Genomic DNA, 51,013 nt, shown 5'->3' on the forward strand with positions numbered 1-51,013 from the left:
ATAATGATCAAGCATCATACATTAGTTATCAACAATAAAAGTTTTATTATAATTTTTTTTTATGATCACAACTGCCATGACTGCCCTCACTTGCCAAATACAATGTCCCGCCATGCGTGGATCAAGTGGGCCTGAAATGCCCCCCCCCCTCCTCCCCTCAAAAGAGGGGGGGATAGAAAAGAGAAAAGGGAATGGGAAGGGGGCTGAGGGAGAAGAAAAAAGGAGAGCGGAAAGGATAAGAGGTAGAAAAGAGAGAAAATGGTGAAGGGTTGAGAATGAAAAGGAGGAAATAGAAAACGAGAAGGGAACGGGGGAGGGGAGAGAAAAGGAAGGGGAGGAAGAGAGAAAATGAGAAGGGGCATATAGATGGGAGAGAGTGTGAAGGGGACAAAGAGAAAGAATGGGAAGGGAAGAGGGGAGAGAAAAGGAGAGAGAGAAGGAAACTGGGAGAGACTAAAGAAAAGGGAGAGTGAACAAAATAGAGGAGAGAGGGAAGGGGAAGGGAAGAGAAAGAGGAAATATATAAACTAAGAGATACAGGAAGAACAGAATAAAAGATAGAGAAAATTAGAAAAAGGATAATTGGATTAAGGAAATTGATTGGGGAAACATGCAGGATATAGAGACGATCATAATGATAACATGGAAAAGAGAAATGAATAACAGTAAATTTAACAAAAGCCCTTGCCGTCTCGTAAAAAATAAAAAAAAATGAAAAGGGAAATATATGGGAAGATGTAGTTGGATCTTGGAAGCTTAAGTAGCCTCGTACCTTTGATGGCGACACAAAGGATTATGAGGGACAAATTAACAACAAGAAAGGAGGAAGAAGTTTTTAAAAAATACATAGAAGTGGAAATGGAAAGAAAAGTAACAAAAAATATCACACCTTTCAGGTTAATAAATCAAAATACTATTCTACTATATTCGGGCCTTGAACTGTAATCAACAAAAGTGATGGTAGTATTAGGCACACGACAAACTACTCCCATATCCATAGCCCTTGTTGTGATATTACAAACCACTTGAAAGTGGTATTTGGGGATATGCCATTCTGTGCGCTCGCTTCGCTTGCTATACTGCTACTGTCATTATTTCAGTTCAAGAAAGATTATGCATGTTTCAATCTATTATGTAAACCCTCACTTATAGTGTAGTTATGTAAATAATTATCCCTCTACGTATTTAGCCCAGTAAATCAAATGTGGGATTTCCGCCAGTTCCAGGCATATATATTCGTTATCCCCAAATGAAACTACATGTATAGGCCTATTTATTGCACACTGGTCCCCTTTCAGGCATATATTACTGGAAATAAGGACCAAGATATACTGATTACACTACAAAATTAATTACCATGTACTAGTATATCCTGTTATCCTAGGGGCTTTTGGGGTTGACTGCATGTCTGGGCCTTGTACAGAATAAACTTGATGGCATTGGCATGATTGGTTTCTTTTAAAAACCTTAGCTGAGTGCATACAAATTCCATCCAAAAAGGTTAAATCCATGTATCACTTCTGCCGAAAAAAATGGTTGTTGGACATCTGTTTCCTTTTTGGCTGCTATCTGGGCCCCCATACAGGGTAAATTTGCTGGAATTGACAATTATCCATGTATGTCTTCAGCCTAAAATACACTTTTTGGGGAGGGGCACTATGGGGCTACTGTCTGGGCCCCCGTACAGGATAAAGTTGCTGGCATGGATAGTTTTGTGAGGCTTAGAGTATGCAGATTCCATTTTAAAAAGAATTAGCCATGTAACTTGTGATTTGATTTATTGTTTTCTTCTGCATCCATAACATTTGTATAATACATTTTTCATAACATAATAAACATAATATGTTAGCATTTTTGGCATAAATTGTAAATAAAGATTACTAAAAAGATAATTCAGACAAAAATGATTAACTATATGATGTTCACAATTTGCAGGAGAAGGATTGTCATCATAAGCAGATTGCTTGAAAAAAAAGACAATCCCAAACTTATACTAATTGAATTAATACATTTATAACATTGATAAAGCAGAATGGGCATATTCTTTCAAATAGCTGAGGGTGATGGTGATATGATGATGATGATGAAGGCCATGGAGATGATGATGGTCAAGATGAAGATATTGGTAATGACTAAAACGAAGGAGGAATAAATTCACGATAAAAAGGATACGACACAGAAATTTTACTTCAAGTATTCTGATAATAACATAGATTTAACGTTTGCCTTAAATGAGTGAAGAGACGAACATTGTTTAACAGGCTCTGGTAGAGAGTTCCACAAATCTGGACCATGGTGTCTTATGGATCTCTGCGCAATAAGCAATTTGGGGTTAATTAAATGGAAATTTGAAGAGTTACGGGTAGGGTATGAATGAATAGATGTATTCAGAGTATAAAAATTGTGGAATGAAGGTGGGAGCATGTTATTTACGTACTTAAACATAAGTAGTAAGCTTTGAAGAGTATTTATGTCAAATACTGTTAGAGTCTTTAGTTTATGGAATGATGGATTTGTGTGTGATAAATATTGGGAATCAGTACAGATTCGAATTGCTTTTTTCTGTAATAAGTATATTGTATTAATTTTAGTTTTTGCACATGTTGCCCTAACTATGTTGCAATACGATATATAAGGCAATATTAATGAATTGTATAGTATGACAAGAGTTGTATGTGGAATTATATTCTTCATTTTGTAAAGTATACCAACGTTTCTAGAAATACTAGTAGTTATACAACGTACATGTTCATTCCAATTTAAATTTTCATCTATTGTGACACCTAAAAACTTTGTTTCTCTTTTCCTTTTGAGAGGAATATTGTCTATGTTTATATTATAAGGAAATTCGTTACCATGTAAGTGTGTATGCTTGAAATATATAAAGTTTGTTTTGTCTATATTGAGTGAAAGCTTATTACACTTAAACCACAAAGATAGTTTTGGTAACTCACGGTTAATTATATCTACTAAAGTTTCTAAGCTATTATGTGAACAAAAAATGTTGGTGTCATCTGCAAATAATACATATGATAATAAAGGTGTTACAGAAGTCAAATCATTAATATATATTAAAAAGAGCAGCTTTTCAGCTGAACAACCCTATTTTCGGGGGTTATATATATATAAAGTTTGTTTTGTCTATATTGAGTGAAAGCTTATTACACTTAAACCACAAAGATAGTTTTGGTAACTCACGGTTAATTATATCTACTAAAGTTTCTAAGCTATTATGTGAACAAAAAATGTTGGTGTCATCTGCAAATAATACATATGATAATAAAGGTGTTACAGAAGTCAAATCATTAATATATATTAAAAAAAGCACCTTTTCAGCTGAACAACCCTATTTTCGGGGGCCCTTCGGGCCTACTCTCTGGGCCCTGTAAAGGATGAAGTTGCTGGCATGAGTTTTTCTTTTCAAATCGCATCGTATACTGCTTCCATTTCAAAAGGAATTATACGTGTTGATTTTCAGCTGAATAAATTAGTTGTGGGACATATATGGGCACTTTGGGGCTACTGTCTGGGCCCCCGAACAGGATAAAGTTGCTGGCATGGGTATTTTTGAAAATCCCAATATATACTGCCTCCATTTCAAAAGGAATTATCCATATACATTTTTAGCTTTATAAATTAGTTGTGGGACATATACAGGATATATGGGCACTTTGGGGCTACTGTCTGGGCCCCCGTACAGGATATAGTTGCTGGCATGGGTATTTTGGGAAATCCCGATGTATACTCGGTCCATTGCAAAAATAATTAGCCATGTACCTTTTCAGCTGAATAAACCCATTTTCGGGGGGGGGCCTTTGGGCCTACTGTCTGGGCCCCCGTACAGGATAAAGTTGCTGGCATTGGTATTTTTTAAAATCTCAATGTATACTCGGTCCATTGCAAAAAGAATTAACCATGTACCTTTTCAGCTGAATAAGCCAATTTTTTGGGCCCCTATTTGGGGCCATCAGGGACTTCCGTACAGGATATGGCCCGGCAGCAACACTTTTCCTTAATCACTGCCTTCATGCCAGCATGATAAACACTCCCAGCCCCCGGACTATGACAACATTTTGCCCTCTGTTAAAGTCAATGGCAGAAATCAGACTAACCTTATAGTTTTCAGGTAAAAATTGTTATGCAACAGGCCCCTGGATCCGCTAGTGGGTTGGAGGGTGACAGCATTACTAAATGCTGGATTTGGCGCTTTAAATGGTTCGAGCCAACACTTGAAATGTTTGATTCAGTTTATACAAGGTTGGATATAACATTTGGAAAAGTTTGTCACTCCTACAACCTTTCAAATGTTGATTTAACAACTAATTTTTAGAGTGCCGGTACACGAATCTAATCAATCAAAATGTGCCTCGACAATATACCTACAACTGATATTGAAATCAGATTTATTTCATAATTTTTTTAATGATGAGTGCAATGGAGGAATCAGCCTATAGTGATATAATACATGTATGTATAGAAAAAAACTAACGAAACCGATGAGTTATAAGCAGCATCTATCTCTGTGTTATCCATTTTGTTTTTAGATTCTATTTTGGGTCGCGAATGTCGAAACTGTTGTTTCAATATGTCAAACCATGGGCGAAAATCCCGACTTGGGGGGTCCCTTAGATTTCGCGAAGTAGCCTATCATGGGTGAGCCCTCACCCCCCCCCCCCCCCCCGCACCACAACATCGCCAGGCATGGTCATGACGTTAGTAAAACGAATATCTATCACTGATATGACAGCATTGATCAGTCATTTATGTTAAACCCCATTGCTATTACAAATTACTTTATCCCTGGACCCGATTGCATGAATACTACTATTATGTTAACTTTGCCATCCATAGTAAGCACCGTGGCAACGATGATCTACAGCCAATCAGAATTAAGGATACCATGCAAGTTACCATTGGATGACAGGGTTACCATGATAGTAACTTTTATGCAACTGGCACCAGGTATTTCACCGTTAAATCATGCAAATATTGCGGATTGTATGTTATAATGTAATGTTGGTTCACATATTATGGCTGATTGGTAAAAAAAAAGAAAGAAAAACATATATACCTTGCTCAGTCGCTATACACGCTTATGGACATCCAATCGACCTTTCACTATGTATGTTTTATTGTCTAACGAGTAATATGTTCAAATTGCTAATTTCTACCATTTTAAAAATAACGATTTTTCATTATCCAAAGTATACGCATGCATCCGCAGGTCCGTAACATGGGCGTGTGACTGTGACATTAATGAAGTGTCACATTTCATATCATCTTGTAAATTAACGATACCAAGTTTCACTGGTCGAAATAACAATCTTTCTTAATCAGTTTCTTTGCTCCTTATACAATCATCAATGTTTTGCTATCATCTGACCAAGATAGGCATATTATACAATGTTATACCACTGAATGAATGCCCTTTTCTCTTCTACATTTTTTTATGAAACGTTTTAGCTTCCGCTCTTTGCGTAGAATGAGGAACTATTTCAAATTCCCAAAACCCATTTTGAGGCAATCATAAGTTGTTGGGCTTTTTTTTCAATCACACAAAGTCGATTTCTTCTTTTGGTTTGAATCTGATGAGACATTGAATATTCGCGCGGGAGGAGGCAAACTCCTACCTCCCTTTGTTGGCACACTTCACGTTCACTTACCGACCCCCCCCCCAAAAAAAAAAAAAATAATAATAATAATAATCCTAGCTACGCGGGCTTGGTCATGGCCACTGCTTGTCGATGTTAAGACTATGTACCCTGGTGGAAGAAAATATGAACTGCCTTGGTTCTACAATATTAAATATCATTAGGAAATGAGCTTAGTTCTAATGGTGGTTTCTCCAAGCCCTCCTGTTCAATCAAATCAAGATATTTTTTCAAAGATTCCTCCACGGGACTCCTATCTACCTGTGAAAATGGATCCAGTGTTTTATTCAACTTTGGTCTGTGAAATTGTCCCTCTGAATTTCTTACTGTACATGCAAGTCTTTGTTCATCAATCGTGACGTTAAGATAATTCAATATTCGTCGCAGTTCATCCTTAAGGTGTAGTTGGAGTTGTTCATAGTACACGATTAACATCGACTTGCAGGTGTGGCCCAAGTGGTTGCATTCTGAGATGTATTTCTCGTAGAGCTTAAACCATTTTGGGGCTTGATTCTTGACAAAATTACTCCATCCTGCAGAAAGAAGTGAATAATATTGATTAAATATCTTCAGACAGAGGATTGGCTAATAAAGATACACAAGAAAGGGTACATTGCCATTTCGTCTACTGACAACTCGTTCAATCACCAAATGATCTACTTTCATTTAGCCTATTGCCATTCCGTCCATCAACATTTCGTCTAACAACAATTTGGTCCATTAACCATTTGGTCCAATCATCACTTCGTCTAATCTATTTTCCATTTTATTTTCATTCATTTGGCACAATTTAACACTTAGTCCACTTGTATGGCTATTGTACCAACTGGTTATTAGACGGAATGGCATTAGACTAAGTGAAAGTAGACCACATGGTGAGTGGACGAACTAATGGTAAACCAAATGATAGAAGACGAGTTGGCGATTGGATGAATTGGCATTAATCGAATTGGAAATAACCCAAGAAAGTAATAGTTTTACCTTGACGTGTAATGAGAGCCTTCTCAATTTTACTATTAGCCATAAGTTTCAAATGCAGATGAAAAACATAATGTTGCTTTTATTATGATCGAAATATCCATGGTAAATAAATTACATGAAAATAAGTTAACTTTTTATGGGGCAAAATATGGCGGATTGGACAAAATTGTTATTTCTAATTAAAAAGTCGACAGCGAACAAAGATTTGTTTAAAAATGTGAAAAGTAAATCTGACGTGATATATTATTCAGAATCGATTTCTCTTTGGCAGATATCGTTATTGGCTATCGTTTCTCGATCTGCATGCATACGGTAACCATTTCCTTCAAAATTATATAGGACCTACCATTTTTAATAGGAAAATAAATCATAGGAAGTTAACACCATATAAACCTGACAGAATGCTTCGTTCAAGTAAAAAGTCATTAGTTCAGGTCCCAAATACTGTGACAAAGTCATATGGGGAAAGAACATTTTCACATGCAGCTGCTATTTTATGGAACAATCTGCCAGAATATCTTAGAAATATACAACCATACGAAAAGTTTAGAAATAGCTTGAAAACACATTTATTCACCATTTTGTAAACAATTAATGTAAGTACCCGGTGCTCTCCTCGTCATCTCCACTCCTTTTGTAAAAAGCGCTTAGAGACATGCAACTTTGCTTATGTATTTTGCGCCCGGCAGATATGGTTCCGAGTAAAGAACGATATCTGCCGTTTAGAACGATACCTGCTGGCGGAGTATCCACCGGTGGAACCAGATCTGCTGCTACACCAGCACAAAAAGATAAACCGAAGTAAAAAGATCCGTCCTCCCAAGTTCCTTAAAAATAGGTAGAAAACCAAAGAAACTATACATTTACCTTCTGTTTTGAACACGCCGTCCTTTGCAAATCCAGTCTTATTCGATTTCTGTCTGTTAAAATCGGCCACCATTGCTCGGTATGGATTACGTACAATCAAAATAGCACTATCCATTTTAGGATGAAAGTAATGTGACTTGATTGTCAAAGTTCTCCCAGAGAAGGTTGGAACCCTTTCACCTATAAAACCTGTCGTAAATAGCATTGGGGAAAATACAGAGTGCAATATGGTTCACATTAATTATTATAGTCTCAATGAACTGTGCTTATGCCTACACTAAAATTGATTTTGAGAAACAAGGTTGGCATTAAAATTCAATCCAATTTAATTATTTTGCCAATAAGGAAAATAATTTTCATTTTGAATAAGACGTTTTAAAAAATACATTACAGGATAAGTTGAAATGAAAACAATAGCATACTAAATTAATGAAGCATTGTAATATAAAACATATCAACAATAGGCCAAGAGAAAATTTCCTGATTAAATCAAATAATTCGCTGGATTTATAGCAATCAGAATACAACATCATCAGGAAATACTATCGAGGTTGGGCCTATGTCATTTAGGCAGAGCATTACTGCTCCGGTTTTTTATATCGATCTCTTCGTATCATGTTGACCTATGTTCATTGCACTATGCATTTTTAGTCTAGTTTATAAATACAAATTTAGAATAAATTTGTTTAACCACAAATATTATACACTGTTTTCTACTTTTAAAATTAATCCTACAGCAGAGTCTCGAGAACACCTGGGGTGGTATTCTGGAACACTGTCATAACTTTGGTCATAAATGTTGTCATTTCTCTCCGAGATGTGGCACTGCTAGGATTGTCACCAACGAACGTGGAGGGCATCAACTCGGCAGCTTCATAGTAGTGACGAAACCGGAAGTGTGCTCTGATTGGTTAGATATTTCATGGAGTCCCTGCGGGCGAAATTATTTTTCCCACCGCAGTTGTGGAAGCCAATATGAATATTCATGACTTGCGTCTTCTGAATAAGCATGATAAGAGTACACATGCGCGTGGACCATGAATGAATCAGCACCTTCAAATTGCCGGTACCCTTATATTGGCCTGGCTTAGCTAGGCTTATAAGTAAATCCAATTCTTAAAAACTTATCAACTTGTCATTAATGACAGGGAAAAATGCTAGGCTATAGGGTATGGCTAGCCCAGGCAAGCGCGCATATTTATCTCAAATATGGACCTGTCTATATAATGCCAGCGGCTGACTAATGCCATGATTAACTAAGAATTGGTTAATTCCGAACTTCACGCTTACTTGTAAACGTTAGACCAATGAGTTTGGCCGCCTTGGTTTATAAGGTCTATATAGTCCGTATATAGGACTAGATCTAAATTCTAGTAGCATAATTGCCGATTAGGGGCACGGGAATTGAAAACTTAACAATTGGTAAAGAAAATGCAGATCGATCTATAATATTTTGTTGATCAAGACGGGGATCAAGATCGACAGTTTACTCTGCGATTACAATATTAGTATAATGCAGAGCAGTGCGTTAAATATAGGGTTCCTTGACTATCCTAGATCTAAGATAAATAAGATATTTAGATCTAGGACTAAATCCATATACGGACTAGACCTATTAAAGGCTACTATAAGGGTCTTATTCTAATATAATAAAACGTAAAGTTCGGAATTAACCAGTTCGAAGTTAACCATTGCATTAGTGGGCATTAGGCATTATCAGGTCCAGATTTGAGATAAAGTTAATGCGCTTGCCTAAGCTATCCCTAGCCTAGGCTAGCCCTAGTCTAGAATTTTGTCTTGTCATTAATGGCAGTTTGATAAGTGTTTAAAAATTGGATCTAGATATAGATCTTAGCCTATAAGGTCTAGGGTATAATTTGAGGGTACTGGTTCATTTGTGGCAACGTGAACGCTAACGTTAACGATCAACCACCGACTATAAATATACGCGCATGCGTACTATTATTCCGAAGACGCAAGTCATGAATATTCATATTGGCTTCCACAACTGCGGTGGGAAAAATAATTTCGCCCCCGGGCGGCCTCTCGAGCTCTGGGAGGAACCAAATGTGGCTCTGGAAACTCGTCCTAAATCGAATATCTCGCTGTTACCATAGTAGCAACCAGAACTTTGCACACGAAACGCAGATTGAATGTTTCCGTTGCAGATGAGAAACGCAAAAAAAAACCTCATGTCACGCAACTTGCATTACAGGACAGTCTTTTACGACGGGCCCCGTCTCTTCCAAAGTCAACTGCGTTGGCGTTCTCCAGCGAAAAGTCGGGATTATCGGTTGTAACAAAGTTTATGTAAGGCTACCGGTCATTTGAGGATGCATGTGTACTCTTAATTCGAAGATGCAAGTCGTGAATATTGGAATTCGAAACTACAGCGGAAAAATAATTTCGCGGCCGTTCGATCGGTGCGGAGGTAGGATACGGTTGGCTGGTATCTGGAACCATGGTAACCATGGTATGACAGAAAATAAAGCAAGTAAAAGAAATCTAACTTGGAAGAGAGAGAGAGAAAACAAAATCGAGTCAGGGAAAATAGGGTGGGTAGAGGGACGGGTGTACCTGCATTGACGAGTATGTAGCTTGGTGCCACATGTCCCGTAGCGTATCCGGTTGATGTCTCTATAAGATGTCTCATCCATGTATTACCAGAACCTGGATAACTTGCTAAAGCTGTCAGTGGGAATGTTCCATCTGGCATTAGTTTGGTATCATTGCAGGAAACAAGGCCTGTATAGTTTAACGAAGAAAAAAAACCCGGCATATTTGAATTTGACCCTTCATAATTTTGTGCCTTAAAGATGTTAAAAGCTGTTGTTTAAGTAGATTTGGGGTACAAGATTCACCGGGCTTATGGGGGGGCCACTTCCATTCACGAGTGGATACCATGCGCGACCATGGGGTCTCGAAAAGCACCCTAAACACGTAATTTCCATATTCTGAAAATGCACCCCTTAACAAGTATTGGGGTGTCAAACCCTACCCTTAACAAGTATTGGAAACAAAACGATTATCTTGGCAAATATTTCCTGAAATGAACCCCTAAACAAGTACAGGAATGTTTTATTGTTACGGGTCCTTCGGTCGTCGGCTTTACCTTACTGGTTTAGAACGACCCCACCTTCTACACCTCGCGCAAATCAGACTCTAAACACGAAGTGTTGGGGCAAAAAGGACATCCTTTATAAAACGTTTTAATTTTGTTTTATCATCCCCGCAAATTCGACCCTAAACACGTAATTTTCCTAGCGAAATAGATACCCTTTTTTCATTATTTTTGTGTTTTTGACACCCTTATCACGTTACGTACGTAACGTGCCCTATCGTGAAAAAGACATCCTTTTTACGTGTTTTTTTGGTCGCGCATGGTATCCACTCGTCAATGTAAGTGCCCCCCCCCCCCCCCGGGCGTATAAGAGAGCCTTGAGTGTAGACAGCGAAGAGATGGATATACAATCGTCTTCCACCCCCAGGTTTCAAGGTGGGGAATTAATGTAGTGATATTCTTTATAGGATAAAAAGCAATATTTATCATCATTATCATTATCTATATCATCATTATCATTATTGTTGTTGTTGTTGTTTTTGTTATTGTTTTGTGTTGTTGTTGATGCTGGTTCTTATTTCAATATCATTTTATAATCATGCAGTCAAGTAAGTATTTTTTCTAGCTCGCTTCGCTCGCTCTACTTGGTAGAAATACACAAATTGCATCCTAAGTTGCTATCCCACTTTCACAAGGAATTATTTAATTTTCATTTCATTTATTGGTGTCTGCAACATTTTTCATAAACACATTAACACAGAAAATACAATCATAATATTCGTACATGTATAACTGACAAGCAAAACATTGAACATAATTGCATTTTCTATTAATATATATCGATTGTTAGAAGGTTTCAGGGGTTGCTACTTTAAGCTAAGCTTGACTGTGTGGTAACCCCATAAAACAATAATTATCCATCAAGCATATCTTAACGTAAGGGTGCAGGTGCAAAATGACGGGGGCGCTTGGTCCTCAAAATGTTTGTTTTATTTTTCTTGTGTTTTATTAGATAAAGAGAAAGAGCAATTTTCAAATTAACTCTGTGAAAATTTATTCAATAATAATGTTTTAATACCTCTTTTAAAGGAAGAAATGAATCTTAACTGCTTGAGTGAATCTGCCAATGTATTCCATATGTCAGGCCCATGATGTCTAAGTGAGGTCCGTGTTGGATATGAATGTAAGTTGCTATTATATGAAAATGAATCGGTAAACACAGGAGGAAGTAGTTTGTAATGATAGTTATACATAAAAATAGTTATTTGTATATTATTTATATCATATATCTTATACGTTTTTAGACGATAAAAAGTGGATCAGTGTGTGAAAGATATGTTGATTTTGTGCAGATCCTAACAGCTTTCTTTTGTAATAAAAGTTAATGTTCAAGTTTAGTTATACTACAGTTTCCCCGAATAATGTTACAATAATTAATATATGGTAGTACCAATGCATTGTACATCACCAAAAGGGAATGCGCTGGCAAAAAATACTTTAATTTGTATAATATTCCATTTCCGTTAGACATTGATGAGGATATATTGCTTAAGTGTTGGTTCAATGATAAATGTTTGTCTATTGTAATACTAAGAAGTTTCACTCATTCTTTTTTATCTATGGGCTCATTATCAATTACAATGCCTTGGGGAATATCGTCATTCTTATGAGTAGTTTGAAAATGAACAAATGTTTAACGATAACTTGTTACATTTAAACCAGGACGAAACCTTTTTTAATTCCAAATTCATTCTATTAATCAATTCATCTAAATTTCTGTGAGATAATAAGATGTTGTTGTCGTCAGCATATAAAATAAAGAATTTGGGAAGAATTTACTATATCATTGATATATATTAAAAACAGAAGTGGTCCCAAAATCGAACCTTGTGGCACTCCACAATTAAGAAAGAACAACGGAGATCTAATATCATTAATAGAGACGAATTGTTGTCGATTTGAAAGATAACTTTTAATACATGACCAGGCAACTCCACGCATTCCGTAATTGTATAATCTATGTATAAAATTTTATGGTCAATTGTGTCGAAGGCTTTACTTAGGTCCATAAATAAAGCGATTATATGACTTCTTTTGAAAGAGAGTTAACAACATTATCAAGTAATTTAGTTATTGCAAAATCGGTTGAAATTTTTTTCTAAAGCCGAATTGGGCGGGAGTAAGAATTTTATTTATTGACAAAAAAAAAGAATCCAATCGTTTGTACACAATTTTTTTCCAATATTTTTGACAAACATGGTAAAAGTAATATAGGACGACAATTTGTAACTTTACACTTTATTAGTCGGGTCATCTTTTTTGTAAGCCGGGACTACTATGCTATTTTTCATAAATTGGGACAACAGCCAGTAGAGAGAGATAGATTAAAGATATGTTCTAGTGGAAAGACAATGCTATATGTTATATGCTTTAAAAGTTTTGTGCTGATTCCGTCATATCCTTTAGACATGTTAGAGTTTTTAGATGCTAAGGCTTCAACTATCTTAAGTTTTTCATGTTGATCTGTTGGGGAAAAAACACATTGTATTTGAGTTGGGCTCGGAGAGTTACTCAGTAAAATTCTTACCATCACTTTGTATTTTTGAAGCCAGGTCAGGACCGATGCCCTTGAAAAAAGATTAAACGCTTGAGCAATTTCAAGAGTTTCAGTAAAGAATTCATTTTCAACTTCAAGTTTTTCAATTTTATCATGGGGTTTACTTTTGTTTATCAATTTGTTTATGACATTCCAAGTTGCATTCAAATTCCCTTCTGCGTTTTTTATTTCTTTTGAATAATATATTTTTTTCGAAGATCAAATTACGCAGGTGAGTGTATTGCGATACTTTTTATACTTGATAAAATTATGTTCAGATCTATTAGAAATGAATGATTTATAAAGTTTATTACGTTTTTTGATAGACTGTAAAATTCCTCGAGTATAATCCATGGATTTCTGATTTCATTTTTACGCTTCGTGCTTTGAAAGAGTGGTATATTTTTATCATAGTAATGAGTAAATTTATCAATAAACAATTTATAAGCAACAGTCGCATCATTTTCTTCCAAAACGTCATTCCAATTCTCATTGGTTAAATCTTCAATCAAAGCTGAAGTAGTATTTATTTTTTCTTTCCTGTATGTTTTTCTAATCTTTTCTTTATTTACACTAACGTAGCTTCATATTCTGAAGAAATAAAAAATATTGGCAAATGATCCGTAATATCATAAAAAAAACTCAACTATTGTTATCAATCCTGCATCAGTGTATTCCTATTTTGAAAGGTTCGATATCTCAATTTCAATGTTGCTGTAATGTTAGAGCTGTCACTTAGCAACATTTTGATACATGAATGACGTTTATGACATAAACAAGATGAGATTATGGCAAGTTACATTTCACTTTCCCTTTGAAAATTACTGATTTTTTTTCTATTTTACATTGCTCTTCAAATTCAACGGTAGTAAAAAAGTGAAACAAAAATTTGAGACTACTACCTACCTATAATACTAACTACGTATGGTATCAAACCTTTTTTATGTTGTGGGTTGTCCGAACTCATTTTTCACAGGTCATTGCTCCCGGATTATATTATGTACAATGATTATACTCAAGAACACAATGAGTGCATGCAATCGTGACCGCAAAGTTCAAATTTACACATCAGAGACGTGTATTATGAAATGCAATAGTCAGGATAGCCACTGTGCTTTCAATCAATGCATCAATCTCTAGGTTAAGATTCCTCATTTGAATACCAATTTGTTGTTTGGCTAAATCTATATGCTCACCTGTTGTTGTTGTTGTTGTTTTGAAATGCCAAACTAGTCAGTTTTGACTATTGTTATCCTATCTCATAACGCAAACATTATACATGCACTAATTTGACAGTTACAAAAGATAATTGAAAACAAAATATTTGGTAGATTTGAACAGAATAAATTGGGGAAGGGTACAGTGTAAATACAATTCAACATTGTAAAGGTCACCATAGACGTAAATGTAACCATATATAGGGCGAATTCATGCTAGAAAAATCAGCCATTTTCACAACATTTTTCAACCTGCTGTCCAAACGAACAAAGAACTTCAATTGACAAAAAAATAATATTTTACTGCTCAAGCATTCGGATAGAAAACTCGTAATTGTTGTCAAAATGTCCCGTACGACACTATGGAATCGCCCTACAACCATTTGATTAAAGGTTCTGAAATAGGTATGCATTCCTTGGTAACATCAGTCTTAGAAAGTATGCAGATGATTAATGTATACACATTGATCATAAAGAAGAAGCATGCATATCATTCAGAATATGATTTTTCACAAAGTCTAGCTGAAACAAAATCCTAGTTTATTTCAACCAGATGATGTACTACAAAATATTTTTTTTTTTAAATATGCATCAGAACCAGGATTGAGCGATTCTGAAGATCTTGGCTGTAGAGTAGTGTACCCCCAGTATAAATTGATCAGAATTTTTTTAATACTTGTTGGGTATTGAATTTAGCTAAAACGAATTAAAACAATAATTCTAAAAGTAATAACCAACCAGGTCATTCAAATATGACATTCTGTCTGTATATAAAAATCATCTTTTTTATGTTTAAGGAGTCATTTCAAGTATAATCTATCTATTCACATTGTATGCGTACCCATTGCCGTGCGTTTTAATCCGTCTTTCTCATAATCATAATAAAGGACCAAAAGCAAAGTCTTGTTTCTTATATAATTATCTATGATGTACAGCATATAAACAAGCCAGTTGTCAACCATGCTCAAATTTGTTCCAGGTTCATCTACTTATGTATTGAAAGATGAAAGAATAAATAATTACAAGAGTTATAAAGCACATAATACCAGGCAGCCAAAATAATGTTGAGTGCAGTTACATAAGCAAATTCCTATTTTTAGTGCGATACATCTAATATAAGATTTATCTTGATGTGGAAATGAAAAGTCCAATCTTCTATTCATAATCAACTTGAGAATTAGATTCAGAAGTTTTAGCAATTACCCGAATATGCTGTCATTTTAACACAGAGAAAATGAATTACAGCTCCAATTTCACAGAAAAGGGAGAAGGTGTTGGTAGAATATAAGCATGGACGACAATGCGACAATGTAAGCGTATACTATATCAACAACATCAATATGAACCGGAAATGAGAAAAGATTGTAAAAATGTCTTCTTTACCTGCTTCAGTTGCACGCCATTCTGTGTTTAGAATAGTGATGGAGTCGTTTTTAACCTTGTGTTTCACTTTATCTCTGAGGGTTTTAATTCCCGATAAATAATAATCATCTTCAGTTATGTAAACCGTGCAAATTATCAACCCTGAAAGCAGAATGAGAAATATCGCAAGTCTTTCAAAATTCATAATGATTCTCACTGTCAGACACGCGAAATAACTTATCACAGGTCAATCTGCCTGAGTCAATTGATAACTGAACTGAACAGAGCAAGGATATGCGTTGTTTTCTTTCATACTACAAGGAAAGGGGTCCCGAGCGATGACGGGTGCAACTGGGACTGTAAATTTGCGGTTCGTGTGCAAAATTGCCGATAACCGATCAATAATAAGATACAAGTCCAGGCGTATTTTACCATCCGCGTCACAGACGCTTTCCGCAACGTTGTGGAACCCAACGAATGGATCGTTCGGCCGCCCTCGCCTTCCCATCCTCAAAATAATTGAACAGCAACGGTGTTTCTTCCCCCCCCCCCACCACCACCACAATTGCCCTTCCTCTGCTTTCCCGGCTTTCATTTTTCGGATTAACGAACCTTCGGAATAAGAACCTTATTTCGTGTTCGGATTAACGAACCTTCGGAACAACGAACCTTATTTCGTTTCGTGTTATCGAACCTTCGGAACAACGAACCTTATTTCGTTTTCGGATTAACGAACCTTCGGAACAACGAACCTTATTTCGTTTTCGGATAAACGAACCCTTTTTCGTTTTCGGATTAACGAACATCGAGGTATAGGCAATTTATACGTGTTTCGGAATTACGAAGTGTAACCAACTGTTTTAATCACAACAAACAATTGAAAACGGACATCTAGACTAATCTTTATAGAATTCTGGTATTATAGCATAACATTTCGCCGTGGACTAATTTTAAGAAATGATAGCAATTCCTTTGTCAAGTGACCAGATAACATTCCATTTAAGTAGAAGGCATATGGTCCTTATGATATAAATGCATTTGCCTGGTCCTGCATTTTGATCTTTGTGTTTCTGTGTGTGTTCGTGTGAAGTTGAAGAGAGAGTGGGAAATAAAAAAAATATACAGTGCGTATAAAAAAAAACGGGACAGATTTGAAGTCTATAAATTTTTTGTTTCAAATAATCATGTCTATATTTTGGTGTTAATAGATGCTCTAAGGTCTTTTCTTTGAAATGCAATTTTAAAAAAATAAATTTTATTCATGCTTGAGCGAACACGGGACGTTTTTGTTGGGGGTTCAAAAAGAGGCTTGCGCCAGAATTGCAGAATATGTGTAATACAATGATCAGACTTCTTGCTAATCAGGAGACTTCCTCTTGACCTTTTCATTATCTGTGCCACAATTTTCGAATTATGCTGTCAAATTTCATTTACAAAGTTATTCATTTAATTGAATTATTTTGTTTTTTCATTTAAACTTCTCTTACCCTTTAATTTTCCTTCATAAATAACTGAGAAAAGAAGATTTTTTTGTCAACCCAAGCAAGAAGATTTGAATTATTAATTGGGAAAATTTGTGATTATTCAAATCGTTTTATTATGTGAAACAAATAATGTTATGTATCTTTAAAAGATATGAATCTATTTTTCAAGGGGTCATTAATTCCTTGACCAAGTTTAATTGTTTGACAGGAAACACAGGAAGGGATTCATGTTTTCAATGACAATGGTGCATTGAGTCAATTTTGATGGAGCTAGATATTGCAGATCGGGTAAAATGTATTAAAAAGTTGTGAGCGAGCGAAGTGAGCACGCAAATATTCCCACTTTTTTAATTACAATATCAAATTTTGTGATAGATTTTGACATAATATTCAGAAAATGATATCATATTTTACTTTCTATCTTTCCTTATTTCCTGTCCACTTTTTTTCTTGGTCATGTTTTTTTTAATTGAGGGGGGGCAACCCGAGCGCCCGCCCATCTGTGTGGCTTTGTTCAAAAGGCACCATAACCTTTGTAGCACATAATGAAAGGATTTGAAAAAAAATCCATGCTCTCCCATAATTCGGTTGAAAAAAAATAATTTTAGCTTGAAGAAGGAATATTCAAAGCTAACAGAGAGCATATTAAAAAGAAATAACAGAACAATTCAAGCAAATAAATAGATCTGAAAATGAATTTTGACCGCATGATTTGAAAATTATGGCAAAGATAATGAAAAGGTTAAGAGGAAGTCTGCTAATTAGCAAGAAGTCCCATCATATTACTCATATTCTGCAATTCTGGCGCAAGCCTCTTTTTGAAACCCAAACAAAAACGTCCCGTGTTCGCTCAAGCATAAACAAAACTATTTTTTTATAGCATTTGAAAGACAAGACCTTAGAGCACCTATTAACACCAAAATGTAGACATAATAATTTGAAACTAAAATTTTATAGACTTTTCAAATCTGTCCCGTTTTTTTTATACGCTCTGTAGTGGAAAGCGAAATAGAGACGGGGAAAATGGAAAGATAAATGTCCATAAAATCATTCCAGGATGAAAGGGTTGGGTTATATTTCAGTTTACTGAAGGATTGTGAAACAATTTTGAATAACCATGATTATCGTGATGATCATAATAATAATAGTGATAACATTACAATTGATATTGTGATGATACTAAAATTTAAACGACTCCTAGTTAATATTAGCAATTAATATTCAACTTTATCATGTTTATGATTTTGAAAACCTCCTCCAAATTGTAATCAATATATATTTGTCACTTTACGAACTATTCCCTCTCATCGGCATAGGCCTGTCCAACTCAGTACAACTCTTCTGCATGTCTCCCCTCTCTCTCTCTCTCTCTCTTCTTGTAATTTTCTCCGTTCTGAAAAAAAGACACTTTGTATCTACACATCATACAAATTCTTTCTCCCTCTTCCTATTTCATCTCTTTCCCTTTGTAAGCTTTCCTCCTCTTCTCAAAGAAGCAAGCATTTTCATCATCATTTTTTTTTGTCTGGCAATATCCATCAGTACCGACAGATAAATAACACTTTGTCAGAAAAAAACATATAAGTCTGTTCTGTTCACAAAATAATAAAAGGCACACATTTCATATTCATCAGATTCTTAAAATATCCATTTATATTCCTTTGTTCTTTGTACAAAATCCCATTTTGCAATGGAAATTATTACATTTACTAGAAGTAACATGGGTATATTATGAGGAAAACTTAATCTTCCATTGAATTTACCAAACTAATATCATTCATTTACATTTATTTTTCCCTCTTTCTCCGTCTCTATTTTTCGTTAGTATAATCTCTTATTTCTCTCTCTACTCTTAACCCCTCAATTTCTCTCGCTCTCCCTCCCCCTCCCCTCTTTCTTTCTTTCTTTCTCTCTCTCTCTCTCTCTTTAACTACACAGACACAGAAACACAAAGATCGAAAGGCAGGGCCATGCAGACAAAATGCATTCATAAAAGGACAATATGCCTTCTTGAAACATGTTAATGAAATCTGTCATCTTTTGGAAAAGGAATTACTATCATTTCTTTATATTGATCCAATTTCAACTGAAACGTTTTTGAAACGCCCACGGCCTATAATTTATATCCATGTTTTATACTTATGTAATTGTGACACCAGATTCGAAAAAGCGTTCATCTCGATTGAATAAAACCACGACATAATCGCATATTGTTTTTTTTTGCCATTTTCTTTGCCGAGAATAATAAATATGATAACGACATTTATGTATGGTACCACAAAAAATGAAATAATGAAAAAACATACTTTTATTATATCTATTATGAATATTATTAATATTACTTTTATCATAATTATTATTATTATCATTATTATTATCATTATTATTATCATCATCATCATTATTATCATTATTCATTTAGGTAAATAGAGAATACTACGGAAAAAAAATAATAATACAGTAGTATACAACGGAATAGTGTACTAAGATAATATAGAACATGTAGAACTCGTGCACCCATTGGCCTGCCAGGGTATAAAGAAAAGTTGCAGAGTAACTGTAGTTGCTTAACCCTTTTTGACATTATCAAGAGGATGTTTACTAAGAAGAGAAACAGAAAAGAGAGTGTGATATTACAAGAAAATTAATATAATCAAAGATACTACAAGGGGTATAAGAAAATAACATATAAAGAATTGTCTCCGATATCAAAACCATGGATACTACTAGACCATGTCACAAGTCACACAATCTACTCATCAGATTGCCGATTGAAATTTACATACTTTTCTTCCTCGTCCAATTTCCATTATTTTGTTTTACATCTTTAACACAAGGTAATGTATTCCGGGGGGCACTTGACCAAAAAGTGGTGGGGTGTGCCGCGGGCGAGACAAAATACGGGGGCCTTGGAGCGGCTTATTTAAAAAATTAGGGTCCTTGGAACGGGCTTCGGAATTACAAATGTTTGTAAGAACGGGGGTCCTTGGAACGGATCGCCAGCGTGTGAGTGGGTAAGCATCCCTATGGAACGGTCATGCATGCATGATGCAGCTAGCGCGGCCTCCGCCGGATGCGCTCGCGCAGAGCTGAGGTGATGGTCGGACAGCGCTCTGTGGCCGCTTTTCACCAAAATTGCAGCTCATTGTAGCAGATCAATGCGATCGGAACGACGTAACGAAAACTATGCGAAGCTTTGGAGCGGATTTTTTTCTCGGTAAGAAGAAAATGCTATGCTTTGGAGCAGCTTTCTTTGTTCTTTATCTCAATAAGACAATAACGCTATGCCTTGGAACGAAAATTTGAGAGTAAAAATGGGGGTCCCCTCCGCGGCACATACCCACTATGCATTATATACTGAGTGCCCCCCCCCCCCCCCCCCCCCCCGGGAATGTATTACCAATCGGTTTTGATTCGATTTCGGGAGTGTGACTATAGCCACTAGTCATGCTAGTAACCAAATACTAAGTCATTTTATCAATCCATTTGCACACGCTTTATATAACGCTGCTAATTTCTTGTCAAAATTCCTAAAAAGTAGCCTTTGTTGAACATCGGCGAATCAAAACAGCTGTGTCGTTCTGGACTCGGACAAACGGCATATTTGCAATTGTTCGTCCGGTCCAAATCTAAGACGATGTGCTGTCCCGCCGCACAGTGGGCCAGAATGAGTTGAAAGTGCGCCAAATTATATTCCGGTTTATATCATTCTTTACTTTAACATGTTGATTAAGGGTAATTTTGGGCGTAGAATCGACCGAACATAATTTAAAGCCGATATGACGTCACTTTGATACCAAATTTTGATTGGCTACTTAAATCCTATCTGTAAAAAGACAAATTATGCTAAACAATGTGCAGTATATAAACTTTGTGATATGTGTTACTTAAAGATTGACCAGAGTTAATGTTGGTTTATGTTTCTCACATGCCTAAAAAATGTGTATGAGATCCTAAAAATAATTTTATGGCATAAAAATGATCATTAGATTAAACAAATACTTTAAAATCTGAAAAATATTAACCGTGCTTTATCAACATGATCAAGCGGTGTAGACTTGGGTAAAACGCAGAGTATATAACACCACGAATAATTTACTATGAGGAGGGTTTTTGGCTGAAATTATTCTACAAGTATATTTTATCTCTGGAAGAGGGGCGAGTAGCCCTTGTCTGCGTTATCAACCTTTATTTTGTTTTCATTATGCCCGGAATTCATGTCATTTTCATGGAATGGAAGGGGAATCGTCCTCGCCGTGCAAAAATGAACGGCAATGTACACCCCACACGGTGCGCTGCGATGACTGCGCGGTAAAAAAAATGACCGTTTTTGAACAGGTTTTGGGGAGTTGTGTCAAGTAAAATCGACTCTAACATAAAAAGGGCAACAACGGGCAGCTGAATTTGGTATCAACTTAAAGCTTAGACATCTGGCAAAATGATGATATAATTAAAACGGAAATCCACGGAATTCAAAACTTTTCCAATGTAAATGCGAAAAACATGGATTATCCGCCTATTTCGAGGAATAATTATCTTATAAACCTCCTGAAATGTGTCTTTTTATCTACTTTGAAACCTTTCACACGAAAAAAGAATATATCAGGATTATGTGGGTGCCATTACAGATTCCTACATGAAAAACCTCCTGTGAAATGGCTTGTTTTTCAACTAAGCTGTCATATACGCGGCATTTCGCAAAATGTCACATTTTACGATTTGAGGTAGGAAATTAACAAGCTTTATGCAAATTCCCGAATGAAATATTTTGCTGAAGTATTCTTCAAAGTGTTGTCTTTCAGCTGGGCATGACAAAAATTAAAAACCTGAAATTGCCCAAAATGACTTTTGGCGCACTTTTGTTTCGCCCCGGCCCACTGTGCGCCGATCCACCAACTTTCGACAATGACCTCTAATCTGTCCACTGTGATTTGACGGGCATTTCTAATACTCCTCAACGTTCCAAAAAGGGTCTGCGAAGTTTATAAGATACGCTACAGTTTTTAATTCAAGAGAAAGATGGTGTATGCGACAGCCCTTTCATTGGTCCTTGAGCATGGGTTTGAAGACGAGGTAAGGTCGATGATCGTTCTAATGACGTCGACCTGTGTCTCGACATCGGACCTCTATCGTCGAGGTAGCCACTGTCTCTTGTGATGTCGTCAAATGATTCTGTCATCATGACTTGTATTCATTGACCTCAAGACGTGGTTCAATCACCTCCATCCAATAGCTAAGCTTTCGGGTCTTCTGGAAGGTACTGCCGTGATTGTCGAATTTCACCACATCTACAAGGAGACGAATTTATCAAGAATCAAATGTAAATAGAGAGAGGGAATGGGTGAGGAAAATGGAGAGAAAACATCGGCTTTTTAAAGAGAATCTACCCCTTATTCATAGCACTTTATATTGTGAAGTCTGCACTACTCCGAGTGTAGGGCTAGCTTACAGCTGATCTGGACAAAAAACGGGACAATTTACATCAATCGATCCCTTCAACCAGTATAGAATTTACTGGGAATAAAAAAAAATGAGTCGGAGTCGATCCAACAGCACGGCATCTTGCCTTATTCCTAGCAGATCGACTTGCCAAATGCATGTTAACAATTCATCTTCCATTCTTACCCCCAAGGAAGTCAACTTATCAGCTATCGACAACTCTTCATTAAGACAGATCTCTATTCATAAATAATAACTTTACATATTCTTATACCCTTTCTTTAATATTCATATCCGTTTCTCTCAAACTATTAGAAAAATCTATTCTGATATATTTCTGCTTCGCGTATAAAAGGTGTTTGGCTGCATTATCCATTTTTACGCCAGTCAACGCACGATAAAATTAATTCTTTGCAAATCCAATGGTTTCATGGTACGTCACACCAACCAAACTAACTCAAACTGATCAATATTATATTATACTGTATATTTGTTTTGAGGAGTCGAATTCGCCGGTGCGAGTGTAGCATTAGGAGTTTACGCACCACGAAACAGAACACTTTTAAGAACATAGACAATGCATTGTCAAATGACCTTCATGACAACCAAGAAGTCTTTGTTGTAAATTTGTGATCCAATACAGCCGTTTCGTCTTGGACTCTGGACAACGACGCATTTGCCATTTTCCTTCAGCTCTAAAATTTACGACGAAACCGCTGTTGCAGTTCACCAATTTCCGACAAAGACTTCTCAGCTGTTCATTGTAATTTGACGGGCATTTTTAGTATATCCATTGTATTCTTGAATTCGTCCTTCGCCGCAGCGTGAATACTCCCTACTATCAAGGAGCTTGGAAGATCCTTGCTACTATTAACCTATAAAACGAATATGAATATAATACTTACACAATCCTGGTTCTTCAAATAGTACCTCTCCATCTTCAGGCACGATATGACTGTTATATCGTTTCTCATCAAGTATGGAGATCTTCTCCCCTGAATCCAACAACCGATGAATCCCGAATGCGATATCGTGAGATTCAGTTTTGAATTCATACCTAACCAATAAAAAGGAAATAAAGTTAACGCTCGTTATTCAGAAGGTTTATTATTCTGAAATATGTATATTGCAAAAATGAAATTGAGTACGTTAATCAGAGCATCTGTGCCAGATTTCCCAAGATTCGATTTTCTGTTCCGCAATTTCTTTTGTACGAAAATAACTATGAACTATACGAATATGGAGTAGAAGAAATAACCTGTTGTTTCACGTTGTATCAAACGTAGTAGGAAAGCGACGTTTCGTCTGCAAGCTGCTAGACTTCTTCAGGCAATGAGCAAAGACGCTGCTGCGCACGGGGTATATCGCGTCGGCTTGCCCGGCTGTGAGCCGTTAAATAAATATATGAAATAAGTAATAATAATACTCAATATTTACAACGCGCTTTTCCCAAATGGCCCAAAGCGCTCACAATTTCAATTAAAATTGCCTAGAACAAGAGAATTTTAAGTGACTTCTTAAAAGACTTGATTGTTGGGGATTGTCTTATTGCAAGAGGGAGCTTGTTCCATTCCATAGAGGATGCAACAGTGAATGTTCTAACTCCAGTCTGTTTTCTTTTTGTTGGATATGTTAATTTAAGTGGGTCTTCAGAGGATCTAGTTCTTCTACCTGGGACATAAATTTCTAAACAATCAGACAAGTATTTTGGAGCTTGGTTATAGAGTGATTTGTATACAAGGAGTAGTAACTTAAAAATAATACGTTGTCTAATCGGGAGCCAGTGTAAATTATATAACAGGGGTTCAGGAGGTGTATCACGGCGGACTTCGAAAATAATACGGGCAGCCCAATTCTGGAGGTGCTGGAGACGATTAATGTGAGACAATGGTATTGAAGACAGAAGACCATTACAAAAATCAATAAGTACTTTTAAACCAAATTATTGAGAAAAAAATACTGAAAGTACAAGAAATCATCACCGATAACTTTTCTCGTTTCGGTATCTCAGTGAAAAGTCATTACAATATCAACATGCGAAATAAATGCAAAGCTATGGAGACTGGAATACAGATTGAGGAGACAGGTCGAGAGAAAAAAAGGAGGGAGAGAGAGGGGCGTGGATAGGGCTCTGAATCTGCAAGTATAATGATCTTCAAAACGACACGCAATTTACCTGAATATGCTGCCAAGTGTCTTGACCTTGTACTTGATCTCTATTGACCTCTTACCCGGAAGCTGTTGAGATGTCATATCAGAATGTGTCAGATCACTTCCCTTCTTAAAATAAAACGATGGAACTTTACCTCCAAGATTAATCTGTTAAATGACAAGAAAATTAGTGACATTTATTTCTGCACGAGAGGTGTCGTTTAATGGAATATAATTGCCTTTAGCAAAAATGGGTTTTTAAAGGTCAAATCCACCCAAGAAAAATGTTGATTCGAATAAATAGATAAAAATAAAGCTAGCTTAACACTGAAAATTTCATAAAAATCCGATCTAAAATAAGAATTCTTTTTTTTTATTTTTTTTTAAGTTTCGCTTATTTTTCACAAAACAGTGATATGCACAATTTAGTGACATGCAAATGAGACAGTCGATGATGTCTTTCACTCACTATTTATATTGTTTGTTTTTTTGGTTTGAACTATACAATATTTCATTTTTTTACATATTTGACAATAAGGACCAACTTGACTGAATCGCATAGTATTAAACAATGCTAATTCCACGGGTTCAGGGATGAATTAATCGTTGTATCACTCCACAATGAGGATATACTTAGAATATTAGATACCTTTGAAGGACACATGTTAGGATTGCCATCAGTATCTGTCATGGTTCCTCCCCAGTAAACCGGAAGTACTTCTGGATCTATGTGTTTCAGGAGGGCATCACGCCAGTTACCTATCAAACAAAATATCCCAAAATTTGACTTCTTAACACGTTGTATTAGATTATATATTATATGACACGTGGGGTTTGATCAATATTTATGATTATGGTCAAGTTTGGTCAAGTTGGGACATAAACTAGATTAAGTTAAGTGCAAGTAGCTTTTCAAAAATTTACTGAACAGTGTAACACATAATGCTGTCTTCATGTTTAAGTTCAATCGGAGAAGAAGAAGAAGTGGTGAGGACTGAGGAATAATGGGAGAAGGGGGAACAACAGAAAGTATAATTCCGAATGTAATGGTGCCAATGTCATGAATGTGAGTAAGACAAACCTCCTAGTACTTTAATCTTTGCTCTTGTTCCTTCACTGAGGAATGGTTTCAAGATGAAATAGACTGCAGGAAATATCTTAGTAGGTCGAACTATCAGCATTTTATGAATGATCTCCGGATAATGTTCTTCAAACAATGCAGCGGCCTACAGTGGGTAAAAATCACGATTTATCATAAACATAATATCACAGATGATGACGTTTTGGAACTTGTTCAAAGCATATTTATCAGTACAATGTGTCAGTCTTGTTTTGTCATAACATTTTAAAGTGTTACAAATTGTGAAAATTATTTTGTAAACCATATCGACTTTTCTGAATTCTTGTAACGACTATTTCAATCTTCTTTTTTGATCTTATCTCGAATTTTATTTATCCAAGTCTACTCTGATTCAAGCTTGGAATAATCCGTGGCGTAATGAGCCAAAAACTTTGAGGGAGTTAAATATGCATGGCGTATCGAGTAATTATTTTTAATAAGTTGCGAGCGAGCAAAAATTTCGACATTTTTATTACAAAAATCAAAGTTTGTAATAGATTTTTACATAATTTTCAGAAAAGGATATCATATTTCACGACTTTCTTTTTCATTTTCTTTCCTTATCTTTTTTTTTCTTGGTCGTGAATTTTTTTGGGGAAGAGCCCCCCCCCATCTGTACGCCAGTGAGACATATTGATTATTTTGACCCAGCAAAAGACACTATAGAATAATACAGACCTCTGTCATGACTGTCATTCCTGGTTTCCATATATGGCCTGCATTCAGGTGTTCAAGATCTACGATGAATGTGACACCTTCAATATGACGACCAAGCTGAAGGGATACGAATCAATAGTCATTTCAACAAATATTTTCTGTCAGGTTAATACTTTCAAATCAATGTGAAGTAAAGCTGTTCTCCTTCGTCTAGTCAACTTTCCAATCAAATTCACACATTTAGCTCTCTACCCTTCCCCGACCCCCATATATAGGCAGATCCAGGTGGGGGGGGGGGGCATGGACCTATACAGTGCGTCCCAGAAAAAAACGAAACCGAGATTTATCGTTGATTTTTCATAACTTAAACACAAATACAATAGACAAGTGACTTACCAATGTGAAACTTAGTATCCCATCTTTCATCTGAAATTACGTAAATCATTTTTCATTCACGCATGAGTGAGCAAAAACAATTTGAAGAGGACGGTGCATCTTTTTTATTAGTGAAATACAAATCCAGTTGACGATTTTTAAAAATAATCAGAATTATCCCTTTTTCAGGTGTAACTATAACAAATCTAAGAATATATATATTTTCAAAAATCAGCTCGTAGGTCCTTCTTCACGCTGACATATTTGATTTGGTCCTTATGAAATACATACTTTTTTTGTAGCAATGAAGACAACATGTATTAAGGATTAAGAATTTACCCCCCCCCCCCACAAAAATCTTCAAGTAGCTGATCGAAGAATATATTAATGAAACACCCCCCCCCCCCCCATTTCGACAATTCAATTTTTACCCCCTCCATTCTATTTCCCTGTTTCTACAACACAATTAAAAAAAACGGTTGCGAATAAGTTTACAAAATAAACAATCATGAACCTATCCACGGAGGATTATCTATTGTTACTGGGGGTGCTATGACAATGCTCAGCACCCCCAGTAACAATAAATTCATCCTCCGTGGCCAGGTCCATGTGAACAATATTGCTTTTTTACAACATTAAATGTTTGTTTGCATTTTCTTTAAATTCTTAAAGAATAACCGATCAGCGCACATAGTAACCAAGGTTACCAGTACATGAAATCTAAACATAATTGTTTTGTTTCGTATTCTAGAAGTGTCATTAAAATTAATAAATGTGCATTGATTACAAAAAGGTTACTCTTATAGTATACCTTTCTAGAAATGATTTTCTGTTCATTTTGTAATCTCTCCAAGATGCTGATATTTGTTTTGATGATGTCTCCAGCTTTTACCGAGTAGAGCAGTCCTGAGGGAGAAAAAAAAGATCGCAAACATGAATTGATCTTTGGTTTTGTGTTTCTTTTTCCTCTTTCATATAGAGATTTGCAGCAAATGTGTTAACAAGACATCAAGAAAAACCTACATGATAATGTTACAAAATAGTTATATAATCACACACATAACATGCATACACATACGAAACTGATGTCCCGTGTCATATTGGGAAATAAAATATTTTTTTCTCTTTCAACCGTGATTAAGATCTAACAAAGAAATATGAGCCATTTTCACAAACGAAGGAGGATTTCATAATACACCTCTGCCAGTAACAACACTCAAGAAAACTACATCAAAGATTTGAATTGAATATGTTTGATAAGACCTTCTTTTAAAGATATTTTGGAAATTGTTACATACATAGATAATGAAAGCGTTTTTGCTTTTTTTATCTACCTTTGGGATCGACGTTACCAAGAGGGCATATCCACACCACGTGACCTTCTTTATCCAATCCGGTAGCTCCTCCTGGCCAATACTTCAAGCAAGCCTGAAAATATAAAGAAGAAAGTTGAGGGGAATTACGATTAAAGTTGTCGTTGTCTTTTTGTCTAACATAAAATATAAAGTAACACACAAGTTCATGTATCAAAAATTTAAACAAACCCGGTTTCAGCACTAATGAAAAAGTTGTCTGCCTGCAACAACCACCACCTCCTTACTGGGTTGGTCCAGCTCTTTTCATATCTAGTCTTGTAATATAAAATCTTTTATGCTTTGTTTATAGGCTTGACAAATTGTTCGCAGTTTTATCATAATCCATATAACTTGTACTGATTTTGTACTGACCAGTCATACAAACGTCCAAAACCTTGTGAGTTATAACCCATCTCTAAACAAATAAAAACAAAATGATTTTGTCGATATTAAAAAAAAACGAAGCTGGAATTTAATATCGAAGTACTAAACTTTGAACTACGCCATCTATCTGTGTGGTTCAGTGTAAAACTGTAAGAGGCAAAAAATGGCAGAGGTTTAAATGGCAGGGTAAAAACGGCAGAGCAAAAACTGCAGATCCTATACCCCCATACAGTCAACACGACTGAGTAAATCCCCTGCATAAAAGCTATATGCTTAAAATAAATGTAAAAAGGGAAAGTTGAATTATACTGTCGGACTAATCATGCTAATGGAGCGAGTCATATTTTTATAAATCGTCTGCAGCAAATTCATATCCCCTGGGTTGGTACCGTCATATTCCTTCACATGTCAAATTGTTTTACCTATATATTCAAACTTGAAGCACATTTTGGTATTCAATTCATGAAAATAAGACGATTCAGGTTAGGTTCTGAATCACTGATGGGCTATGCAATACCAAATACAGGCGGTAATAACTTGGCAACAAGTTAGATAAAGTAACATTGAAAAGTTTTGAAACCTGACATCCATTTACTATTCTGTGAGGGATTGCTATACAAAATTTCATCATTCATATAAAAACTATAGGTTTTATAAGTGCTTCATCAAATTATGATCCATCATGATCCCTCATAATGGCAAAATTAAATAAAATTACTATTACTTGAACAAACTTTTACTGTCCATGATCACATGACTGCGGACCTGTGTCTGCACGCTTTTTCCCAAATGACTAATGTTATGGGGGTTTTAAGGAAAGATGTATGCAAACCCATTACATCAGTAAATCCATATTTAACCAGTTCAACAGCAGGAAAAGGAGAAGTTTTAAGGATATTTAAAAAGAGAAAAGATAAATTACCTCAGGTATTTCATACCAATCATGAATGGAATCTATTCTGTTCTTTATTCGCCACTCCAGATCCTGCAAACGACAGAAATGATAAGAATACATAATGTGGAGAATCGTAGGCCACACAACGTCATCAAGTTTCGTGAAAGAAATTTGTAACATAGATTGGTTATCATGTCCCTTGGAAGCAGGGGTGCTGGGATGCACCCCAAAATTTACATGGGGTGGTGCATAGGCGGCCCCCCCCCCCACCTGGAAATACTAAATAGCATAGTGTAACCAACATTTTGGAGTGAAAACCTTCTTTCTTTCTTTCTTTTTTGCTTGACAAATTTAAGCCTGCGTCCCATGTTAAAAGATCTTTCCCTGGGCCCTGTTGGTTATGATTTATTCTGTCACTGTCATGACTATCAACAGTTTGGATTTTATTTTGCTTTGTCTTCAGGGAAAACCTTCATAAACGGATGTTCATATTTCTACATCATTCCATATTTTATTTTTTTACTTTCTTGACAATCAAATATTTGACAAGACATCTGCCAATCTCTAGCTTGAATTCATTTTCATAATTGTCATCCCTCCCAATCTTGCTCACTAATTAAAAGCCCTTCATAATAGATGCACAAACACATAATTATCTTGAAAGTGAAAGTATATAGATAAAAGATGACTCCTATATCATTAAACACTTTACTAATCACCAGGATAATCTGTACTTGTAGCTCATAATTCATGGATATAACGTGTATAATGTTTTATTCACGAAACCTGAAATAGAAAGTAGTTCATGTCGATGAAAGATATATGCCAGATCTGTAAGACTCTTGTTTTAAATTAGTACTCACCGTTTATCATCAAAACAGAGGTGAAATTACTCCAACTCCCGACATCACCCCCCTCCCGATGAGATCAAATTGTTCATATATTTATTTATTTATTTTGTTATTTAGGTTAATGAATGAAATAATCATGGTAGGATTGGAAATATGGCGTAATGAAGTAAGCATTTAAAGTACAAACAATTTAAATCATTTTATAAAATCTTTTTATATTTATTAAATAAAGGGGAATTGTTATACGTACCCTACTACGCGCGCGCTTTACAAACATTTGTATTTCGGTCATATCTTTGGGAAGCGAAAAGTTGAACTGGCAAAATGTACACTAATCATGCCAGTCGGAAGCTAACAAGAAACAAAGTACAACAAATGCATTTTTGGCATTTTTACAGCTTTACCAACTATGTATTTCGTTTAAAAACATTCAAATTGACAACCATTGAAAATTTGTACTTTTGTGCTTTTCACCGGAAAGGATTCTCTGACGCCATCTTATCCAGGTGTACTTACATACAGTCCGTTTGCATGTAGAAACGTCACCTTATTCCTTTGTTTTCCATTTCACAAATTTAAATATTTTGGACGATTGAAATTATAAAAATCTTTATCAACTTTTTTTCTTTTTTTAATTCTGTTTTTATTATAGTAAAATGAACTAAATCACAAAATTTACGAATGATTATTAGGTGATTGCAAATCACATAAACACAAGTTACTAATCTTTATCAACGTTAACCCACAGCTTTACAGCATAATTTTGTGATTTCTTTGCTTTGCCTCTTATTTGGCCACAACTGCTATATCAGTTAACTACCAATTAGCCACCAAATAACCTGCAAATAAGCTTGGCCAAAAATAAGTTCCATCAGTACTTGGGTTTGCGTATTGTCCTCAAAGGTCAATTCCACCCAAAAATCAAACTAGAAAAATGTTGAAAATTTCATCAAAATCGGATGTAAAATAAGACAGTTGTGACATTTAAGTTTCGCTTATCTTACACAAAACTGTTATACACATAACTCAGTGACATGCAATTGAGACAGTCGATGATTTCCCTCACTATTTTTTTGTTTTATTGTTTGGATTATACAATATTTCATTCTTTACAAATTTGACGATAAGGACCAACTTGACTTAACCATAGAGTATTAGAACAATGCTAATTGCGCATGTGCAGGTAGGAATCAAGCGATGATTCACGTGGCAATGAGGAGAAAATTAAAATAATTCATGCTTTCATTATAATAAAATACAAAAGAAATAGTGAGTGGATGATGTCATCAGTCTCCTCATTTGTATACTGATCAGGATGTGCATTGTAACTTTAAAATGTCATAACTTTCTAATTCTCATCCGATTTTGGTGAAATTTTCAGTGTTATGCTTGGTGGATTTTTCTTTTTTTATTCAAATCAACTTTTTGTTTGGATGGACTTGTCCTTTAAAATGTCAAATTCGTAATTTGGAAAACAATTAAAAAATCATTTTTATCAAGTTCAAGTTCATTTATTTCTTTCCACAACCAAAATACAATGCATACATGTACGATATCAATAAGGTTAAAAGAAAAAACACAACAGGAATAAAAGCTTATGGACAATGAGCTAAAAAGATATCGAAAATATGGGAAAGAGGTGGTCTGTATAGAAGCAACGCTTGTTAAGCACAGATCACCTTTGATACAACAACAAAATATGTATGATACAATATAATTAAACGTCTGCATTGAAAAAAAAAGCAGATAAGAAGCAAGAAAAAAAAATATATATATATACACATATATACAGTAATAACATAAAAAAGAACAACTAACTAGAGTAGGGTAGAGGAAGGTAAGTACACACGACAAACAGATACACGGCCATAATCGAGAATCACGGAGTGTTCATAAAGCAAAACACCTAACTGGAAAGCAGTGATAGAGCATTCTTGTATTCTGATTCTTCACAGCTTCCAAATAATATGTCGTTGTCTTGGCTCCAGGTATGGTCTTTGATAATCATGACAATAAAGAAATTATTTCTTACCCGTCTAAAACTTTCCTCAGCCTTCTTTACGTTGAATCGGCGTGCTATAAGAAAAGATTAACAAACTTTATTTGTCTTAATATTCTATTAGAATATACAGATGTTTGATATTTCTAAGCATGTGGAATCATACATGCTACATGACAAGTAGTTTTGAAGTCAATAAAGAATATTTTGGTTTGCTTTGCTTTGCTTTTATTATTGTTTTCAAAGTTAATGTGATTACATATGCAATATACAAAATAATCTATAAGATACACAATAATAGTCATAATATATACAAAATAACGATGTGAGTATTATCTATACTGATTACAGAATCACTCTAAAGGGTGGAAGTTTTAAGTCAAATTCGTAAGTTTTAGTTTTAAGTTTTAAGTCAAATTCGGAACGGGACATCTACCCCCTGGACATCCACCCTTTAGGACATCCTCCCCCTAGGACAAGTACCCCCTAGGACATCTATCCCCGGTTATCTAAAAAAAAGGCAAATGTGGACAAATAACAGTCGGATTTTTCATAAAGCTGTGCGTAAAGTTTTTCAGTAAGGCCTGGTCCCACTGGCCGACGGATACAACACGTATAAAGAACACAACAGACGATCAAAATTACGCGGGTGGCTCCATCCGTTTTCATCCGTTCCAGAATGGTCAAAATTAGCGAAAACATGACATAAAAGAACGGACGTGGTTACGTGGGTAGTATGTAGGATGGACAATAAATGGTTGTTCATCGGAAACCTTTGCGGATGAAAACGGATGGAAGTGGATAACGGATCCGATGGAGTAATCAGGTTTTTTTAATACTTTATTTACGAGATGTATACGCTTACATCTTTTCTATTGCCGTGCTTACTAATGATGTATAGACGTTCCATGTACCTTATCTTTCGTCCCTCTTTCCGTTGTTCAGCTTCAGTGGATCTGAGTTGCGAGGATGCCCCGAGGACACAGAGGGGATCCAGTGGACATTTCACGGATGATAACACACATAGAACGTTTGTTGCACGTATATCTTGCGGATTTGTATCGCACCGGCGGAATGTTCATCCGTTCTGTATGTTTTGTGCAGCTCAAAACTTTTGCGCGGATAAAATCTCAGTGGAAGGATGCTCGATAGTAGAGCGTATGTAACACGTATATTCAATGATTACAAAACGGATGCATAGCGTTTTCAAACGGATGGCAAGAATTTTTTTTACGTTTTACATCCGCTTTGCATCCGTAAGTGCAGTGGGACCAAGCCGTTACGCATGAATAGAACTTGTTCTTAGTAAATCAGGGCCCAGTCTTACAAAGAGTTACGATTGATCCAATCAATCGTAACTCTATGGAAATCCATCAGTGTCATAATTTTTTCTACAGGAAATTTGCACAATGTCTTTTGTAAACAAAGAGAAGCACAGCAAATTTTCAAGAAAACGTTGAATGCATAAATATACACCATAGTTAGAAAATGTTTTGAACAAACATGCATAATAGATGTTGATGTTGCTGGCCTTCCATAGTTGTGATTGATCGGATCAATCACAACTCTTTGTAAGACGGGGCCCAGATCGTGGTATCCATGACATAACAATTGAAATGGTCACCAGTCATTCATAAAGTTATTTGTATTTTATGAGACACCCGTCAGGTGCATATGCTGTTAATTTTACAATTTTTGTCTAGGGGTCTGATCGCAATCTTTTACTGAACATTTACTGTTGATTTTGTTGATTAATATGAATTGGATACCCAGTGCAATTTAGAAGCGAATGCATTGTTCCTGAAGATGCTTTCTGTTGATCTTAAAAAGCAAACATTCGTTTCTTACACCTATATTCTCACCTCTTAAGAATCGTAACAAGCAGTGATCATCATGATCTTCTTGTAAGACATCATGAAGATTTGATCTCATCTGAGAAGAAATTGGAATGCGACAAAAAATGGTTAATATATTCAAGATATTTCACTTGTTTATTTATTTCTGACTGAGATCAAGAGCGTACATAATGAGTCAAAAACTAGAGAATTTTTTTTTCTGAAAATCAATGAAAGATAAATTTTTGAACTTTAATTTTCAACATGTTTCTCATAGTAAAATGTTAAACATATCGGTTTCACCGTAAGATTATTATGCTCTATTATTTATTTTTTTTCATTTAGTTCATTCTCGGACATAATTATAAATTATGTACAGCCAAGTTAACCTCCCGACTAGTATAAGTGGTGAAATGTTGGTGAATACTTACCGCAGTAAGCGCGTCGGCCTGTTTGGCACTCAAATCCGATAAAATCCCGCTCATAATTATTGCTCCTTTTTCAATCTCAAAATCAGGCTAGAATAACTAGAAGCCTTGTAATTATCAAACAAGTGTGATTGCCTTTGAATAATATAAACGAGGCAGGAACGATAAATAACCTTGACGTATAGGTACACATACTATCAGACTATTAAATAATTAGATATGATAACGAGGAAGTATAAGAATAATATTCATATCTCTAGTAATGGGTATAGTGATGTTATCTAACCATTCTTGTAACGGTATACAAACAGAAACAACATGAGTGGTTTGGCCATGATTAATTATTAATGTTTCCCGAGCATGAGATCAAAGTTTATCTTTGTTATCACTGCTTTCTATTTTCAAGATACATTCTGAATAATGAGTAAAGTCTACCAAGAGCAAACAATCTTGTTTTTGTCTTATCTTTACCATGCCCTCCTTGCTCGAATTGAATAAACTACAGCAACATTGATATATATTACATGTAATGATTATTAAATGAATTAATGCACACTACTTTCTAATTTTCTTGAGGGATTGTTTGTTTGAAGAAAAAAATAATTTACACTATAATAAGGTAAAGGCGATTGTCATACGATGAATAATAGGAATAATAGAAATAATTATAGGCTTTTCGGTCGTTTGTGTTTTCTTCAGTTATGCGATTTCATCATATAAAAACATTATCTCTCCTACATTAATTTGATATTTTATTTTCTTATTTCTTCATATGATAAAGGATCAGTTCATGCCTCGATTATACGAACAAGTCAAAAAGTTAATTAGGGCTTGAATTTGATGTTCGGGTGTTCAAATTCCACATCAGCGATAATGTCGTATTACTGAATTGACAAGTCTCTATCCAAGTCAGGAGTGTAAACCCGGTCCGATACTGAGCTGAAAATTCCAAAGTTGGGGGAACCCCGATATCAAGGCCTGTGTGGGGTTTACAAAACGAGATACCCTACTATCACTTTCGAAGATTGTTAACGCATATCATGATTTCTTAATGTTTTTGTGAAAATGAATGGCACCAAGTTAAATCAAGGGGGCATACCGTGGATATAGCACATTGTTGAAAAATAGGAAAAGATTTCAGAAATGAACGCTTTGAGTAATTTATGCATAATGAAGAAATTATGATATTAAGTTTATCCCCCTCCTGACTAGCATAGCCCCCCCCCCCTTCTTAACCCCAGTGTATTTAGATGTATCGGGATTGAGTTGTTTAAGATCAAAATAGTCATATTATACAGATATTGACTAATGGGGTGTGTAATATAAACATTCTTTGGACCGCCGGATTTATATTTTCCCGAGGGGTTATATTTTCCCGAAGCGCGCAGCGCTGAGGGAAAATATGATCACGAGGGAAAATATTAATCCTTTAGGCGGTCCAAAGATTTTTTTTTTTTACACATCCCATCAGTCAATATCTGTTATATTAGATAGCCTTTAATGATGAAGATAAAAATGGTCTAACGATGCGTGCAACCTGTTGTTTACGATAGTCACAGTGATTGATGGAACTGGTATAGATCTAGATGTAACTTTAGTCTACTACTACTTTAATGCAGTGAATGGCCCTTTTCTAATCAAATCAAGTTTGTTTTAGGCCTAGCCCAAGATCTCAGTTAGAGTCCAGTTCAGATACTTTAGTCCCACATATTTTATTTCCGTTTAGTTGGTAACATCTAATCCACAAGAGGGCGCCATACACGTAGAAAATATATTCACGGACCGGTTGGTCAATATATTCATCGAAGGTGGACCGGCTGGGAAAATACACGGATTTCGATCATATCACGTGACGCGCAATTGACCAATCGCGCTTGGCTATCTGTCTTGGCTATCTAATATAATATTTTATTATTTTCAATTATTGTTTCTGCAACTTTACAAATACAAATAAAGTACATAGTACATAACAAAATATGTAACCATAAAAAATTATGAATAAATTTTCTATAACATAACGATTTAAGAAGGTTGTTGCTGGAACCTAATAATTCATAAATGACTAGTGGGGCGCTGCAAGAAACTTACGATCAATTGCAAGTCTATTTTCGGTCACAAACTTAACCATGTGTGTTACAAATAATTGTAAATTTGTGATTGATTACTGAACTGCTTCTTGAAACAAGAAGTGTAATATGATTTCCTACAGCTAAAGTTGTTTTATTGATTTTAAAAATTCCAACAGAAAGTTTGCAATTGATTGCAAATATTTTCTTGCAACACCCCCTAGATATAACCATGTCCATGATATGATGCATGTTTGCGATAAAGCCAATTATGACCAAATCCAGAAGCAGGCCTCCCATGTGAGATTAAGCGTGGGGGCGGAGCGACCACGCAAAAAATGTGTCGATCAAGTTTTTTAAGCACTTACAGATAAATTTACGCATTTATTATCATCCACCTCCGAATTCACGTCAGTGACCAAGGTATACTGGGTAGACCTACCAAGGAGATATCACCTCCTTGGACCTACCCAATATCCTTGGTGAGCTCTACATACTTTGGACTGGGCGTATGATATCTTGGGGCCCGTTTCATAAACCATTACCACTGACGTGAACTAATATGTTGCTAAAAAATCTATTTTTTTTTCAAAGTTCCAATCATTTGGAAATAACCTTCCTTTAAAAGATTAAAAGATACATGTAGCCTTTCTCTTTCCGTTTTCAAAAGGAGACTTAATTCATATTTAATCGATAACCACAATATTTTTTTTTCTAAATTATAGGCTTTATCTTTTCTTTGTTTATGTTACGTTTTTAGGATTTTTACGTGTAAGGTTTTTTTTTATAATTGGTATTTTGTTCTATTGGTGCAGCACCAATAAGTCTTCTCTGCCTTCTAAGCTGTCTCCTAGTTTCTTAATTATTTCTATTTCTGTATATTCCAATATGTTTTGTAAGTGTTATTTTTAATCTATGAACGAAATAAATACATATGAATGAATGAATGAATGAAGGAATGAAATAATTGATTAATTAATTAATTATTAGTTAATTAATCAATTAATTAATTAATTAAAAAGTTAATTAACAAAGTTGAAATAACTATAATGCTTTTATTCATTCACCTATCAATTAATTAATCATTAATGAATGAATAAATCAATTAATTGGTGAATGAATACAAGCATTATAGTTATTTTAACTTTGTGATAATAGCAACAAGTCTTAACAGCTAATCAAAATATAACGAACGATACTAATTTCACATTAAGGGCAGACTCCTATTCAGTCAGGTATTAAATCACAGCTCATCCAAGAATCATAAATTCATCTTTAGATATCATTTAAATTCACTGACAATAATCACAATTTACAGTACAACAAAATAAGGTACGTAAGTTGGGCACCTGTCAGCTACAAACTATATAAGACCTGAAACAAGACTAAGCATAATTTCAGTCAAATTTCAGTCAACGACACAGTCATTGCTACACTGTGCGGCATGCGGCGCGACCGTGTCTCCAAAACCTCGTCCTTTCTGTAAAAATTTGTGGGGTTTTTTTAGTGAATTTTGAGTGAATTTCTTCCCTCTTCACGTTGTATTGTGCTAAGACTGTGATCTGAAAAATTTTGGAGTTGTTTTGGACGTTCATTCCAAAGAGGTTCAGTTAAGAAGGTAAGCAAGATATTGTGGGCTACACTAACACATACCGCACTGTAGTGTAATATCGCTAGATCGCACACACACACACATCTATACACAGATAAATTTGAATCTCCCGCCTTTCTTCGGGAACCAATTCCGGTCATGGCCGGGCGGCGCGTTTCCGTTTTACACCCTGGCGAAGGCATTTTCCGGAAAAGTAGCCAAAAAGCGACTAGTGAAGAGTCTACGTCTACGTTTGTTTACATTATCAGCTGGGCGCGCGATCCAAAGTCCGCACCGAAGTTATCCGCAGAACATAAATTTGCAAAGTGCAGCTGAGCTTATACTTTCCAGGTTCAATACGAATGTATGCCTTGATCATTTGCCTTGCCGATTTGCTGATGTCTGTCTTTCTCTCTATCTGTCTATATATCTATCTCTCAAATTCTATCTCTATCTATCTATGTAACTGCAGTATCTATCTATCTAATAATCTTCTCTGTCTCTGTCATTGTTTATCTAACTTCTATCTATCTCAAATTCTCTATCTCTCTCTATCTATCCATCCATCTGTCTGTCTTTCTCTATTTCTCTCTCTCAACATATAGTAACTACAGTATCTATCTGTTAATTTGTCGCTCTTCTCTCTTATTCTTGATCTATCTGACATCTATCTATCTCTAAAATTCTCCAGCTCTCTCTCTCTATCCATCTGTCTGTCTTTCTTCCATCTATCTATCTATGAAACTACAGTATCGGTTAATTTGTCTATCTTCTCTGTTTCTCTCATTCTTTATCTATCTAACATCTATTTATCTCTCAAAATCTCTCTATCTCTCCCTATCTATCTATCCATCTGTCTGTCTTTCTCTCATTCTCTCTATCCAGGCGCGCCGGAACACTTTCAGTTTTGGGGGGGGCAAAATCCCGAAGGGGGCACAATATTTTTGACAGCGTGAGTGACCGAAGCGATCGAGCTGGAGAGGGTGTGGCGCCCCCACGCTAAGGACTTTGTGTAAAAATTGAGTATAAAAGTTGCGTTTTTAAGAGCATTCAAAAATAAATTTCTTGCGAATTGAACATAGAATTCAATACGAAAACTATACTCATAATTTATGAGAACCTATGAAATCTATGCGCAAAATGGTCGAACCGGAATGTGGTTTTCATGTCTGATGCCCGGGGGGGCCACTTACATTGAGGAGTGGATACCATGCGCGACCAAAAAAACACGTAAAAAGGATGTCTTTTTCACGATAGGGCACGTTACGTACGTAACGTGATAAGGGTGTCAAAAACACAAAAATAATGAAAAAAGGGTATCTATTTCGCTAGGGCAATTACGTGTTTAGGGTCGAATTTGGAGGGGTGATAAAACAAAATGAAAATGTTTTATAAAGGATGTCTTTTTTTGCCCCAACACTTTGTGTTTAGAGCCTTTAGAGTCCAATTTGCGCGAGGTGTAGAAGGTGGGTTCGTACACCAAATAAGGTAAAGCCGACGACCGAAGGACCCGTAACAATAAAACATTCCTGTACTTGTTTAGGGGTTCATTTCAGGGAATATTTGCCAAGAGTATCGTTTTGTTTCCAATACTTGTTAAGGGTAGGGTTTCACACCCCAATACTTGTTAAGGGGTGCATATTCAGAATATGGAAATTACGTGTTTAGGGTGCTTTTTGAGACCCCATGGTCGCGCATGGTATCCACTCGTGAATGGAAGTGGCCCCCCCGGGGTCTGATCAATTAAAGGGATGGTCCGGGCTGAAAATATTTATATCGTAATACATAAAGTAGAATCCACTGAGCAAAATGCCGAAAATTTCATCAAAATTGGACAACAAATAATAAAGTTATTGAAGTTTAAAGTTTAGCAATATTTTGTGAAAACAGTCGTCATGATTATTCATTAGGTGGGCTGATGATGTCACATCTCCACTTCCCGTTTTCTTATGTTATTACATAAAATCATAATTTTTTCATTATTTTATACTTGTGTGAATATGTCCCCCTTATAATGAAAAAGTTGCAGCAATAAATATCTAATGCACTAAATCAGTTGTCAATCCAATTTTTCTAGTTCTTGGAGGAAAAAATTTGAATAAACCTAATTACATATTATAAAATACAAAAGAACAAGTGGAGATGTGACATCATCAGCCCAGCTAATGAATATTCATGACGACTGTTTTCACAAAATATTGTAAACTTTGAAATTCACCAACTTTGTTATTTGTTATCCGATTTGATGAGATTTTCAGCATTTTGCTCAGTGAATTCTACTCTATGTATTAAGATATAAATATTTTCAGCCCGGACCATCCCTTTAAATTACGTATCACGCTTATATTGACTCAAAATACCAGAAATTAAAATTTTCATGCAATATCCTTTCAGAAACATTTATTTATGTACATTTACATACACACCGATGACGCGAGAGAGCACAATCATAAGGTTCAAGAAATTCCTGTCAGAACAAGGAGTGTATTAAACAGAAACAAAAGAAATTCTAATGAATGTATTTTCAAATTTAAAATGTTATACTGTTCTGACGTGGCAGACGTCGATAAGAACTTAAATCCCCATTCTTACAAATCATTTCTGACATCAGCATTGGAGATTGTCCCTGATTATTCATGCGTGGGCAATACGTTTCATATTTTGTAACTGGATCGAGGAAAAAGAAATCTAACAATTTAAAACTTTTCTGAAAATCATTAAAGTTTAATACATTACTCGATATATATTTCCTTTTGCATGTTTTGTATGGCTCGGAAGCACTTTTGGATGACTTCAAAATCTTTCTTTACATATTTTCTGGGGAAAATGTGACCATAACCAGAAAATGATGAATATCAAATTCCAGGAAATTTCATTTGTAAATAATCATGAACTGATTGACAAACTACCACAGTTCATAACGTACATTATGTAACATTATTTAGAAGAAAACAATTACATTCCAAAAGCGGATGTGGTACACTTTCAATTTGCCATTCAGTTTTAGTCTGAAATGTATTCATTAAAAGGTTAAACGTTATAACACTGTAATAAGATGGTAAAGGGGCTTATCAAAGGTATGTTTTACAGAGGGACATGTTCGTCAAAAGACGCGAGGCTTACTATGAATATGATACGTAATTGCCCCGTCAGGGGCGAAATTTTTTCATTTCTGACAATGGAAATGACACTTTTTAGGCAGAAAAGTGCTTCCATCGTTTACTTTTGTCCTTAAATAATTTATAATTTTTCTACTTTAGGGGGCACTTTGGGGGGGGGGGCAAAATCTCGTTTTGCCCCCCCAAAATTTTATTTGGGGGGGCAAGTGCCCCCCCTGCCCCCCCCGCTTCCGGCGCCTATGTCTCTATCTATTTATCTATTTTTTTAACTAGAGTATCTATCTATCTGTTAATTTGTTAATATTCTTTGTCTCTCTCCCTCTCTATCTAACATCTATCTTTCTCTCATCTATCTATCTCTCAAATCCTCTATCTATCCATCTGTCTGTCTTTCTATATTTCTCTCTATCTATATATCTATCTATCTATGTATCTATCTATCTGTTAATTTGTCTATCCTGTCTCTCTCATTCTTTATCTTTCTATCTATCTGTCTCTCATCTCTCCCTCTTTCTCTCTCTTTCTATCTACCTATCCACCTCTCTCTCTGTCTCTCTCTCTTTCTATCTATCTATCTATCTGGCTATCTTGTCTCTATCTATTTATCAGTCTTCTATATCTATCTTTCGACAGCTTCTAAGTGTATCAATCCATCAAACTTCAATTTGGCTTTCCATTATAAGTATCTGTTTATTTTGATTTTGTCTGTCATTCTATTCATTTTAATTTATTTTTAGAAAAAAAAACTATCATAAACAACGCGACTGCAAAAGCATGTTCGGATTTCACTCATAGAGATGTGTATTGATTTCACTCCTGACTGCCGCTCTCTCTGTACATGAAGTGCCGAGGAACTCTGTGCTCTGATCAGTAACTGTGCAAATTGCATGCGGTGGTGGACTCGCCTGTGTCACACGCTGCATGCAACCAGCGACGTGTGTAGACTCTTCACTAGTCGCTTTTTGGCTACTTTTCCGGAAAATGCCTTCGCCAGGGTGTAAAACGGAAACGCGCGGCCGGGCGCGGGGCTTCCTACGCCCCGCGCGAAGAGCCAACGGTGTTAGATTCTAACGACGATGACGATTTTAGAACAGTTACTCATTCCAGATCCCTAAAACAGAGAATTAAACGTAAACGTGAAGGCAGTGTAGAGGTTGAAAACTTATCGCTTAGATCAGATAACTCTTCAGAGGACGAACATAATATATTTAGTACACCAACCCAAGTAAGGCAATCGGAATTTAAAGTACTTATCACTCCCATAGATAGGACCAAATCGCTTAAAAATGTCAACCCCATTACCAGAGCTAGACAAATACGAGAAGCATGTCCAACTACTCAGGGCCTTCTCATTAAATGTAGAAATGCTAAGCAGTTAAGAGCAATATCCCAAATAAGTGTCATAGGAACCATCCCAGTGAAAGCTGTAGAGAAGCAGGTAGTTGAAAAAGGAGTCATCTACGGAATTTCAACAGAGATGACAGAGAAGGAAATACTAAATGAATTGAAACATCAGGGTGTTGTCGAAGTAAAAAGAATAACGAAAAGATCTAAATCAAATGCAGATACAGGGGAAGAAAGTGAAGAAAGTGGACCCAAGTTCATCCCAATGACAAGTGTCATTCTTAGCTTCAATAAGAACATCCTTCCCAACTTTGTGACAATGTGTTTTCAAAGATTTAATGTCAAACAGTACATCCCCCAAGTAAAAAGATGCTTTCGCTGCCAAAGATTTGGACACGGAATTGCTCAGTGTAGGGCAAAGTTAAGGTGTGTAAGGTGCGGGCAAGACCATAGTTTCGATGAGTGTAATAATAAAGATAATAGGACCTGCCCCAATTGTGGGGGAGACCATTCGGCAGCATTTGGAGGATGTCCTGAAGCGAAGAGAGCCAAAAAAATACAGACAGTCAAAGTAAAAAACAATGTAACTTACGCAGAAGCTGCAAAATTGTTATCGCAAGAGGAAAACTCACGACAAGCACCCCCAGAAATTCCAGTTGAATTACCAAATGATCGGTTGACTAACCGCCAGCAAGAGCCTTTTCCCCTCCCTCCCACCCCAACCTATGAGAACCGTTCGCCCCCAAATCAAACAGGTAACCAAACCAGATACCCCACCCCGCAACCCCATCCCCAAACATACAGAAGAAACAATAACAGGGATGAAACTCCCTCTCCGGGTAATCTCTTTACCCAAATGAGTAATGAGAATCTTATCTCTTTTATCGTCCAACTCATTCTTACCTTTACTGTGGGAAGAACTGAAGAGGAAATTTCATCCTTTGTCAAAGCAGCTGCAGATAGACTACTACAACAAGGTGTTCTCAGCAAGGCCAATGATGAACTGGGCTAGTCTAATGCTGATGACAGGGGCGCTAACCATACTTCAGTGGAACGCGCAGGGGCTGTTAAATCACGGCCCCGAACTTATAAATTACTTGAATAGGCATAAATACCCTTATCATATAATCTGTATCCAAGAAACTTGGTTTAGTGGAGATCACATACTGGATATCCCAAAATATATATGTTTTAATAGAAACAGAGAAAATCGTTCTAAAGGAGGTTGCGCAATTTACATACATGAATCCCTCAATTATGAATACCCTATTAATGATAAAGAAATTGAAATGCAATTTACCAAAATACATATTGCCGGAAAAGTGATCTCCATTGTAAATTTCTATAATCCATGCAAAAAAATGGATAATGTTATCTTAAACAAAATTACCAACGGTATAGATAACAACCTTTTCCTTATAGTAGGGGATTTCAATTCCCACAATCCTGTATGGGGCAGTACAAAAACAGACCAAAATGGTAAAGTGGTTGAAAACTTCATCCATGAAAGAAACTTTGTAATTTTAAATGATGGAACAGGAACTAGAATAGATCCACATACTGGGAAAACTTCTTGTCTCGACCTCAGTATCACATCCCCTCTGCTATCTGGTAAGTGTACTTGGGAAGTTCTACAACACACTTTTGGGAGTGATCATTTTCCCATATCTACCCAAATATTACTGGATCGAACCAGACAGGTACATGTGGGTAATCAAAGGGTCAATGAAGAAATACACTGGTCTTTTAAGAAATTTGATTGGAATTCCTTCACTAGAAATTGTCAAGGAAGATTGACAGGAGATAGAGATATCTTAATCGACCAAACTGATATATACAGTGATTTTACTAATAAACTAACAGACATTATAAGTGAAATAATGCCCAAGAAAGGCAAAAAGAAACACAACCCCGTTCCCTGGTGGACAGATGAATGCACAAAAATCATCAAAGAAAGAAATAGGGCTAATAATAAATTAAAAAGACATATATCCGCAGAATATTTAAACATATATTTGAAGAAGAAAGCAGAAGCCCAAAAGATTCTGCGCCAATCAGAAAAAAAATATTGGGAAGATTTCTGTCGAAGACTAAATCCCTATGTACCAGAATCCATGATCTGGCACACCATAAAAAGACTGAAGGGGTCGGTCAACAACAAACGAAAATCCAAAAACATGCCAATCTTAGTGGTTAATGAAAAGGAAGTTTTGTGTAATAAAGAAAAAGCTGAGGCTTTTTCTTCCTTTTTCCAATCTATTAGTCTAGTAGAAGAATGCACGGGAATAAAAGGCAATGAACACATTGCAATCAAGTCAATGAACAGGGGAATGGAACATGTTTTGAATGAACCTTTTACGTTTCAGGAATTACAAAAGGCTCTCAGTACTTGTAAACAATCATCCCCTGGGGAAGACAAGATCCCTTACCAGGTGTATGAAAAACTTCCGAATGAAAGTAAGAATTTTATGCTAAAGGTCATGAATTGGATATGGGACACGGGGGCCATACCCCCAAATCTGAAACATTCTATATTAATCCCTGTACTAAAGCAGGACCAAGACCCCCATACTGTATCATCATATCGACCTATAGTACTAAATTCGTGCTTTGCTAAGATACTTGAACGGATTGTAAAAAATAGACTTCAGTGGTACTTGGAAAAGAAAGAAATATTCTTACCTTTTATGACAGGTTTTCGCTCCAAACGTAGCTTGGTGGATAGTATAATACTTCTAGAGAACACGATTCAAAGAAGTATTAACGTTGGAGAATACATATTATTCATAATATTCCTTGATATTGAAAAAGCATATGATCGACTTGATATCAAAAGCTTAATATACAAACTAGCATCATATTATGATATCTCGGGCAATATGCTACGATTCTTGAATAACTTTTTGAAAAAGCGAACTTTTCATGTGAAGATTGGACAGGAAAAATCAAAATGCTATGAAATATACAATGGTCTGCCCCAGGGTAGTGTATTAAGTCCATTGCTTTACAATGTTATGATGTGTGATATCCCGACTGATGAATCTGTTACAACATCCATATATGCGGACGACTGTGCTGTCTGGATATCGGGTGCGGATATAGAGCTTATTTCAAAACAATTACAGTACCATTTGAATAAGTTGAACAATTGGTTTACCAAATGGGGATTTCGTCTCTCACAGAGCAAAACAGTCCCAGTACTTTTTACTAAGAAGAGGAAAGTCAAATACCCGGAGCTCAGGTTAAACAATGCTACCCTGACCTTCAAATCTGAGAAAAAATTCTTAGGAATGATATTTGATCAAAAACTGTCATGGAAAAATCATATAGATATGATCATTTCAAAATGTAAACGTAAGATGAATATTTTGAGGTGCTTAACAGGTACGACGTGGGGAAGCTCCTCAAAATCGCTACTGATTGTGTATAAAGCACTAATAAGATCATTATTAGATTTTGGCTGCGAAGCTTATGATAGTGCGCCCTCATACATCAAAAAATCCTTAGATCATATTCAATATCAGTCCCTGAGAATATGTGCAGGAGCTCTTCCCCTAACATCACTTGCTTCCTTACAAACAGAATTAGGTGAAATGCCCCTAGACTTACGCAGGCAGATGCTTGCAGATATTCTAAGACAAAAAATTGCTATGCATCGTGATCATCCTGTTAACGTCAAGCCAAACTGGCAAATGGAGATAGTAAAACATCAACAAAATTATAAACCTTTTGGATGTAGGACAGCATTGATGAATGAAAAACCAATTGAAACTTATACTGTACCTTGTCTCCCCCATGGACAATGATTCTTCCAAAAGTTTCTCTAGAATTGAGTGAAGTTCTAAATAAACAACAAAATCCCTTATATTTAAAACAACGTAGCTTAGAACTTATAGGAAGTAAATGGTCAAATCAGTTGCATATATTCACAGATGGGTCAAAAGTTCCAAACAATGGAACAGTCTCCACTTCTTTCTATGTACCAGCTTTCTCCATCCATGAGGCAAAAAGGATGGCGAACCATACATCATCATTCAGAGCTGAATTAGCAGCCATAGTCCTTGCCCTCAACTGGCTGGAGACTATAGATGTATACGTCGGAATTGTGATTTTCTCTGACTCATTGAGCGCACTACAGGCCATAAAAGAAGAAAAGGATGTATCCTTTGTCACGGAAATCATAATTTTAACATGTTTAACGACTAAATTAAACTATCAAGGGAAACACATCCACCTTGAGTGGATCCCTAGCCATTGTGGTCTGCATGGGAATGAAATGGCAGATCATTACGCCAAAGCTGCCCTACAAAACAACATTGAAATATTTAATAAACATTCTCTTTCTGAAATAAAGAGTATTGTTACAGATAAGTATATCACCCTCTGGCAAGATAGGTGGAATTCTTCACACGCCTTTCTAAGACAGGTACAACCTGCCGTTAACAAACCACATTTATGTTTTTTAACAAGACTTGAGGAGAGTATTGTTCATAGATTAAGACTCGGAGTAGTAGGTTTAAACGAAGATCTTTTTAAATTGAAAATGCACCCAACAGGATACTGCAATAATTGTAATGGGTGTATTGAAACTGTAAGTCATTTCCTCACCGAATGCCCAAAATACATCATAGAAAGGTCTATGTTACTTGCCGAGACCAATATAACTGATGCTAAGGAAATAATGACATTACTGAAAAGTGTACAAAACATAAAGCAAAAATCCATTGCACGCTTTGTTTTAAGAACAAAGCGATTGTTCGAGAAACGGTAACCTAGGCAACTAGTTATGCAGAATTTTAGTTGCTATCTTGTTTTATTGTCGCACGATGTTCTGAAATTAATATTCACCTAGAAGACTTTTGTCATTCATGCAAAACCTTTCGGATGTATCATAAAATGTAATAACTGCATGGCATTGCTCAATAGCGAAATGGTTTTGCAGTTTTTTACTTAATCATAACTTACAAACTACTATATTTGAATATATTTGTGTGGGTATACACACATAATTATATACATATCAACTATTGGAAGTTGTATTACTATAGCAACTATTATTCATCAACTGAATCAGACGCGCGTTGGATGTACACACGATATAATATATTACAATACTTGTGTTTCTTTTTCATCTCTAACCGCCCACAATATCTTGTAACTAACCTTGGATGATTGGTCGCAAAGCATCCCACACTATTTATTTTATCAAACTATTATGCATGTGATATAGAATATTTTACATTTGTTAAAGCCTTGACTTTAAGAAAGGGAAAAAAGAGGAGACATCTCCCCATATCTTGCTGGGGTTCCCTTCTTTCATTTTTCCTTGCGGAAGAGGGAGAGAAGAAAGGATAATTTAATAGTTAAGAAAAAATATATACATTAAAAGTAATAGAAACAAAATTAAAATAATAAAATAACCACCCAAATGTATTGACACTTCTCTTTTTGTATTTGCTGGATTTCATGTTTGAAGCTCTTACAGACAAGTGTCCATCGACTGACTGAGGGTCACAAGGAGGAGGAAGGGCTTCCTCCCACAAGGGCCCCTTTTTATTTTCCACGTTAGGTAGGTTAAAGGCGTTTGTCCCCTGGAAAGATCAAACCTCAAGATGTTGATGGACCTGAATCCACCGACGGGACAGTCGTAACCCCGTAACTCTGGTACGGGTGTGGGAGGGGGCTCTTCTTTCTTTGCCTGTCTCTCTTTCAGTCATTCCAAATCAGTTCATTTTCCATATCTTATCACTTCTTGATCTCATAAATCTTTTCTTCCTCTGTCTTTACGTATATGGGTCAATAAACCCCAGAAAATTATCCAAGGCTACTGAGATTAATTGAATTGTAAGAAAAAAACAAATATATCAAAATTGATGCTTGGTACACTGAGAATTCAGAGTATATACAGAAAACCTGTTAAAATGTTAGCCCCCCCCCCCCTTGTTAGAATGATTTTCTTTCATATAATATCACATAGATCATTGATCAACGACCTTATAGTATTAAATGTTTTGTTTTGTTCGTTTTTTCATAGAAAAAAAAGGAACGAATATACAAAAAATGATTGGAAAAAGGGAAGAAAAAAAAATTTGAATAAAAAATGAAAATAATATTATTCAATTAAATCGTTTCCCAACTCTTTATAAAGTGAGTGGCAAAAATAGTCAATTATGACTTATTGCCAAATAAAAACAGGGAATGGAATGGAATGGAAATGACACGCGCCGTATAAGCTAAAACAACAACAACAAAACTGAGCCTAGGCGTGGTCGAGCGCGGACATGGCGGATGTAATGCAAGCTATATGTGGGGAAGTTACAAATATGAAGCAAAGAATCGAGGTTCAAGCCCGGTCGAATCATTCGGATGTTAAATAATGTCATGTAATACATTTGTAATTATGTGATCATACTCCTGTCCAAAATCCCTTGCACGCGAATGAATTTATAATGTGTGCACATTGACGTTGATAACATAAGCTTGTTTTATCATTTATCAATAAAAAGTCCATATAAAACGGGGTCTAGGTGTCAAGAGTTAAATTACGACAGGATGGCAAAATATATTCATTCGATTCCCATTAGCTTAATACACTTGATTGACAAACGTGCATGCATAAGATTCGCCATCTAACACTATAGGTCGAGGAAGGGTGTCGTGTACAGGATAAGGTTTTTTTTTGTAATTTCTAATTTCTTTGATACTGTTCTGTTTTATCTTGTAAATCGTTTTTATTTAGATTTGTAGTCACCGACTGAGGGCGCATTGATTTCGTAGTCATGGAAAGCCTGTCGTTTGTCAGTTTAGTGTTAATTTCCCTAATTTTGTGATATACAAGCCCAATGATGTAAGTATTGTTTTTGTTTATTTTGAAGTTTATTAGTTACATTATCAGATAAGCCAATTGTCATGTTGAAATGTGGTTTAATTTATTACGAATTGATATGACAAAGTTATGTAAGCTTAGTGAATTTGTTCTAATTAAAACGCCGTACGTGTACGTGTATGCATTGTGTAATAGGAAGCGTACGTGGCGTACCTAGTTGTGTATGTAACTTGAATTTGGCGCCTTCGGGCACGTGATGTCTTCATTGTAATAAGCCATGCAAACATAAATAAGTAAACGGATACGCATTTAAATAGTATAGTTGATTTCTTTTATTATGAAAACAGTTTTACAGAAAGGTTTAATTTAGGGTACAAAATACAATAATCAAAACATGACATTTACGTTATATGATGTGTCCTTGAAACTTGTCAAGGTCATTCTTGGTTGTTGTTTGGAAATCTGTAGCCATTACTGTCTTATACTTATATGTGTCATGACATGTAGTAATTTCAGCTTACACTAGTATTGTTTATTCTGTATTAAATTGCAGATTGAACCAGTCAGTCTCATCCACATTATAGTCAAGACTCGGTCTGATACTTGGGTTTTGTTTGCCATATCACACGCCAGAAAGGGCAATCACTAGACGTCCTTTTCCCAAATGTGGAAGAATTTTAGAACTATTTGACTTGCAAGGATTGGGGCTATTTTACTGTTTTAGGTGATAAATTCGACACCTGTTTTCATAAATGCCGATTTATTTTTTAAATGAGCCATTCAATGTACCTTTTTTCTGGTCAGATATGGAATGTCTGATATAGATCCTATCCACTGGTAGTAAACATTCGACCATTTAATTTCATCCTTACTTTGCATGATTCTTTTTTTAAGTGCTATATTTTTAGCTGATGAGTCTAAAGGAAATGTTTTACTTGCGTGGCACCCACTGAAGATCTGAAGATAATAATTGAGATCCGTGACGGACCCTCTAGGACAATGACCGGGATAAACAACAGATGGCGCTAATCAGTGATATATTCATCGATACCAAAATTATTGATTTGAAAGAGGAAGAAAATAAAACATTATTCAAAACAAAAAATACCAAGATATACTCACAATGGTATAATATTGCCTCAAACAGGTCAGTTTCATTTTTCTTGCTAATAAAATAATTCCTGGTGCGTTGGGGTTCTGTGGTCGAGTGGTCTGAGGCGCCTTACTAGTTTGAAACAGTACGTGAAATCGCGGGGTTCGATCCCCGGCCACGGCACTTATGCCCGTGAGCAAGGCATTAAATCCACGATACCCTTTTATTCTACATTTAAGCAAATGGAAATACTTTACGCATTATTG

The 51,013-nt window shown here is 35.8% G+C and overlaps 2 protein-coding genes across 3 annotated transcripts; both read right to left on the reverse strand.

Moving 5' to 3' along the window:
- Positions 1 to 5,777: 5,777 nt before the first annotated feature.
- On the reverse strand, positions 5,778 to 16,012 carry LOC121409656 (WSC domain-containing protein 1-like). Its single transcript, XM_041601566.1, has 4 exons — positions 15,757 to 16,012; positions 10,077 to 10,244; positions 7,500 to 7,688; positions 5,778 to 6,184 (listed from the first exon to the last, which is right to left on the reverse strand). Exons 1-4 carry the CDS (start codon positions 15,938 to 15,940, stop codon positions 5,802 to 5,804), a joined length of 924 nt encoding a protein of 307 aa, XP_041457500.1. The 5' UTR covers positions 15,941 to 16,012; the 3' UTR covers positions 5,778 to 5,801.
- A 6,203-nt stretch (positions 16,013 to 22,215) lies between these two features.
- On the reverse strand, positions 22,216 to 34,791 carry LOC121409658 (SEC14-like protein 3). Of its 2 annotated transcripts, XM_041601567.1 has the most exons (12): positions 34,712 to 34,791; positions 34,308 to 34,377; positions 32,479 to 32,522; positions 29,623 to 29,685; positions 28,296 to 28,389; positions 27,773 to 27,867; positions 26,608 to 26,703; positions 25,891 to 26,035; positions 25,459 to 25,568; positions 24,835 to 24,977; positions 23,564 to 23,715; positions 22,216 to 22,507 (listed from the first exon to the last, which is right to left on the reverse strand). In XM_041601567.1, exons 1-12 carry the CDS (start codon positions 34,763 to 34,765, stop codon positions 22,398 to 22,400), a joined length of 1,176 nt encoding a protein of 391 aa, XP_041457501.1. In that variant the 5' UTR covers positions 34,766 to 34,791; the 3' UTR covers positions 22,216 to 22,397. The 2 variants fall into 2 exon arrangements, with proteins under 2 accessions (XP_041457501.1, XP_041457502.1); XM_041601568.1 differs by lacking the exons at positions 22,216 to 22,507; positions 23,564 to 23,715 and having other exon boundaries at positions 24,831 to 24,977.
- Between the last annotated feature and the right edge of the window lie 16,222 nt (positions 34,792 to 51,013).

The sequence above is a fragment of the Lytechinus variegatus genome, chromosome 2 (assembly GCF_018143015.1).
Source record: "Lytechinus variegatus isolate NC3 chromosome 2, Lvar_3.0, whole genome shotgun sequence".
NCBI classification, from domain to species: domain Eukaryota; kingdom Metazoa; phylum Echinodermata; class Echinoidea; order Temnopleuroida; family Toxopneustidae; genus Lytechinus; species Lytechinus variegatus.

What these genes read in the sequence shown, in the direction of transcription:
- LOC121409656 (XM_041601566.1), bottom strand. Translation starts at nt 15,940, where the DNA reads ATGAATTTTGAAAGACTTGCGATATTTCTCATTCTGCTTTCAGGGTTG. An exon ending in CTACATACTCGTCAATGCAG is followed by an intron (nt 7,689 to 10,076) that starts GTACACCCGTCC and finishes TATTTACGACAG; the next exon opens with GTTTTATAGGTGAAAGGGTT. An exon ending in CGGCGTGTTCAAAACAGAAG is followed by an intron (nt 6,185 to 7,499) that starts GTAAATGTATAG and finishes TTCTTTCTGCAG; the next exon opens with GATGGAGTAATTTTGTCAAG.
- LOC121409658 (XM_041601567.1), bottom strand. Translation starts at nt 34,765, where the DNA reads ATGAGCGGGATTTTATCGGATTTGAGTGCCAAACAGGCCGACGCGCTT. An exon ending in CTGAGGAAAGTTTTAGACGG is followed by an intron (nt 29,686 to 32,478) that starts GTAAGAAATAAT and finishes TGTCGTTTGCAG; the next exon opens with GATCTGGAGTGGCGAATAAA. An exon ending in ACACTTGGCAGCATATTCAG is followed by an intron (nt 23,716 to 24,834) that starts GTAAATTGCGTG and finishes TTTATTGGTTAG; the next exon opens with GTATGAATTCAAAACTGAAT.